The following is a 71,681-nucleotide window of genomic DNA, read 5'->3' on the forward strand; positions in this document are numbered from 1 at the left end:
GCTTCATCTTTGGAACATATCACCAGCAAAGGATGTAGGTATCAAGCTACGCGTTCAACTGAACCCAATAATTTTTTTACAAATTAAATTAGTTTAGATATATTTGTAAAAATTGATAGAAAAAATAATTATGATATCTCAAAAAAGAAATATTCTAAAACTATGACTAGATTCATTTACTTACTATTATATTAATGAATCATTATTATAGTAGCTATTTTAAATATATTTGTAACACTAATTTGATAAGTCTGAATTCAATTTTTGACTAATAAAAACCGACAATTAAATGATAATTATTATACGTTATTATCATTTGTTAACGTATTGTTCTTATGGATTAAGAACGTTGCTTGTTGAAAGAAACGTTCAGTGGCTTTGAAATTTGAATTCACCATTTGAAAGAACACTATTTTTGAAACTTACTTTTATAACAGAAACCTTTATGGTTTACTTTTATAACAGAGGCCTTTATGGCTTACTTTTGTAACAGAAAAGCCTTTATGGCTTATTTTTGGTTGTTAACGTATTCTTCAATCAGATTGTGAAGTTTTTTGGACTATATATACTTTGTTGGTTTTCATCTTTAGATATTAGTGAAAAAACAAAGTTAAAACTTTTCTTCCCTTTTCTTTTGTGCTGGGTTTTCGTCTTAATCTTCGTTGTTTATGCTCCTAGTTAAACTAGAAGAGTTTGTTGAATCCTCGGGGATACGTCTAATTTTATTCATCATGGTATGGGCGAAATATCCTTAAGAACAGTGTCTTTGACACGCCTCAAGCTAAACCTTTTAGTCTTCATAATCATCCAATTTTTTTCCAACAAAAACTACTAAAATTTAATAAATATTATGTTTTCAACTCATAATCTTAAAGGCGCAATAGGTTCAGTCGCAAAACTGCAAAGATTGGACATACCAAGTTAAAATTTTGGATATGACTCTCTATGTTGCATCATTCTATTGAATGGTGAATGCATGTTAATTCCGATGAGTCTGACTAACTAATCAGATGGGTACAAAGAATAATTTCCCAAATAATCACTATAATAAACTATGATCAAACTTTATTTAATTGATGAGTTGACCAGGTAAAATGATCTCTATAGTGCAAATTAGGTTTACAATTATTAAGATTAGTTGTCACTATATTTCGGTTTATAAAGTAAGATGCAAGGCAAAGCTCAATGTACGGATTGAAGTCTGCAAAGAGCCAAACCTCGTATAATAACAATAATTTTTTTTTCTTCGCGTTAATGGATATTCTCATCATCAAATTAAATCATTTGACTTTCGCTAATTTTAAAAAAGAAAATATCTTATGAAGAGCGATGGTTTCTCGTACAATTATTATTTTTTTCGATTCTCGTACAATAACTGTGATGTAGAATTTTAAGACATTACTTTTAAGACATTTTCTATAGTTTATTCCATGTGCATGCATGTCCGAGACATGCCTAGTTTTGTTTCAAGCGTTTCATTCCCCTTTATTGGCACACTAGTTCTTTTCGTTTTACTAATTCTTAATATAAATATATGTTAATAGTATAGATATTTTAAATGTCTAATGCATAATTAATTAGTAGAGTCATTTTATATAACGGTAGCATCTGGCCAGTTTGCTAGACTATTTCGTCGAGTACCTACTATCATGTGCACCATATTCTTCAGGTATGCTTTATTTACTTTATATATCAACTATGCTTCAATCTTAAGTTGAGCTCGGTTTTATTAAAGGCGGGCGCACATTATAGGTAGAGAGGTCACCGGCACCCGCGAATTTCGGCAAAAGCTCCATGTATACTTGCAAATGTCTTCAAGAAATAGTCAGATATTAACGTAGGCCCCGTACCAATTTTTATAAGCAATGATAAATTTATATTGAATGTCATGGTGTCCGGCGATCGCCGAATCCTGAGTCCGCCTCTGAATTTTATGATCATAGTTTAGCTATTTTAGAGGTGTCAACTTACCCCAGCTTGTTCTTAGAGGTAGTAACACTTATTTATAGTTAAAACTCTTGCTTTTCCATTATGCAAATTATATACTTTACTCATCGACCTTGTACTCAAATCTCTCTTACACATCTGTTAAATACGGAAATAATATTACACACCAAAACTTTTAAAAGTGTGTCAATTACACACCGCTTCAGTGTTTGACCAGATATATTTAAATATTGCTGTTACACACGCCAATCAACATCTGACACGTGTCATAAATCAGAAAAAAAAGAAGAAAAACTTGGGGGGGGGGGGAGGCCTCTGCCCCCCACCCCACCCACCCCCTCTCCTCATCTTTCCAAAGAAAAAATACAGAAAAGAAAACCCCTCCTCATCTTCCCAACCCCATCATCTTCTCCACCACCACCATACTACCATCAACCCTTCCACCACAAGCACCTTCTTCCCTAACTGTAGATTCAACTCTTTGACAATTTTTAAAAAGTTTTAACAACATTCATCACAAATCCTTATACAAATTTCAAATTCAAGCTCAAACCGAAAGCTTTAAACTTGTTAATGGTGTTTTTTATATTTTATCAAAATTAATCACCAAATTTTCAGCATATTTTTAGTAAATTTTTACTCAACAATAATCACGAATTCAAACTAATTTTCTAGGTCATGGAACACCAAAATCAACAAGACCCGATTAAATTTTTAAGCTTTTTCGAAAGGTCAATAATGGTGATTTTTACTACTTCTTAGTCATGGGGGTTGGAAAGGCGAAATATGAGGGAGTAGACAAAACTAGGATGCGGTTGGGGAAGAAGACGAAATGGGAGGGGGAGGGGGGAAAGAAACGCTGGGGTTTGGGATTGGGAAAGAAGACATGGGTTATATTTTTTTTCTTTAATTTAAAAAGGAAATAGTTAAAAAAAAAGGGGAAAATAAAAAAAAAATCTCAGATGAATTTTTTAGTTTTCAGGTGCCTCTTTTATGTGTAATACGCGCGTGTGACACATGACAAAAGAGGTGTATAATTGACACAGTTTTAAAAGTTTTGGTGTGTAATACTATTCCTGTGTTTAACAAGTGTGTAAGAGGGATTTGTACTGGTCGATGGGTAAAGTATGTATTTTGCTTTTCTATGGCATGACTAAAAGTTTCGTTTCTTCTGATGGAGCACTTTGGTATCATTTAGTATGATGAAAGAAATATTCTACTAAAAATTTGTACGATGGACGAAATGAGCTTTTATGGGGCACTTAGGTTGTGACAATTTTGGATTAGTCTGATTCAATTTTGTTAACATAAATGATCTTAGGTTTTAGGGGCAATAGATCGCATTACTAAAAACATTTCACCGACTCAGATTATCGAGGGAGGGAAGTCCGTTGGTAAGTTACCTTGGTAAAACGTACTTAAATATTACTAAAAAAAAATGAGCTATACATAAAAACTAAAGAAAATAATTTAATTTTTTTAAAAAGTGTTATTGATTCCTACTTAATTAACTCGGCAAAGAATGAATGCCATATCTTTGATTAATTAACGTGCAGGCTTCTAGCCAAATAGAAATATCACAAAAGTACTTCACAATGATTTTCAAAATTCTAAAGAAATATACTACCTTCTGACATTAACAAAATGAAATATCATTTATATTCTTCTTAATATTTACAAATGGTACAAGTTCATAATTTTCTTTCCAAATTACATTGCATGTTTAGGGTTCCTAGCATATGCTATGTGAGCCATGTCTGGCCAAAGCAGTTGATGCATGGAAAGCGGTGGATGGTGTAATATTACCAATTCTTGGTTTTGCTTTCTTCCCAACTTCGATAAGTAATAGACGCAATTGTTACCTTGTCTCAAAGTATGAATTAGACAAATTTGAAGTTCAGACATGAGGCGCCTATATTCTTCTATCACATAATGATCAAGGTGACTTTTGACATCATTTCTCACACTTAGCAACATGTGATCAAGGTGACTTTTGATATCATTTCTCACACTTAGCAACATTAGGGCATCATATGAGTCAGTTTCAATTATAACCTTCTTTAAGTTGTAATTTTTAGCTAGGGTTAGACCACCATGTATAGCCCATAATTCCAGAGTAAGGCTAGATGTTGCTTTCTTACTAAGTCTGTCGTAGAATCCGCCTATCCACCTTCCTTTGTCGTCTCGTGCAACACCTCCAAATCCCGCTAATCCCGAATTGGGTATAAAACTGTCATCCGTATTAATCTTGATAAATCCCGAAGGAGGGAAAGACCAATTGATATAGACGGGTGCATTGCTCTGTTTGATTGTTGACTGAGAATGGCAACCCCGAGCTGTGTGTTCAATAACAGGTAAATGAATAGTTTGCCTATTAGTACCAGGCACATACAGTGCCATGCTTTACGCACTGGATTCTGGTTACTAAAAGTGTGATGTACAAACAAAGGGAATGAAGAGTATAAATAATAGTAATAAGGATCTCCGAAATCCTAAATGGTTTGGGATTAACCATTTAGGAAAAGCTAAAAATCCAAATTGTTTAGGATTAGGATCCTAATGTTTGTTAAATAGAAAATAGAAGGGAAATAGGAAAAAACTTATATTACTTCAACAAGTTTTTGAACCGCGCGCAAATATGAAGATCTCAGTTATTGATCGGGACTCATGAACCGCGCGCTACTTTTAATTTACAAATACATATGGACTCTACACGAATTCAAATACTTTTACCTTTTTGGACATTGGTATTGAAAAAATAACTTAAAATTATAAGAGTATAAAAGTCAGTTAATTATAACACTACAAGAAAATCACGTATTACATAGGAATTTTGTTGGGCATTATATAAGAAAATCCGCAGAAAATTTATAATTAATCCGCAGGAAACTATTAATGGGGGATTATAATATAATCTCTTTTGAAACGTACTATTAGCCAGTTTCATCTCTTTTGATTGAAATTAAGTAGTCATACAAACAGAGGTATTGTCAAAGGCTCATAGCTAATTAATCTGTTACTAGTAGTACTATAAGAAACATTCTTGGACCAACACTAGTGCAATTCTTCTATTATTTACTTCTTGATTTAAATATTAGTTATGATCATCATCTGCAATGGCATTAGACAAACAGCTGAAGGGATTTTGCTGTATATATGTCGCTTTGATGTTCGAGTCCATTAGCAAATGGTCACTCAACTATTCGAAATTACCTATTAAAGTCATGTTCTTTTCGTTTATAACACAAAAGTCACTTAACTATACATATAGCACTCAAAAGGTCATACAAGAAAATTTTATCTGTAAGTTCTGAATCATCAAATTGAAAAACTGAGATCAATAAATCTGGTTAAATTTTTTATAAAGCTCTATCCATCTGTAATACACTTCATTAAATGCCTAAATCACAAGGTAATGTAATAGGGCCTCCACTTGGCAGCCCAAGCTCTTCTTCGGACATGTTTAAAAGTTGCAAAATGACCTCATTTTCCAGGTAAGGCAATGGAATCACAAAGCGTCTTTGATCAGTTGTATAAACTACAAACTGGCCTTTTCCGGCTGTAAAGAATGAAGATGTACTACTACTGTCTGTATCATTCCTAGTCCTGTCACGACCCCAACCCCGGTCATGATGGCGCCCAACACACTGCTAGGCAAGCCCGACCATTCAACAACATTATCCCAAATTCTTATTCAGATTATAGATAAATATCACAGAGAATTTACTAAGTCATCACTCTCAAGTGTATAATTAATAATAAAATCTGCGGAAATTCAACTAAAATACCACACCATAGCCCAATAGAATTCGGTGTCACGAATATGAGCCTCTAATACAGAATATCCACCTATTACAAGTCTGTCTAGGAAAAATGCGGAATAAAAGATAGAGATAGAGGGGAGAGATCAAGGCTGCGAACACCATGCAACTACCACAATACTCCCGGATACTGCTGCTCAGCTAAACAAATCCTCACTCAGCCTGTGGTGTACCTGGATCTGCACGCAAGGTGCAGGGAGTAATGTGAGTACTCCGACCCAGTGAGTAATAAACATAAATAAAGGCTGAGAATAAAAAATCGTAGAAAATACAAAGTAAACTATAACTGGCAGTTTAGAACAACAATAGTAAAGCAACAAGTCAATTAAATCAGAGTACCAAATACTGAGACAGGTATAACAGATAAAAACAAATGCATGAGTGCAATGCAATGCATATGATGGTACTCTCTAGTACCCACTGCGGCGTGCAGCCCAAGCCATCCATTTTATTTATCGTCGACGGCGCTCACTGGGGGTGTGTACAGACTCCGGAGGGGCTCCTACAGCCCAAGCGCAATATCAAGTCATCTCGTGGCATCAAATCTAGGCCATCGGCCTCATATCAATATCAGTATAATCAACCAGGCTCTCGGCCTCAATATCAATATAACACTGCTGCGGCGCGCAGCCCGATCCATGCTCAGTCCAGAAATCATCATAAGCCCCTTGGGCATTTGTAAAACAGTAGTTCTCAGCCCGAAATATCATTTAAGTTTTCAAATCTTAGAAAGATGGCTGAGTTTGCAAAACAATATTTAAAACCTTGGATTGAGATCAAATGATATGCATGTATGCGAAAACAGTGATGTCAATCCCTGAAGGATTTAAATAATTGGCAAGAAGCCCAAATGTAACAATTAAATCCAAGTAAGGATGATTCTCAATTTAGTTCAAGTAGAAAATACGGTAAAAACATCTCTCGGGACGGACCAAGTTGCAATCCCCAACGGTGCTCTACCCACGCCCGTTATCCGGCGTGTAAGTCACCTCAATATAGTGTTACGATGTGAAATTCCGGGGTTTCAAACCCTCAGGACATCATTTACATCAATTACTCACCTCAAACTGGCCAAAACTCTAACTCGCTATGCCCTTGCCTCTCAAATTGGCCTCCACGCGCGTCAAATCTATCCAAAATTAGAATGAATAGGTCACAATATGCTAAGGGAACATAGCCCAAGCGAAAACATTCGAAAAATATCAAAAATCTCGAAATTAGCAAAACCCGAGCCCCGGGCCCACATCTCGGAATCGGGTAAAATTTACATTTTTAGAATCCTCATACCCTCACGAGTCTAACCATACCAAAATTATCCAATTCCGATACCATTTGGTCCTTCAAATCATCATTTTACATTTTTGAAAGGTTCCATAATTTTCTTCCCAAATTCCATCTCAAATCACGAATTAAATGATGAATTCAGTGATAGATTCATGTACTCTAACTAAATCTGAGTTAGAATCACTTACCCCGACCAATTTCTTGAAAAACTTTCGAAAAATCGCCAAAATCCAAGCTCTCTAGGTCAAAATATCAAATAAAAACCAAAACCTCATATTTACAGGGTACCCCTCGGATTCCGACACCGCTGACTGCACAAAAATGACCGCGGTCCGCGCAAAACCAGCGGGGTTCGCGCAAAAATGTTGTTGTTGTTGTAGTGGCAGATTATGTTTTACTGATGAAAAGGCAAAACCATGTGTTGCTGCCTGCTTGGTCATGTAGATAGGAAACCTTATCATAAGTTTTTAGCCAAGGCAAGTTGTGCTAATAAAAACCACCATACTGAAGTTATAGAGGGTAAAGAAGCATTAATTTGTTTTATTCTGCTTTTCTTTTGCCAACATCTCTTGGGACTTACTCATTCCAGTGTCAGTCAGCTGTTGGATAACTGAATGATAATTCAGAATTAACTGTTTGATTTTCACGATCAATATAAGTTTTCATCAACAGTAATGAGATGAAACTTATCCATATGACTGTAAAAACGGCTTAATGCAGCTTTTAACGTAACCTTCTATTTAACTAGTCATATAATCACCTTATTCATTTAATTGTGAAGTCCAAAATCTGGATATGCTAAGTGCACAACTTGTATGAATCAGTAACGAAGCGAGGAATTCCGCCAAGGGTGTTCAAACTTGAAAGAAGTGAAAAAAGTTCCCGATAAAGGGTGTTCAATATATGTTATATACCTCTAAAGCCTAATATTTTACCTATATACACAATGTAATTATCGACGAAGGGTAGTCAATTGACCACCCTTGATAGGCTGTAGCTTCGCCCCTGTATGAATGACCTATTACTTGAAGTTAGAATCCAAGTGGCGATGAGGGAAGTATGCTACAGAGTGAACCATTGAGATTTGTTATTACAATTCCAAATGAGTACATTCTGTTGGGAATAAACCCCTTACCAAAATAATATTTACGGTAATAAAGCGGAATAATAATGTAGCACCGAGATACGGTAATTAACAAGAATAAAAGAGTAACAATGACACCAAGATTTTTACGTGGAAAACCCTTCTGAATAAGGGAAAAAAAACCACGACCCCGAGAGGAGCAACTGATATCACTATAGTAAGGAATTTTACACTTTGTAGGTCGGAGGTAAATACTCCAAAGACCACTACAACACTCAAAAGAAATAACCCTCTTTTGATATTCCCACCTCACTACAATATCGCTCACTCTCTATTTTCCTCACAGACTATTTTCTTATACCTTGTCTGTGAAACCTCACTCTTTCTTTCTCTCTTTGTTGGTGTGAAGAAATGAGAGTTGAAGCTCTCCTTTTATAGCCAAAGCTTCACCCTCTAAAGCCTACAATATTTGACAATTTACACACATTTTTCACAATTCAACAAAGTTGGCTACCAAACCAAAGAAATTCAACAAGGTTGGCTACCAACCAAACCAAGTCAACAAGGTTGGCTACCAAACCAAAGAAAACTCTTATTAGGCACATGCCTAATACTTCTTCAATGAGATGGACATCATCAATCTCCCCCTCCAGTCTCATTCATCCAGAGGAGGTAGCACTGTCTTCTAGTTTGAGTGCATGCCGACAAGTTCTTTGCATAGCTCGAACTTGTTCCTTGGTACCACCTTGGTCAGCATATCTGCGGGATTCTCATTTGTAGAAATCTTCAAGACTTTTAGAGATTCATCATCTACCATTTCTCGAATCCAATGATATCTCACATCAATGTGTTTGGTCCTTGCATGGTACATAGAGTTCTTGCTAAGGTCTATTGCACTTTGACTGTCACAATAGACGACATACTCCTTCTGATGCAATCCAAGCTCTTGAAGGAATCGCTTGAGCCATATCATCTCCTTGCCAGTTTCTGTAGCAGCAATGTACTCTGCTTCAGTTGTTGAAAGTGCAACGCACTTTTGCAACTTAGACTGCCATGATATAGCTCCCCCTGAAAATGTAAACAAATATCCAGTACTGGATTTTCTGTTGTCAATGTCACCTGCCATATCAGCATCTGTATAGCCCTTCAAGATTGGATCAGATCCTCCAAAGCACAAACAATCTCCCGTGGTACCTCTCAGGTACCTGAGTATCCACTTGACTGCTTCCCAATGTTCCTTTCCAGGATTTTCAAGAAACCTGCTGACAACACCAACTGCGTGAGCAATATCAGGTCTAGTACATACCATTGCATACATCAAGCTTCCGACTGCTGAAGAATAAGGAACTTTAGCCATGTTCCCTTTCTCTTCCACTGTTGTAGGACACATCTTTTTACTCAACTTTAGATGACCAGCAAGAGGTGTGCTGACTGGCTTAGCATTCTTCATGTTGAAGCGTTCTAGTACACGTTCAATGTACTTCTCCTGAGATAGCCACAACTTTCTACTTGTTCTCTCTCGAACTATCTTCATCCCTAGAATTTGTTGTGCTGGGCCCAAGTCCTTCATATCAAATGACTTGGACAGATCTCCTTTCAACTTTGCTATCAACCCCTTGTCTTTTCCTACAATTAACATGTCATCCACATACAACAACAATATAATAAAGTTATTCTCAGAAAATCTTTTGAAGTATACACATGGATCAGAATAGGTCTTTAGGTATGTTTGACTTTTCATGAATGAATCAAACTTCATGTACCACTGCCTTGGTGCCTGCTTCAATCCATAAAGACTCTTATTCAATTTGCACACCATGTGTTTCTTTCCAGCTACTTCAAATCCTTCTGGTTGCTCCATATAAATCTCCTCTTCCAAATCTCCATGAAGAAATGCAGTTTTCACATCCAACTGCTCCACTTCAAGATCTAGGCTAGCTGCTAAGCTCAAAATTGTTCGAATAGAAGTCATTTTAACAACGGGGGAGAAAATTTCGTCAAAATCAATACCTTTCTTCTGTTCGAAGCCTTTAACCACCAATCGAGCTTTGTATCTGACCAGCTTGCCATCTCCATCTTTCTTGAGTTTAAAGACCCATTTGCATTTGAGTGGTCTTTTACCCTTTGGAAGTTCAACCAGCTTGTATGTGCCATTTTTCTGGAGAGATTCCATCTCTTCTTGCATAGCTTTCATCCACTGGTTCTTTTCTGGATGGGACAACACCTCCTTAAGACTTTCTGGCTCCCCCTCATCACTGATGAGGACATACTCTGTGGAAGGGTACCTGCGTGACTCTACCCTTGGCCTCTCTGATCTCCTCAGAGGTTGAGGTTGTCCTTCTCCCTGAGTGGGGTGCTCCACTTCCTCGACACCTTCATCAAGTTGCTCCCCCTGCTCAATAACCTCACCAGGTTGCTCCCCCTGCTCGGCAACCTCGTCGGTCGTACTTTCTGCACTTGTGGGATTGTTAGAAGTAGAAGGAATAGTAACAAAGTTAGGAATTATACCATTCTTCGCCTTTTCTGACATATCAGCAGCAGTTCTAACTTCACTTTCTCGGAAGACTACATCTCTACTTCTGATGACCTTCTTCTTTACAGGATCCCACAGTCTGTACCCGAACTCTTCATCTCCATATCCGATAAATATGCAGGGAATAGATTTATCATCCAGCTTTGTTCTCTGCTCTTTTGGTACATGTGCAAAAGCTCTGCAACCGAACACCTTCAGATGCGAGTAGGACACCTCCTTGTTGGTCCAGACTCTCTCTGGGATTTCAAACGCCAACGGAACTGATGGACTCCTATTGATCAGGTAACAGGCTGTCTGAACTGCTTCACCCCAGAATGACTTAGGCAGTTTAGCCATTCTGAGCATGCTTCTCACCTTCTCCACAATGGTGCGGTTCATCCTCTCGGCTACGCCATTGTGCTGTGGGGTTCCAGGAACTGTCTTTTCATGTCTGATCCCATGACTTGAACAATACTCTTCAAATTCCCTTGAAGTGTACTCACCTCCATTGTCACTTCGGAGACGCTTTAGCTTTCGACCCGTCTCCCTTTCTACTAGAGCATGAAACTTCTGGAAAACTTGAAACACCTGATCTTTGGTTTTCAAAATATAAACCCATAATTTTCGTGAAGCATCATCAATAAAAGTAACAAAATATTTGTTACCGCCCATTGATTCAATTTCCATTGGGCCGCAAACATCAGAATATACTAAATCAAGTATATTCAATTTTCTTTCAGACGATGTCTGAAATGAGACTCTATGCTGCTTACCAAATAAACAGTAGTCACAAGGTTTTACCGTTGTACCTTTGGCATAAGAAATGAGTGATTTATTGGCAAGAATATGCAATCCCTTCTCGCTCATATGACCCATTCTTTTGTGCCACAAATCTACAGAAATCTCATCTTGTGCCGCGTTCAATTGACCTTGGCATATTTCTGCATTTGTCCTGTACAACGTGCCACGAGCAACTCCCTTTGCAATCACCAATGATCCCTTAGTGAGTCTCCACTTTTGATTTGCAAAATAGCTCTCGTATCCATCTCGGTCTAAAGCAATTCCCGAGATCAAGTTCATCCGCAAATCAGGTACATGCCGCACATCCTTTAGAACCAATGTGCATCCGACATTTGTCTTGATACAAATGTCACCAATCCCCGCAATCTTTGAGTAACTTGTGTTACCCATTTTCACTGTGCCGAAATCACCTGCTACATATCTGCAAAAAAGATCTCTTACCGGTGTGGCATGGTGAGATGCCGCTGTGTCAACCACCCATTCCGACTCTGGACCTGACAGGTGCATGCATTCCTCTTCCTCATTTATAAAGAGGACAACATTATCATTATTTTGCACCATGGCGGCTGTGTTGTCGTCATTCTTCTGGCCACTGGTTTCACCTTTGCCCTTCCTTGGATTTGGGCAATCTCTTTTGAAGTGACCTGGTTGATTACAGTTGTAGCAATTTCTGACTCTTGATTTGGATCGGTTCTTTGACTTCCCACGAGCTCCGGATCTACCATAGTTGTTCGAACTCCTTTGATAACTCCTGCCTCTACCTTCTGTGATGAGAGCCTGTCCTTGATTTTCAGGCTTCTTTCTCATCTTCTCATTGAGTAGAAGAGCCGATGTGACATCTTTCAACTCAATAGTAGTCTTACCGTGCAGGATGGTTGTTGCCAAATTATCGTACGAAGATGGCAACGAGTTCAATAGCAAGATGGCTTTATCTTCTTCCTCGATTTTCACTCCGAGGTTGGCAAGCTGTGTGATTAGTCCGTTAAACACATTTAAATGTGACAAAAAATTCGTACCTTCACTCATGTGTAGGGCGTATAACTGCTTCTTCAGGTACAATTTATTTGTCAGCGTTTTGGACATGTATAGGCTTTCCAACCTTGTCCAAATTCCACGTGCAGTGTCTTCATCAATGATGTTATTTACCACATCATCTGATAAGTGCAACCTGATTGCACTAGCAGCTCTTTCATCCAAGTCAGCCCAATCCTCAGCTTTCATGGTATCAGGCTTTTTGGAATCAACATCTAGAACCTTGTGTAATCCTTGTTGGATGAGCAGATCTCTCATCCTTCTTTGCCATGTTGAGAAACCGTTATCTCCATTGAATTTTGCTACCTCGTACTTTACTCCGGACATTTTTATTTTTCACCAAGTATAGTACTACCGACAGTGAATAGTATTTCAGTGAACGAGCAGAACCTGTGCTCTGATACCAGTTGTTGGGAATAAACCCCTTACCAAAATAATATTCACGGTAATAAAGCGGAATAATAATGTAGCACCGAGATACGGTAATTAACAAGAATAAAAGAGTAACAATGACACCAAGATTTTTACGTGGAAAACCCTTCTGAATAAGGGAAAAAAAACCACGACCCCGAGAGGAGCAACTGATATCACTATAGTAAGGAATTTTACACTTTGTAGGTCGGAGGTAAATACTCCAAAGACCACTACAACACTCAAAAGAAATAACCCTCTTTTGATATTCTCACCTCACTACAATATCGCTCACTCTCTATTTTCCTCACAGACTATTTTCTTATACCTTGTCTGTGAAACCTCACTCTTTCTTTCTCTCTTTGTTGGTGTGAAGAAATGAGAGTTGAAGCTCTCCTTTTATAGCCAAAGCTTCACCCTCTAAAGCCTACAATATTTGACAATTTACACACATTTTTCACAATTCAACAAAGTTGGCTACCAAACCAAAGAAATTCAACAAGGTTGGCTACCAACCAAACCAAGTCAACAAGGTTGGCTACCAAACCAAAGAAAACTCTTATTAGGCACATGCCTAATACTTCTTCAATGAGATGGACATCATTACATTCTTGTTATCTGCTGCTTTTTTTTCATTCTAGATTGATTAAGTATGAGGTTTAATGCCATGGAAGGGGTACACTTTTATGAATTCACTCCATTTGAACTCGTTAAAGTTAGTTTTCGTGTCATTAAGACTTGCCTGGGCTTAATTCATTTATCTGTAAGTTTTAATCGAAAAAGTTGACTACTCGGATAGTGACAGCCCAAGATGAGATTAATCTAGAAGTTTTCAATCATCAAACTAAAAAACCGAGATCTATAAATCTGGTTAAATTTCAGACAAAGTTCTATTCCATCTGTAATACACAGTTTCAATTGCCTACTTTTCACCTGCTATATACAATCTATTTTGAGCTATCATTCACTAAAATAATGATCATGACTTAATAAACAAGAAGCTGCTGGTTTCCCCATTCTTGGTGCAAAGAAGAAGTTGAACAACAACATGAAGTAACTGAGAGGAGCAATGCTTTGTGAAGATCCACAGCAGCTGTACCTTTCTTGATTACTGAAATAATGTAGTCCATGAAAGCTGAATCACATGGTAATGTAATAGGACCACCACTTGGCAGCCCAAACTCTTCTTCGGACAAGTTTAAAAGTTCCAAAATAATCTCATTTTCCAGAAAATCCAAGGGAATTACAAAGCGTCTTTGATCAGTTGTATCAACTACAAACTGGCCTTTACCGGCTGTAAAAGATGAAGATGTACTACAACTATCTGAAGCACTGCCATTTCTTGGAAGTGAAATTCTCTTCCTCTGCATGGCCGCAAACCTCTTCCATCTCCTGGCCATTTTGATGAGCTTCTTAGTACTAAGCATTGTTCTTTTCTTTGAAGATTGGAAACAAGTAAAGTAGATATTTAGAGACTTTTGATAGCTGAATTGATAATGCTTGTTCTTGATGATGAAATGGCTCGTGGAAGTGGTGTTATTTATACAAGAGGTTGGAGCTGAAGTGTTTGCCACTAACCACCCAAGGCAAAGCCATGTGCTGATGCCTGTTGGCTAGGTTGATATGGGGCCTTAAATTTGTGAATGAAGCTAGTTTAAATGTATGGAAGATGATAAGTTTCTTCCTTTCTTCAGTTTACTCAACAACAGAATGGAAGTGTTAGGTATGTTATCAACTCATATCTAGGATTCTCATAAGTGCCAATAGTTTGAGATCTTTAAATGAATAAATGAATTTTCAGTGATAGATTTATGTTTTGCTGGTGAAAGGCAAAACCATGTTTTGCTAACTGCTTTGTCATGTAGGTAGGGAACCTTTAAATAGTGACAATGGCTATTTGATTTTACATAATGACTTTGAATTGTAGCTAAAATTAACATCTCTATCAGGTAGGCAAGGCAAAATCATGTGCTGCTATTTAATATGGAACCTTAGGATTAGTGGACATGGCTAGTTGTCCATTTTAAGCAAAGAGGTTGATATATTTCTTCCATTTTCTAGAGCCAAGTTAAAGTAGTAAATTTACAACCTTATTTCTATGCAGCTGAACCCACTTGGTTTCTGCTAGGTGGTTTCTCTAAACAATGAGTCCAGATATTATGGCCAACTGCAATTGCACATGCAATGTCTTGATATATTTTTTATCATGTCACCAGCATAGGCTTTGGTTCAATAGGCTGAGGAGAGCCCGCAGGATTAATCGATATTCTTAACAACAAAGAAGCCACTAACTAGACTTAGGAACATCTGTACCTGAAAGATAATGCATTACAATCTTCACCACTATATATTTGAATATGAATGACCTGTTACTAGAAACTAAAATGCAAGTGGTGATGAGGTAAGTATGATGTACGAGCAAAGTGAACTATTGAGATTTCTTATTGCATTTCAGTTAGTTGTGTAAACAATGGCTTCATTATTGATCTAAATCGATTAAGTATGAGATTTAACTGCAGTGGAAGTGAAACGTTTCTACTATTTCACTTCATTTGAACCCTTTCAAGTTAGTTTTCATGTCATCAAGCGATTGCATGGACATGAATCTTATGTCTGTAAGTTTTGATCAATAAAGTTGACTATTCGGATAAGAAATAAGTGTTTCCTGTAAATAGTGCCACACCAAGATGAGAATCTAAAAGTTCTCAATCACCAACTGAAAATTGAATGAGAGGTATAAATCTGGTCAAAATTCAGATAAAGTTATATTCCATCTGTAATACACAATTTCACGTGCCTACTTTTCACATGCTATACAATCTGTTTGGAGCTATTATTTACTAAAGATAATGATCATGACTAATAAACAAGGAGCTGCTGCTTTCCCCATTGTTGGTGCGAAGAAGAAATTGAACAACAACATGAAGTAACTGAGAGGAGCAATGCTTTGTGAAGATCTCCAGCAGCTGCACCTTTCTTGATTAGTGAAATGATGTAGTCCATGAATGCTGAATCACATGGTAATGTAATAGGGCCTCCACTTGGCAGTCCAAACTCTTCTTCAGACATGTTTAAAAGTTGCAAAATGACCTCATTTTCCAGATAAGCCAATGGAATCACAAAGCGGCGTTGATCAGTTGTATAAACTACAAACTGGCCTTTACCTGCTGTAAAAGATGAAGATGTACTACAACCGTCTACATCATTTTCATTTCTTGGAAGTGAAATCCTCTTCTTCTGCATGGATGCAAACTTCTGCCATTTCCTAGCCATCTTGATGAGTTTCTTAGCACTGAGCATTGTTCTCTCCAAAAGATTGGAAACAAGAAAGTAAAGTAGGTATTTAGAGACCCTTTGATAACTGAATAGATAATGGTTGTGGTTGATGATGAAAATGCTCATGGAATGGGGTTTATTTATACAACAGGATGGAGACAGAATTTGAGTTGGAGCTGAAGTTTTTGCCACTAACCACCAAGGCAAACCCATGTGCTGATGCCTGTTGGCCATGTCGATATGGGGCCTTAAATTTGTGGATGAAGCTAGTTTGAAATGTTCGAAAGATGATAAAGTTTCTTCCTTTCTTTGCTTCGGCTGATAACAACAGAATAGACATGTTAGTTATGATATCAACTCATATGTAGGACTTTTGAACAGTGGCAGTAGTTATGACTTTTCAGTGGTAGATTCTGTTTTGCTGGTGAAAGAAAACCATGTGCTGGCAATGGTGAGACTCTCATGTATAATTAACAAATGTTTTCTGTCTACCAAAGGGAATACAAGAAAAAACCTATGATCATCTACACTCAAAGAGCCCATATCAACATTATCAACAGGCATTACCACATTGCTTTGTCTGGTGATTAGCTGCAAAATCTTCAGCTGCAACTCAAAGCCTATCTCCAGCCTCTTTTAAATTTAAACCTATTTATGAGCCTTTACATCATCCAAGACAAGCATTGTCAGTTTCCTTCAAAGTTGTCAATTATCTAATTTTTACTGTCAAACAATGATCAGTGCTAAGAGACTCATCAAGATGGCCAAGAAATGGCAGAAGTTTGCAGCAATGCAGAGGAAGAGAATTACTTTTTCAAGATCCAATGAACATGATGCTGATAGTTGTAGCACGCCATCTGTTGTAGTTGACAAAGGGCATTTTGTGGTTTATACGGCTGATCAAAAGCGCTTTGTGGTTCCTTTGGCTTATCTTCAAAATCAGGTAATCATACAACTACTGAACATGTCTGAAGATGAGTTTGGACTCCCAACTGATGGCCCTATTACATTACCATGTGATGCCGCTTTCATGAACTACATCATAACACTCATCAGAAAAGGAGTAGCTGTAGATCTTCTGAATGCTTTGCTTGTATCGGTTGCTTCCAGTCGATGCTCATCAGCTACGTGCCTACGGGAACAAAGAAACACACAATTGCTAGTTTATTGACCTGACCATCATAAGTTTTGTTACAGATTCATGATATTCAACAAGTGTACAGCATATTCATGATCATTTATCTTTAGTAAATGATAGACCAAAACAGATGAAAAGTAGGCAAATGAAAGAGTGTAAATGCAGTAGAGTTTTATCTGAATTTAACCAGATTTAGATTTATATCCAATTTGGTGATTGAGGACTTTTAGATTCTCATCTTGATCTGGCACTATTTACAGAAATACACTTATTGTTTTATCTGAATAGTCAACTTTGTCGGTCAAGACTTTCAGATATACGAGTAATGTCCACACAAGTCTTGCTGATATGAAAATTAACTCAAAAGAGCAAATGAAGTGAAATAATAGAAGTGTTCCCCTTTAACTGCAGCAAAATCTCATACTTGATAACACTAGATTGAAAAGGAAGCTGCAGATTGCAGCAATCATTTGGAATGTTATGAAAAAGCTCAACGGTTAACTGGTCATACCTCATACTTATCCCAGCTCCATTTGGATTTTAGTTTCTATCAACAAGTCATTCATATCCAAATGTATAATGATGAAAATCCTTAGGCATTAATTAGACATACACACTGAAACAAAATATTGAAACAAGTTTCCTTCCCACTATTTTTGTGGTTCTTAGATTGTTGTTATTATCTTTCCGGCCTTTGTTGTTGATATTTCTTGTCTCTGGTGTTGCTTTTCATCTTCTTGAGCCGAGGGTCTATCCAAAACAACACCTCTAACTCTAAGGGTAGGGGTAAGGCCTGCGTACACACTACCCTCCCAGACCCCACTTGTGGGACTCCACTGGGTTTGTTATTGTGGTATTTGTTGTTCTAATGTATTATATACATTGATCGACTTAGGAACTTTGTATAATGAGGCAGTTCAATCTACAACCACATAGGGCAGGTGATGAGAGCTGTAAGTAATTCTAGTTTCTGCAGCCAATAATTAATTATACAAAGGATGCAGATAGCCATGATTCTATAGGATTATTTTCTCTGTCTATTAGAGTGAAAAGAAAGAAAAGTTTTGAAAAATTGGATGTGTACATATAAAAAATAATGTCATAAGACATCCTGATATTTACTGGTGAAAGATTAGGAAAGCTTTTGGTAAGCCCAACTACAACAACAATACCACATGTTGCACACATGGAAATGCCTTCATACTGAATGACAAGCATTTGGTAATGTTGTTTATCAGGCCAAATTATTTCAAAACAGAAAGCCCTACACCTTTTATCATAACCTTGGGTATTAGCTCTCCTAACTTGACCAAAAGAATTGAATTTTGACCAAAAAATGTCTTCTTTCTACCAAAGAGAAGACAGGGAGAAACACATCATTTATGATTCAAACTAGCTTTATCCACAATCTAAATGACCCCATATCAAACATTACCAACAGGCATCACCACATGGCTTTGACTTTGGTGAATAGTTCCAAAAGCTTCAACTGCAACTCAAAGCCTATCTAAGGTTGGCATTGGTGAATCCACATGATCATGTCACCAGCAGATTTGAAAAGTTGGCATTGGTTTAATAGGCTGAGAAGAGCTCGGAGGATTAATTGATATTCTTAACAACAAAGAAGCCACTAACTAGATTCAGAAACATTTGTGCCTGAAAGATAATGTACATCTTCACCACAATATATTTGAATATGAATGACCAATTAGTAGAAACTAAAATGCAAGTGGTGATGAGTTAAGTATGATGTACGAGCAAAGTGAACTATTGAGCTTTCATATCGCATTCCAGTTGATTGTGCAAACAATGGCTTCATTATTAATCTAAATCGATCAAATATGAGATTTAATTGCAGTAGAAGCGGAACACTTTTATGATTTTACTTCATTTGAACTCTTTAGAAAAAAGTTTCATGCCATTAAGACTTGCATGGCCATGATCCATATATCTTTATGTTTTGATCACAAAGTTGACTACTTGGATTAAAAAATAAGTGTTTCCTGTAAATAGCACCAGCCAAAGATGATAATCTAGAAGTTCTCACTCACAAAATTGAGATTAAAAGCTATAAATGTGGCTAAATTTCAGATAAAGTTCTATTTCATATGTAATATACACTTTCAATTGCCTTCTTTTCACCTGCTATACAATCTATTTTGAGCTATCAATTACTAAAGATTGTGATCATGAATCAATAAACAAGAAGCTGCTGGTTTCCCCATTCTTGGTGCAAAGAAGAAGTTGAACAACAACACGAAGTAACTGAGAGGAGCAATGCTTTCTGAAGATCTCCCGCAGCTGCACCTTTCTTGATTAGTGAAACAATGTAATCCATGAATGCTGAATCACATGGTAATGTAATAGGGCCACCACTTGGCAGCCCAAACTCTGCTTCGGACATGTTTAGAAGTTGCAAAATGACCTCATTTTCCAGGTAAGCCAATGGAATGACAAAGCGCCTTTGATCAGTTGTATAAACTACAAATTGGCCTTTTCCGGCTATAGAAGATGAAGATGTACTACAACTGCCTGCATCATCGCCATTTCTTGGAAGTGAAATCCTCTTCCTCTGCGTGGCTGCAAACTTCTGCCATTTCCTGGCCATCTTGATGAGTTTCTTAGCACTTAACATTGTTCTTTTCTCTGGAAGACTGAGAACAAGAAAGTTAAAAAGAAATATAGAGAGCTTTGATAGCTGAGTAGATAAAGCTTGTGGTTGATGATGAAAAGGCTCATGGAAAGATGATTATTTATACAGGAGGCTGGAGACAGAATTTGATTTGGAGTTAAAGTTTTTGACACTAACTACCAAAGGCAAAGCCATGTGCTGATGCCCGTTGGCCAAGTTGATATGGGGCCTTCAATATGTGGATGAAGTTTGTTTGAATTTATCGAAGATGATCAGTTTCTTCCCCTCTTCACATTGGTCGACAACAGAATGTGCAAGTCCTAGTTACTTGAGATATCCACTCATATGTAGGAGTTAGGACTTTTCACAACTGCCATTTGCCAATAGTCAACTCTAAAACAGAACTTTGGTAGTTTTTGAATTTGTCAAGTCAAATTATCAGTCTGCAACCAGCATTCAAGGCTCATGAAAACTTTCCTGGTGGTACTACTGTGTTTCTGAATATTGCAATCCAGAACAAGATAAGTCAATAGTCAAATTATAATATCGCAAGTTCAAGTTGCCTGGTGGTTTCTTTTAACATATTTGCTGACTGCTTTGTCATGTAGATAGGTAACCTTTAAATTGTGACCATCGCTATTTGAGGGAACATAATGACTTTGAATTGTAGCTAAAGTTGACATCTCTGTTAGGTAAGCAAGGCAAAATCATGTGCTGGTGTTTAATATGGGACCTTAGGATTAGTGGACATGGCTAGTTGTCTATTTTAAGCAAAGAGGTTGATATATTTCTTTCATTTTCTAACTGCAATTGCACATGCAATGTCTTGATATATTTTTTAGCATGTCACCTGCATAATTTGAAAAGCTGGATTTGGTTTAATAGTCCGAGGAGAAATGCTTAACAATAAAGAAACTATATATTTGAATATGAATGATCTATTACTAGAAACTAAAATGCAAGTGGTGATGAGGTAAGTATGATTTACGAGAAAGGTGATCTATTGAGCTTTCACATTGCATTTCAATTAGTTGGGTAAACAATGGCTTTATTATCGATCAAGTATGAGATTGAATTGCAGTGGAAGCAGAACACTTTTATGATTTTACTTCCTTTGAACTCTTTCGGATTAAGTTTCATGTCATTAAGACTTGCTTAGGCATGATTCATATATCTGTAAGTTTTGATCACAACGTTGACTACTTGGATTAAAAAATACAGTGTTTCCTGTAAATAGTGCCAGCTCAAGATGAGAACCTAGAAGTCCTCATTCACAAAATTGAGATTGAAAACGATAAATGTGGCCAAATTTCAGATAAAGCTCTATTCCATCAGTAATACACACTTTCAACTGCCTACTTTTTCACCTGCTATACAATCTATTTTGAGCTATCATTTACTAAAGATAATGATCGTGATTAATAAACAAGGAGCTGCTGCTTTCCCCATTCTTGATGCAAAGAAGTTGAACAGCAACATGAATTAATTGAGAGGATCAATGTTTTACGAAGATCTCCAGCAGTTGCACCTTTCTTGATTAGTGAAATGATGTAGTCCATGAATGCTGAATCACATGGTAATGTAATAGGGTCTCCACTTGGCAGCCCGAACTCTTCTTCAGACATGTTTAAAAGTTGCAAAATGATCTCATTTTCCAGATAAGCCAATGGAATCACAAAGCGCTTTTGATCAGCTGTGTACACTACAAACTGGCCTTTACCGGTTGGAAAAGATGAAGATGTACTACAACTATCTGCAGCATTGCCATTTCTTGGAAGTGAAATCTTCTTCCTCTGCATGGCTGCAAACTTCTGCCATTTCCTAGCCATTTTGATAAGTTTCTTAGCGCTAAGCATTGTTCTTTTTTTCTCCAAGATTGGAAACAAGAAAGTATAGTAGAAATTTAGAGACCTTTGATACCTGAATAGATAATGGTTATGGTTGATGAAAATGCTCATGGAATGGGGATTATTTATACAAGAGGATGGAGACAAAATTTGAGTTGGAGTTGAAGTTGTCACGACTCATTTTCTGAACAAGACGGGACCGGCACTTGATCACTAAACATGATCGGGCGAATCATCTCTGCTTATCAAATCTATTATAACTCCAAATTTTATATGCAACAAGGCAATACTCTAACCAAATACTTTTGATTAATTTAAATATTTAAATAAATCAACTCCAAAACTTTATTCGTAGTACTACTGAATTACTGGTAAGTTATTATAAAAAACATCTGAATCTTAACCCAAAACTATGTCTATGAAGCCTCTACTGATAAACTGACACACTGCTCAGGACATGAGATTTTCTGGTCAGTTCTCTAAGTAAACAAAGAAATAGCTAAATAAAAATGACTCTAAGGAATATTCCACGAACAAAAGCGGAGCTCACCAATAGCACTGGAAGGGAAGGAAGTCCTAACTCGTAGCCTGCTCGCCTACAAATCCGGTTCCTACATTGTACCGCAGACCAACGTAGATTCCCAAAAGAGAACGTCAGTACCATCCATTGTACTCATTGAGTCTCAACAACAGGGGGCGAAACTTTACTAACATATACATTACGAGCAAAGGTTCTAAATGCATGTAAAACATAAAGCTTATAAGAATAATTCTAAAATAATTGCATACTAGCAATTTATGAATATTCTAAGAGAAATTCTTTTCTTTTTCAAAAAAATACTTCTCTTTATACTTTGGGAGTTCCAACTATTCTGACCTATTTCTGTCTTAGTCACCGTGTGATTGGCACAGGTTCGATCCCAACCTGATCGAATAGGTCCAATCCACTAGGTGTCACTCTCTTCATGCTTCTCAGCGCTCATATATCATACCTTAGCCTAGCTAAGTGAATTCTCAGCAACGAGACCCTCAGCTCGTGTGCTCCCTACTTTGGCACAAGTAGTTTCAGAAAGTCAACGCCTTGGTCAGGACTCTCGGCCTGGACGATGACCCCTTCTCAGAATAAATGATACTCTCAAAAATCTTTTCTTTCTAAAACTTCTTCTTGTGACTTTTCAAGTCTAAATCTTTCAAACATACTTATTCTTGAATTCTTAAATGCAAGGTATGGCAAAAGAATGAAATAAACATTCAAAATTATTTCTAAATATTCTTGGTTTTTCATGAATTTTCAACATGAAAATGGCATATAAAAATAACACAAAAATATGAAAATTTATGCACATATATCAAAATAAATCATCTAACTTTAACTAAAATAGTTCTAAGCTAATAGAAACTCACTCACTTCAATTAAGTACATATTCACTCTTTTAGCCAATTCATCAAACATCTTGTATGCATACTTTTGCGAGTTAAACCACTTTGGTAAAGGGTTATATCAATTCACCTCAAAACTTCTCGAGCTAATACGCAAGTCCCAGTCCAATTGACAGCAGTCAAACAATTGATTCTACAATAACCAGTGCATTTTAATCAATTTTAATATTTCACACCTAAACATGAAATTTATTGTTGATATGGAGAATGAAGAGAATTAACTATTCAACTTTTACCTATTACTACTGTAGGGTAATTGAGAATAGGAAATTTTATATACCTGAGTAAAAAAAGTGAGTTATGAAGAACCCTAAAATTTTCGTTGCCCCGCGTGAATAGTTGTTGTCTCTATTTCTCGAGCAAACAGAATGTTAATTCCATTTGCTTCTGGTAAGGTATTCATGCCTCAGTGAGGCTATTATGTTTGATCCAACAGCCCTTTATGGGCTTACTTGGCATGTGCTCCCCCTTTTTTTTTTCTTTTTTTAATGACTTGAGTAGCATTTAATTATACATACTTTTAGTAATTACTAACATTAAAATTATTAATATTCCTCTAATTATATATCCAATTATTTAAGTATGTATATTTTTCTAATTGTATATCCAATTATATATATATATATATTTTACTATAGGCAAGATAAAAATAATAAAAATAGTAATAATTTAGTTCTATAGTTAGCGTGTCTCGAAACTTTTATAATTTGAGGAGTGTTACAATCTTCCCTCCTTAAAAACATTCGTCCTCGAATATTGCTAGGGCCTTTTTCTTAAGCTAAAAATCATTCCTTAGGTCCTTGAACCTCTTAAATTTTTTTAGCACTACTGACTCTTCCAACGGACTCAAAAGTTTAGCTAACTCCCTAAATTTTCAAAAATTTCGGTAGATTTTTCCTTGTAAATTGGACTATCCAAAAAAATATCTCTGTCACAAATACCACAACCACATCAACAACAACCGGATATACCATAACAGGTCATTCATAGGCACCATAAGCAGCTCATAAATTAATTACTCACACTCCGGCAAGGAGGTACCACAATAACTAATTACAAGAATCTAAAGCACAACAACTCTAGCACAAGTAAATCACTTTAATGAATTAAATATACTACGGCATAAACTAAATTACTACAACAACTAAGTATAATCTAGGAAGGACAGAAACACTTGCTAACTTGTATTTAATAAATAAATATAAATGTCAAACCAAACTTAGGTTCACATACATTTTTCCTCAAATAAATATGGATATTTCTTTCTCATATCTTCCTCGACCTCCCACGTAGCCTCTTTTGAATCATGATTACTCCACAAAACTTTTACCGATGCTAAATCTTTTGTTCTCAACTTTCTTACTTGCCTATCGGGAATTTCTATAGGTACCTCTTCATAAGTCAAGCCTTCTTTAATTTCTATGGTATCGGCAGGTATTATATGTGACTCATCATGAATGTACTTTCTAAGCATAGATACATGAAAGACAGGATGAACAGAGGACAACTCAACAGGTAGCGCTAGTTTATAAGCCATGTTTCCTTTCTTTTCTAGAATTTCATAAGGTCCGATAAATCTAGGGCTAAGTTTTCATTTCTTACCAAACCTCATAACTCCTTTCATTGGTGAAACTTTCAAAAACGCCTTATCATCAACCATGAACTCTAACTCATGATGCCTCTTGTTAGAATAAGACTTTTGACGACTCTGAGCCACTTTAAGTCTTTCTTTAATTAGTTGAACTTTCTCCAAGGCCTCACAAACAAACTCTGGACCAATCAATGGCAGCTCTGCTGGTTCAAACCAATCCACTGGAGACCTACATCTCCGCCCATACAACGCTTCATATGGAGCCATACCAATACTGGTCTGATAGATGTTATTGTAAGCAAATTCTATAAGTTGCAAGTGATCATCCCAATTACCTCCAAAATCTATAACACACGCACGCAACATATCTTCGAGAGTCTGAATGGTTATTTCTACATGACCATTGGTTTGTGGATGGAAAGCGATGCTCAAATTGACCTTGGTACCTAATCTTTTCTGAAATGCTTGCCAAAAATGCACTGTGAATTGAGGGCCTCTGTCAGATATGATTGAAATTGGAGTACCATGCAATCGGACTATTTCTTTGATGTACAATTGCGCATACTGCTCTGCGGAATCTGTCGTCTTTACTGGTAGAAAATACACGCATTTTGTCAATCGGTCTAAAATAACCCAAATTGAATCATGCTTACGGTATGTGCGGGGTAGATCTACTAAGAAATCCATATTAATCATCTCTCATTTCCACTGTGGTATTTCTATATCTTGAGCTAGGCCACCAGGCCTCTGATGCTCGGCTTTGACTTGCTGGCAATTCAAACATTTAGCCACATGTTCTGCTACTTGCTTCTTCATGCCTTTCCACTGATACAATACTTTCAAGTCCAGATACATTTTGGTAGCACTTGGGTAGACAGAGTACCTCGAACTGTGAGCTTCTTCCATTATGGCTTTCCTAAGCCCATCTATATCAGCCATACATAACCGATCATTCAACTTCAAAACTCTGTCACTTCCTAGAGTGAAAGTAGTGATTTCTTTGTTTCTAACTCCTTCTTTTAACTTCACTAAGTACGGATCTTCGTCTTGCTTAGCCTTAACATGCACAACTATAGAGGATTCCGCTAAGGCATAAGCATCTATACCTCCTTCTTCGGTCTAATTCCGTCATTTGCCAGTTTTTGAATTTCTTGACCCAAAGTTCGCTTTTGCACTGCAAGATGGGCCAAGACACCCATTGACTTCCTACTAATTGCATCGGCTACCACATTAGCTTTGCCGGGGTGATAAAGGATATTGATGTCATAATCTTTCAATAGCTCGAGCCACCTTCTCTGTCTCGAATTTAATTTTTTTTTCTTGAAAATGTAATGGAGGCTTTTGTGGTCTGTAAACATTTCAGAATGCTTGCCATAAAGGTAGTGTCGCCCTATCTTTAATGCAAACACCAGTATTGCAAGCTCTATGCCGTGTGTGGGGTAGTTATTTTCATGATTCTTTAACTGTCTGGAAGCATAAGCAATAACTTTTTATTTTTGTATAAGAACACAACCGAGACCAACTCTGGAGGCATCACAATATACTGTGAACCCACCCGAACCTGTCGGCAAGGTTAATACATGTGTAGTGGTCAACCTCTTCTTTAACTCTTGAAAACTCTGCTCACAAGCGTCTGACCACTGGAACTTAACTGCTTTCTGGGTCAACTTAGTTAATGGAGCTGCAAGTGAAGAAAACCCCTCTACAAACCTTCTATAGTAGCCAGCTAACTCCAAGAAACTCCTGATTTCAATTGGCGTTGTCGGCCTAGGCCAGTTCTTGACTACTTCTGTCTTCTGAGGGTCTACTTTTATTCCTTCACTAGATACCATGTGGCCTAAGAATGCCACTGATTGCAACCAGAACTCACATTTTCAAAACTTGGCATAAAGCTCATTCTCCTTCAAGGTCTGCAAGGCTATTCTGAGGTGTTTGGCATGCTCATCCTTTCTCTTAGAGTATACCAAAATATCGTCTATAAACACGATGATAAAGGTATCAAGGAATGGCTTGAAAACTCGGTTCATGAGGTCCATGAATGCAGCTGGAGCATTTGTCAACCCGGAGGACATCACTAGAAATTCATAGTGCTCGTAGCAAGTTTAAAAGGCTGTTAGATATATCTTCTTCCCTTATTCTCAACTGATGGTACCCCGACCTCAAGTCTATTTTCGAAAAGTACTTCACACCCTGAAGTTGATCAAATAAATCATCAATTTTTGGCAGTGGGTACTTGTTCTTAATGGTAACTTTATTCAACTGCCGATAGTCGACGCACATTCTAAGAAACCCATCTTTCTTCTTGACAAACAGGACCGAGATACCCCACGGTGAAACACTCGGCCTGATGAAGCCCTTGTGAAGGAGGTATTTCAAGTGTTCTCTCAACTCATTAAGTTCTGCTGGAGTCATCCTATAAGGAGGTATAGATATGGGTTGAATGTCTGGCATGAGATCAATGCCAAAGTCTATGTTTCTTTCAGGAGGAAGTCTGGGAAGGTCATCTGGAAAAACTTCTAGAAATTCTCTAACAACTAGCACAGACTGAAGAGTTGGTGGTTCTGATTCTGGATTAATGATGTGAGCCAAATAGGTGAGACACCCCTTACCGATCATTCGTTGTGCCTTAAGGTAAGAAATAAACTTACCTACAAGCGATGCTAAACTACCCTTCCACTCTAAGACTTCTTCATTTGGAAATTGGAACCTGACTATGTTGGCATGACAATCTAACATGGCATAGCAGGAAGATAACCAATCCATACTCATGATCACATCGAAATCCACCATTTCTAACTCTATGAGATCGGCTTTGGTATTGCAACCTTGGACTGAAACTATACAACCTCTATAGACTCTTGTGACTTTCACTAACTCGCCAACTGGAATAGATACTAGGAATGGCTCACTAAGTTGTTCAGATTCTAGTCTGAGGTTAATTGCAAAGTATGGAGTCACATATGAAAACGTTGAACCTGGATCCATTATGACATAAGCATTATGTGAGCAGACTAAAGTATACCTGTAATAACTTTTACAGATGCATCCGCACTCTGACGGTCAAGTGTAGCAAATAAATGGGGTTGCCCCCTCCCTGAGTAACTCGATCTGCACCTCTGCCTACCCCATGCCCGGTCTGATTATGAGAACCACGAGCCTGAGGTGGTGCAACTGCAGTAGCTGAGGAACTAGAAGGACGAGTTGATCTACCACTGAAATTACGTCGCAACTTTGGGCAGTTGGCCTTTATATGACCAATGTCTCCATAATGATAGAAACCATGAAACCCGAGCTTACACTGACCTGAATGTTCCTGCTTATATGTTCCACAAAGACCTTGTTGGTATGAATGTTGCTCAGCATGACTCTGGCTATGTGAGGATGATGTCCTAAAACTCTGATTATGGTGAGACTGGTTTCCATAACTCTGAGTACGTCTGAAGGAAAACCCACCACTTGTCTAATGACTGGACTGAGCTGGTGCTAATGAATCCTTATTAGAGGAATCCCTTCTACCTCCGCTGGATGTACCATTAAACCTGCCCGTTGTCTGGGCTTTCTTGTTATGCTCTTTTTCTTCTCTTCTTTATTGTCTGTCTTTTTCTAAGTCTTGGCGAATCCCATGACAAAGGAGAAATCTGTCATTCCTACCGTTGCAGATGATGTCGTATCCTTAATGTGGTAAGCCAAACCGCCAACAAACCTGCGAATCTTTGCTTTTTCTGTCTTAACCATGCGAGGAGCATGCTTATCTAACCTTATGAATTCTATGTAGTACTCTTGAACACTTTTGTTCCCTTGCTTGAGTTGTTCGAACTCTGTAGCCTTAGCTCTCTATCCTCTTCTGGGATAAAGTTAGCCATAAAGGCCTCTTCAAATTCTTCCCAAGTAGGCGGACCATCATCTTCATCTCTTTCCTTTTCCCACATCTCAAACCAAGTGCCAGCCACATCTCTAAGCTGGTAAGCAGCAAGCTCCATAGCTTTATCATCCAATGCCTTCATTGCTCGGAGGGCTTTCTTGACACCCTCCATCCACAACATTGGATCTTCATCAACTATGAACCATGGAACACTGGAGGACTCAACTTCAAACATTTATTCACTCTTGAGGACTCAGAATTGTTATGTCTATTTGATTGAGGTGGAAACTCATCTCTTCTCTCGTTCTGGTTGGCCATGAAGGCTTTAAACATCTCCATAGCATTGTTGATTGCATTAAACATCTGACCCACCTTTGGAGATATAGTTGTCTGAGCCGGAGCTGCTGTTAGGGCAGTACTGGATCCTGAGGTACTGGATCATCATGCTCCACCCCTTCTTCTTGTTCAACCCGGGGTACTTGGACCCCCTTTGTGGATTTACTCCTCCTTTTCTGGGTCGAAGCCTTCTTAGTTCTGCCTTGAGCCACAATATTAGCAATAGTTTCATGAGCAGCATCCTGAGTGTCGGTGTCAGAGTTGCGAGTACGAGCCATTTCTGTGAGTTTTGGAGAAACGAATAAATTAGATAATTTCTTAGAGGTAGACTCTACTGCACGATCTAAAGTATGAAAAAAAAAGAGACTCTTCCTAAATGCTTGTAGCCTCCTGTTTATAAGTATGGTGCGCTCCATACCCATAAACAAGACTCTACGAACATGGCTTCAGAGACCCCTAGGACTCCATAAACCTGAGGCTCTGATACCAAGTTTGTCATGACCCATTTTCTGAACAAGCCGAGACCGGCACTTGATCACTAAATATGACCGAGCGAACCATCTCTGCTTATCAAATCTATTATAACTCCAAACTTTATATGCAACAAGGCAATACTCTAACCAAATACTATTGATTAATTTAAATATTTAAATAAATCAATTCCAAAACTTTATTCGTAGTACTACTGAATTACTGCTAAGTTATTATATAAAAAAACATCTGAATCTTAACCCAACAACTATGTCTATGAAGCCCCTACTAATAAACTGACGCACTGCTCAGGACATGAGAGTTTCTGGTCAGTTCTCTAAGTAAACAAAGAAATAGCTAAATAAAAATGACTCTAAGGTATACTCCACGAACAAAAGTGGAGCTCACCAATAGAACTGGAAGGGAAGGAAGTCCTAACTCGTAGCCTGCTCGCCTGCAAATCTGGTTCCTACATTGTACCGCAGACCAACGTAGTGCTACATCTCGCATTTTCGTATGTTAAAATTTTGTTTTTAGTTAATCGACGTAGACTCGGGGATGAGATTATCTTGAGGTTAATATATTTACGTTATTTATAACAAGCGATAAATAAGTGTCAGGAAGAATAAAAGGTACACGAATTAAAGAAAACGAGTTTCGTGGAAAGTGGATAATTTGGAATAAAATACGGGTCGAGCGAGAATACCCGATAATTATGAACTAGTAACATGCAAGGTACCATATGACCATGGTAGTATGATATATAAAGTACATATGAAGTATTTAAAAATAGAATTTTATGTAAAATTGTGATAATTTTAAATTATGCGGATAATTGATTAATTACCGGGTAACAGGGTATTATCCAGTTAACTAATAAGTGGATAAAGATTAATAATCTTCACCCCTACTCCCCACGTGGCAGTGTGCCACCACTCAAGCATATGACTCATAGTCATATATGCTTGTAACGCGTAAAGTCATTTAGTGATTCATAAAGATAAGTCATTTTTAAAGGAAAGACTTGAAGTATTGGATTCATTTTGGACAAATGAATAGGAAGTCACTTGGTTTGACTCTTGGTTAGGTTTCAAAGACCTTTTGCCTTTAAGAAAAACGTGAAAGGACAGAATCCAAATTCCTTCCGAGACATGTGAGGCTTGCTCAGTTGGTAAAAGCACCACCACATACGATCGTTAGGTCCTGGATTCGAGTCACCATGGAGGGAAAGTGTGGAAACACTATAGATCCTCCTAACTTGGGAGGGAAAAAAAATTCCTTCCAAAATTTCCAAAAAAACCAACAAAACGTGAAAGGCAGAATCATTTCCTTCAACAATTCAAAAATTTCGATTAAAATTTCAGAAGAAGCCACCAAATTTTGTTTCAAAATTTTAAGAGATTCAAGCAAAATTTCATCCATATTTTGCGGAAGCAGATTCGTTCAAACAATTCAAGAAACAGGTATGTTAAGGTCATCCCTTCTTTCTTTTAGCATGGTCCAAATTATATTGAAGAAACGAGCAAATACACAATTTTCATAAATCACTCTATTCATAGAATTATTAGGGGTGTCTATATTCTTGATTCCCCATGAAAAATGTTATTATTTCCTGTTCATGGGTCTCAGAATAATACGCAGTTGAAACAGGCTATCCGAAAGGAATATTAAGATTATTACGTATTTTTCATGTATTTCACCCATTTATACATGTGCATTGACCCATGACCAAATGGCGTTATATATGCGTATATATGTATATTATATTTATATGGGATACGGGAAAAAGGTTACAGCGTTATATACGCACCACCACTTGATCAACTGGTATATGATGATGATGTTGCCCACTGTGGCTGAAATATGATTCAAATGGCGTTATATACGCGTATATATGTATGTATATGTATATGGGATATGAGAAGAGGTTATGGCATTATATACGCACCACCACCTGATCAGCTGGTATATGTTGATGATGTTGCCCACAGTGGCCGAGACGATATGATGGGATGCCCTCAGTGGCTTGATGATATTATGTACACCCATACCTATGCATGGCACGATATTTATACGTATGTGCATGATATTATAAACATTTCAGAATTTACAGAGTTATTTAGATTTAAAAGTATTTTTGTATTCCATGTTTTATCTATGTCTTTTACGTACTTATTTTTAGTACATTTTTTGTACTGACACCCTATTTCACGATGCCTGTGTTTCATGCCCGCAGGTGCAGGTAGGCAAGCTGACGATCCCCTTCTTAGGATCCCTAATCAGCGAGAGTTGGCGTGCTCCACTTGATTCAGAGCTGCTTTTGATTTTGGTACGATACGTTGTGTATATATATATATATATATATATATATATATATATATATATATATATATATATATATATATATATATATGTATGTATGTATGTATGTATGTATGTATGTATGTATGTATGTATGTGGCTCAGTCCCGTCTTTGTACAGTTATGTTTCTATTAGAGGTACATTATGTGTAGTTGGATAGTATGTGGCCTTGTCGGCTTCCAGTTTTGAGATGTATAGTTGTCTATAGTAGCCTTGTCGGCTCGTCCTATGTATTTTGTATGTATGCCCTTTTTGGGCAGATTTCCTCCATGTACATCTCGTAACTCAGCAGATGTTATATTGGTTCATATCCTAGACGTATGCTTAAGGGTGTTTGACAGGTAGGACTCAGGCACCCATCGCGGCCCATTAGTTTGGGTCGTGACACGTAGGTTCCCAAAAGAGAACGTCAGTACCATCCAATGTACTCAGTGAGTCTTAACAACTGGAGGCAAAACTTTACTAACATATACATTATGAGCAAAGGTTCTAAATGCATGTAAAACATAAAGCTTATAAGAATAATTCTAAAATAATTGCATACTGGCAGTTTATGAATATTCTAAAAGAAATTCTTTTCTTTTTCAAAAAAATACTTCTCTTTATACTTTAGGAGTTCCAACTATTTTGACCTATTTCTGTCTTAGTCACCGTGTGATCAGCACGGGTTCGATCCCAACCTGATCGAATAGGCCCAATCCACGAGGTGCAACTCGCTTCATAGTTCTCAGCGCTCATATATCATACCTTAGCCTAGCTAAGTGAATTATCAGCAACGAGACCCTTGGCTCGTGCGCTCCCTACTTTAGCACAAGTAGTTTCAGGAAGTCAACGCCTTGGTCAGGACCCTCCGCCTGGACGATGACCGTTTCTTAGAATAAAGGATACTCCCAAAAATCTTTTCTTTCTAAAACTTCTTCTTGTGACTTTTCAAGTCTAAATCTTTCAAACATACTTATTCTAGAATTCTTAAATGTAAGGTATGGCATAAGAATGAAATAAACATTTAAAATTATTTCTAAATATTCTTACTTTTTTATGAATTTTCAACATAAGAATGGCATATAAGAATAACATAAAAATCCGAAAATTTATGCACATATATCAAAGTAAATCATCTAACTTTAACTAAAATAATTCTAAGCTAATAGGAACTCACTCACTTCAATTAAGTAAATATTCACTCTTTTAGCCAATTCATCAAACACCTTGTATGCATACTTTTGTGAGTTAAACCACTTTGGTAAAGGGTTATATCAACTCACCTCAAAACTTCTCGAGCCAATATGCAGGCCCCAGTCTAATTGATGTCACACCCCTTTTTTAACTAAACATCACTAAACCCTCTTTAAATAATAAAAAGGATTTGTAAAGCTCAAAAGGGTTTTTAATTAAAAAGTGACAAAATTGTGTTTAAAAGGAAATAACTCAGAGTCGCCACCTGGCTTTGGTTTTGGTGTGCCAGGTCACCGTTTTTTTTTTAAATAATTTTCCTTTTAAAACATTTCAGACTCTAAAACCAAGTCTGCACCAGATATTTGGGTAAGGGGGTTCATTTGACTCGGGGAGAAGGTATTAGGCACCCAACTCCCGTAAAGGTCACGGTTGCGTATTCGATCTAGTTGGCTTTTAAGATATTCGAATTGAGGTGATAACACACAAAAAGCAAATAAACAATCAAAAGAGGCTCGAGATTGTCCCCACCTAAATGAAAGAAAATTAAAAGAAGAAAAATTAAAGTTCTAAATTATCCTACGTTATCTCTTCTACGATGTTCGCCACAGTCTCCAATTACATTCACTTCGGGGCATACCCCTGAAATAAAATATATACAAATCCCTCGGGGCATTCCCCGGATAAATTTAACTAAGGGGCGATCTCTCACCTCAAAAGAAGCTAAAATACGAACGTCCTATAGGTTTCCCTACCCAAGTGTGGTACGGCCTAAACATACTACTAGCGGTCCAATCAATGAGGAGAGCAATAGAATATTTCAAGTCCATTATCAAATATATAGACGACATGTCCAAATTCGCTTTCAATCCAAATCCATGCCCAGATATTTGTTTTTGTCTACCACCCACTCCAATTAATAAGTTGGTTTAACTCTAGATTCAGCAAAATGTTAATCATAAAGTCTCAAGCATCTATTTTCTAAGGAGTAATTATAAAAGGCAGTTAAAAAAAACTAATTCCTTCATTTAGGTTACTTCAATTTTGCACCTCAAATTGCAGAATTGTCTCAGAGTAATTCAGGATCGAAGCTACGGTTTGCAAGTTGTGTTCTTCGAAGCTAATTTTCTGGTAACAATGGCGATTGAAGATGATCAAGTGAATGGTTCTATTGTTCCTACTCGTACTGCCACAGCTACGACTTCAGAAAATGGCAATTTTGTGACCAGCTCCTCATTTCCTGCCGTCGATCACAATCATCCTCTGTACCTACAGCCCACTGACACACCAGGTAGTTCTCTGATCTCTCTTCGGCTTACTGGATCTGATAACTACGCCTTGTGGAGTCGCGCAATAAGAATTGGCTTGTTAGGTAAAAGCAAGTTAGGATTTGTTGATGGTAGGTTTCCTAAGTCTAGGTTTGAACCTGAACTTCATGATCTATGGGAGAAAGTGAATGCTATTGTTTTGTCATGGATAATGAATGTTGTGAGGCCGGGTTTGTTGAGTAGTGTCTTATATGCATCTAGTGCTCATAAAGTTTGGGAAGATTTAAAGGAGAGATTTGATAAAGTTAATGGCTCCAGAATTCTGTACCTACACAGAGAAGTTCACACCTTAACTCAGGGAGTTATGACTGTGACTGATTACTTTTCAAAACTAAGAGAACTTTGGGATGAATTTGATGCTCTTATGTCATGTCCTGGATGTGCTTGTCCTGAGTCAAAGATGTATGCTCAACATTTTGAGTATCAAAGACTACTTCAGCTCCTTACTGGACTAAATGAGTCCTACTCTCAGTCAAGGAGCCAGATTATGATGATGTCTCATCTACCTAGTATAAACAGAGCATACTCTATGTTGGTCGATCAGGAAAGTCAGAGAAATCTTGTTAATATGCCACAAGTAGCTCAAGTTTCTAAGGCCTTGGAGAATTTAGCTATGTACAGTAACAAAGGCACAAATAATACTGGAAGCTACAAACAAAAGAGGGATCAAGTTCAATGTGAATATTGCCATTAAAAGGGGCATAGCAAGGAAAACTGTTATAAGTTGATTGGATACCCTCCTGACTTCAAGTCCAAGAAGAAAGGTGCCAATAGTGGGCAGTATGCAAATCAGATGTATAGTACAGAGGTAAACTATGCAGACAGATGTAGTATGGGAAATAGTGTAGCTTCTAATGTGGTTCAACAAGGCAGAGTTGGAAATCAGTCTAATGCAGGTGTTTTACAACCACAACCAGCAAATCAGTCTGCATTCTTTCAGCAAATGCCACTCTCTACTCCTGTTTTTACTCCTGAACAGTATCAACAAATAGTTCACTTGTTATCCAAAGGAAGCACAGAAGGATCAGAATCATCAAGCAAGTCAACTGTTGCAGGTATTCTAAACAAAGTGAATGCATTTATGTCTCACTGTGTTAATGACAAGTGGATTGTTGACACTGGGCATCAAACCATATGACTTCCAGCCTTGAAATACTACATGACTATAAAGCACTCCCAAACACAGAAGAAAACAAAGTACAATTACCTACTGGTAGTGTGGCATCAGTATCACACACAGGAAATGCTTCGCTATTGAGCAATCATGAAATCTCTAATATCTTGTATATCCCTGATTTTAAGTTCAACCTACTTTCAGTTTCAAAGCTTACTAAGGAACTAAAATGTATGGTTGGCTTCTTCCCTAATTTCTGTATCTTTCAGGACCTCTTCAGTGGTCAGGTGAAGGGAATTGATAGAGAAGAACCTAGTTTATACATACTGCGTGGGAGTACCTCTATAACAAACTCATCTCAGTCAACAAATAAATGTGCCAACACAACAAATGAAGTTCCTGCTTCTTCAGCAAGTGATGCATATATATCTCCACCTGTTTCCAGTACTTCCTCTAGAACACATGTATCTAGTACTTGCAGTTTATGGCATAAGAGATAGATGTAATAAAGAAGATAGAAGCATTGAATGAGCTGACAACAGGAGTTCTTAGTCAACCCTGTACTGTATGTCCTTGTTGCTAAACAAACTAAGATGCCCTTCCAGCTAAGTAATACTACTTCTAAGTTTGTTTTTGAGCTAGTTCACTGTGATATTTGGGGACCATATAGAGTACCTACGCATGATGGTAAAAGGTACTTTGTCACCATAGTTGATGATTCCAGCAGGTTTACTTGGATATTTCTTTTGAATTGCAAATCAGAAGCAATTGTAGTTCTAAGAGACTTTCTTACTCAAGCAAGTAATGTGTTAACAGATAATGGAAGTGAATTCTTTAGTACTGCATTCAAGCATTTGTTGTCTGATCTTGGTATTGTACATCAGAGTACTTGTGTCTACACACCCCAACAGAATGGGGTAGTAGAAAGAAAACATAGAACCATTTTGGACATGGCTAGATCTCTCAGATTTCAAGTAGTTGTGCCTCTAAGATTCTGAGGAGAATGTGTTGCTACAGCAGTGTATCTGCTAAATAGGTTACCTTCTAAGGTAATTGGGTACAAATATCCTTTTGAAAAGTTGTATCTGCATCCACCCTCTTTGTCTCATCTCAAAGTATTTGGTTATCTGTGTTATTCTACATCCCCTAAAGTCCTAGATAAGTTTTCACCTAAAGCAGTACCAGTTGTGCTCTTAGGCTACTCTTCTACTCAGAAGGGTTATATACTGTATGATCTACATGCCAAGCACTTTGTGGTTAATAGAAATGTGGTGTTTTATGAGTCTATCTTTCCCTTCAAGCATGCTAGGGATTCAGGAACTATGGTATTCCCTGTTCTGGATCTATTATCTCCAGGGTTGAATGCTTCTTCCCCTATTTCTTCTTCAATACCTACAGTAGAAAGGTCAACTGAGCCTGCTGCAGATCAAGTGCCATCTGACTTCTCTGCAGAAGTTCCCTCTTCTTCTCTAGATAGAATTGCTCCTGAACCTATTCCTTCTACTATGCCAAGTCTTCAAGACAATGGTTGTGCTGAATCATCTGCTGGTCAATCTGACCTTGCTGAGAATCTTGAAGGATGCAGGAGATCTTCTAGACCAAGCAAACCACCTGTGTGGTTGCAGGACTATGTCACTCTCTCCAAAGGCTCAAAATGCACTTATCCTATTTCCTCCTATGTTGATTATTCACATATCTCTCCAACCTTTCGATAGGCCCTCACATCCTACTCAACTATTATAGAACCTACCACTTTTAGAGAGGCTGCTACTGATCCTAGGTGGGTGAAAGCTATGCAGTTGGAGATTGTTGCATTAGAGGACAATAAAACTTGGAGTGTTGTGGACCTTCCACCAGGAAAGACACCCATTGGTTGTAGGTGGGTGTATAAAGTCAAGTACAAAGCATCTGGGGAGGTAGAAAGATTCAAAGCCAGGCTGGTTGCTAAGGGATACAATCAAAAGGAAGGTTTAGATTATGGTGAAACCTTCTCTCCTGTAGCTAGACCTGTCAAATTGACGAATCGGCCCACATAACCAATTAAAATTGACCCGTTAACCGGCCTATGACCCATGAAACCCTAACCGGACCAACGCATTAATTTAATGGGCCTGGGCCGGGCTATAATATTTTGACCCACTGAACCGGACCGGGCCGGAACCGGTAGCTGACCCACAGGTCAACCGGCCCGGACCAGCTCACATATATACTCAGACAAGTGGTAAAAAATTGATTAAAAAAATGAATCTAAACATTGAAGAAAGAATATAGTACCAAACACTATGAGGTCTCTTGTCGAAATAGTTGAATTCCATATGGTTTAGACTATTAATTATAGAAATAATCAAATTACATATGTTTCTCAAGTCTTCATATTAACAAAGTATGATTTTCTTTCATTTTATTCTAACGGGTTTCAAGGACATGTAGTAATTTCAAGTTCGTATATATATGTATAAAGTTTGAAATTTTTATTGTTTATTAGTTTTTAACTTTTTTTAGTTAAATTGGATTCGGCCCATAAGGGCTCGAGTTAAGGGATTATGGGTTACGGGTCCGGGTCGGGTCAACATATTTTGATTAATGAGTCAAATCCGGACCGGTCCCTATTAGAAAGTGAACCGGACCGGCCTGGTTGAGGACCCATGGGCCAAGAGTCAACGGGTTCGGGTCTGGGTCGGGTCGGCCCATTTAACAGGTCTACCTGTAGCTAAGATAGTTACTGTCAGATCCATAGTTGCCTTAGCTGCATCTCAACTTGATTTTTCAGACGAATGTTCATAATGCCTTTCTTAATGGTGATCTTGTTGAGGAGGTTTTTATGCATATACCTGAGGGGTTTGCTAGACAGGGGGAGAATCACAAGAGGGTCTGCAAACTTCATAAGTCCCTCTATGGACTTAAACAGGCTCCAAGACAATGGAATATGAAATTGACAGAAGCCCTAGTTTGTATGGAGTTTTAGCAGAGTCATTATGACTATTCCTTGTTCACAAAGAAGGCTGGGAGAGACATAGTGGTCATACTGGTATATGTAGATGATCTTTTGATCACTGAGAACAATCAACAATTGTTGTGTGAAACCAGATCAGATCTCAAGAAAAAGTTCAAGATGAAGGATCTAGGAGAGCTAAAATTCTTCCTAGGTATTGAGTTTGCGAGGTCTAAACAAGGAATTCTCATGTGTCAAACAAAATATGCACTAGAGTTAATTTCTGAGTCAGGACTAAGTGGTGCAAAGCCAGCTGGAACACCATTAGAGCTGAACCAGAAGTTGACAACCACTGAATTTGATAAGTGCTTCAATACCAATAGTACTTACTCAGATGAAGCTCTCAAGAACCCTGGTGCCTATCAAAGACTGGTAGGGAGGTTGTTGTATCTCACTATGACCAGGCCAGATATTGCATTTGTGGTGCAAGTGCTCAGTCAGTTCATGCATTGCCCTAAAGTCTCTCATATGGAAGCAGCACTGAGGGTAGTAAGGTATATAAAGGAGGCACCAGGTCTGGGACTGCTTATGCCATCAGAATCTTCAAGTAAACTGACTGCTTATTGTGACTCAGATTGAGGGCATGCATACAGACAAGGAGGTCAGTTACAGGGTATTTAGCCAAGTTTGGGAATGCACTAATATCCTGGAAGTCTAAGAAGCAAAGTATTGTCTCCAGAAGTTTGGCAGAAGCAGAGTTTAGAAGTATGACATCATGTGCAGCAGAAGTTACTTGGTTAACAGGTTTATTCAGTGAGCTAGGTGTCAAGATTGAACTGCCAATAACACTGATATGTGATAGCAAAGCAGCAATCCAAATAGCTGCGAATCCAATATTTCATGAAAGAACAAAGCACATTGACATAGATTGCCACTTTGTAAGAGAAAGAATTAGTCCGGGACTGCTAAGAACTGAACATGTAAATACAGAAGATCAACTAGCTGATTTGCTCACAAAGGGATTGGGGAAAGCTCAACATGAGTACCTGCTGAACAAAATTGGACTGAAGAACTTGTTTGAATCATCAGCTTGAGGGGGAGTGTTGACTAGCAGTTGTGTAACAAGCTGATAGTTAACGGTAGTTAAGTTTAATTATAACGTTAACTAGAGTTAGTTAGTTAATGAGTTTGTTAGAGGCGGTTAGTTGTTAAATACTGTAGCTACCTGTACAGAATTGATTCATTCAGAAATGAAGAAACTTAGCTCTTTTCTTCTCTTATTTTCTCTCTGAATCTCTCTCTCTCCGTTCTAGCTTCAATTGATCTTCCATGGCTTCTATCAATATCCTCGGTAAGCTGACATGTCCTGCCTAATTATCTCTCCCCAATACTTCTTAGGCCTAACCTTCCCTTCCTCAAACCGCCATGGACAACCTCTCACACCTTCTGACCGGAGCTTCTATGTCTCTCCTCTTCACGTGCCCGAACAATATATATCTACAGTAAATAAGTCGTTCGTTACATATAAATAGTTTAAATTGCACCCTTTTACTGAGAATATGGTTCACTGATTGTTGTATCATATATTGTTGTGATTCTTATTTTAGTTGTTAATCCTATCAGTTATTTGCTCTTTGACATATTCCAAAGGGTGTGGTAGGATGGCAGAGATCCTCTTTCCTTGACCAGAAATCTCTAATTTTAAGTCTAGAATATGAAAAAAATTTGGGGTGGACCCCATCCTTCTTAATGGACTTTTCTCCCGCTTCCTTGGCTAGAAGTCTTGGGTTTTAAGTGTAGGATATGGAAAACCTTTAGGGAGCGAGTAATTTGCTCCCCCCTTCTTAGTGGGCTTTTCCCTATGAATCTGGATTAGTTAGACCAGTAGTTTCGGATACTTAGAGCAACAAAAAAAAAGTTTGACATGCTGTGAATCTAGCTCTTCAGGTCTTATCATGCACTTTTTATGCGTTATTGATTGGTTAATTTACTATTGCTTTTCATAAATCATTTTGGTGCCCCCTTTTTTTTTTTTCTATTTTTTCTGAAGAAGTCCGCAGTCTAGATCTAGGGTGTTTTTGGCATGGCTCGGAGATATTTCCCTTGATGAGATAAATTCCATGTGTTTGGTTACCTTAAGTTATGGATAACATTTTTCACGAAAAAGGGAGGAAATTGACTTCCATCACTTATGGACGAATTCATCTTTCTATACAAATATGAGATAGATATTCTTCAATCCCGAGCTAGTTGGGATCGGTTGTATGAATCTTTATTATCATAAATGCTATGCTTGGGTCCGTAGTATTTCAATATTCCGTACTTAAGGATTATCTAACACTAGGGGTTCTCAAATATACTCTAGTGATTACAGTTTTCCCCATAGCAAATGCACCCTATAGTTGAAGCAAGTATAGTTGCCTGGCTAAATGCCATAGTACCTGGATGTGCTTTGACAGTGCGAAATTCAAAACAATCTCATGGATCTCAGTGCAGCTGTGTTGTTCATAAGAGATGCCATGAATTAATTGCCAGTTGGAAAGTGATCCGCAAATAATCTTTAAGATACTACAGAAAAGAATATCTGTAAGATATACTAACTTAAATCTTGGAACATTGTCAAGAGAGACTTTACATGCCTATGGTCCACTGTACTACTCCGTTTTTTGGTTACAGATTTTACTTTGACAGTTATAAATACGAATCTGGCAGTTGTAATGGCACCAAGGTGGAAAGGAAAGGGTGCTGCAGCCAAAGCTCTTGCGGATCCCATTTCAGAGATAGTTTCCCAGCTTCAATCTTCACTGATCCAATCAAATTCTCGAGGGATGCTCTCCGGTATGAGTGTACTTCTTAAAGCTGATACTGTACAAACCGACCTCCTCAATCGTGCATGTTTTGGTAGGCCAAGGATTACAGCAGAAAATAATGAACAATGGTTTCAACTCTGTATGGAGGAAGCTTTTTATCTATACCATTCTCTAAACTGCATCAAGATTGTAAACCACAATGACTGTGAACAGAACATTGATGAGTTATGGAAGTATATGACATCCAAGAGGGAAAATTTTCCTGTTTCATATAAAGCCTATTCTCACCTAAGAAGTAAAAATTGGGTGGTCAGATTGGGGTCTCAGTATGGAGTGGACTTTGTTGCCTATCGTCATCATCCAGCTTTGGTTCATTCTGAATATGCTGTGCTTGTTTTATCAGCACAAAATGGTAATGCCAATGGTCGTTTGAGGATTTGGTCTGACTTCCAGTGCACTCTTCGACTATGTGGAAGTGTAGCGAAAACGTTGCTTGTTCTTAATATTGTCGAACAGAAAAAGCATGCAGCTTCTCCATCTTGCTTGAATAGTTATGGTGTTGAGGAGAGAACAATCACAAGATGGAGTCCAGAGCAATGTCGTGAAGGTAACTCCACAGTAGATTGTCTGACACATTATAGAAATATAGATTGAGTAGTAGAACGACATGGACTATGAGGATTCATATGGCTGAATACAACCTGCTTGGAATTGAGCGCAGTTGTTGTTTGTGGTTGATAAGTAATTGATAAGAATTCTGTTATATAGTTCTAAGTTAGCAACATGTTTTATATTTATATTCCTTATATAGGATTACAGTCCACTTACATACTCGGTTATATTTAACGTTCCAAAAAAGTAAAGATTTTATAAGTGTTCAGGACGTTGTTTTGCATTTGAAATTGGACATCTCTTTAGAAATCCTGATGACAGTGGCTTGTATCAGAGGTTCTTTGATATTTTATTGAAATGCCTTACTTATCTGAAATTGCTCTAAGTTGTACCTATTACCTCGTCAAGAACGTTGTAGGAATTGAAAATGTGGGGTTATTTTAATCTGAATTTAAGAGGTAAGAAAGGAAGGAAGAATATTTGCATATAGATTCTTTTGTTTGGCCTCCTCTGCACACGTGTTTAGTACTCCTACTCTCAATTATCCAAGTTGACTTTGATGGTCTTTGAACCAGTATATAGCTTGATATTTGACTTAAATATTTTTTAAGTTTAGTAATACAGGTTTGAGAAAGTAGGCTGAAAATACTAACAAGAATTTTAATTTTTACTTCCTTAAAACTGAAGTCGAAAAGATTATTTCGACGGTCAATATAATTTTGACTCTCAAAATTTGGCGCGGAAATGCTAATCTTTTTTGCCCTTCTTTTGTCCTTTCTCTTTTACTTGCCATTATCACAAAGTTTATACTACTATTATAGACGACGACGACAACAACAACAACAACAACAATAATCCATTAAATTCTCATAAGTGGAGTCTGAGGAAGGTCGTGTGCACGCAGACCTTACCCCTACCCGAAAGGGTAAAGAGGCTGTTTCTGAAAGACTTTCGGCTCAAGACGACGAAAAGAAACACTATATCAGTACCTGTAGATAATAAATTGCGTCGAGAAAATAAAATCAAGACCGAAAAATATTGTAATAATTGTAGTATTTTATTTCGAATATTTGAGTGTTACAATCTCTATGAATCCTCTGATTTTTCTTTCTAATAATAAATAAATTCAAGGGCCCTTGAGTTTGATCTTGCATCTATATTTGTTGCCACAGACGGTGATCTTGGATTCAACTAGCACGAACTTTGATTGAACTCGTACTCCTTCAACCTTGATTTGTTCTTCGTTCTTGAGCTTGAACTTGATTTGTTCTTCGTTCTTGAGCTTGAACTTGATTTCTCGAACTTGGACTTGATTTCTTGAAGCTTGAAATTTGCAGAGAAATTTACGGCGTTTGATCCACGAGCTCTCTCTTTTTTTTTATTACAACTTCTGGTCCCCTTTTTGAGTTATGAAGACTCATATTTATAGTTGTGGGAGGGAAGAGTTATGATACGAATAAACCCTTTCCGGCCAATTAAATTGAAGTGTGACAAAGCCGCATTTGATTGGCCAGAACATGTCACTTGCACATGTGGCGCGATTTCATTGGTCTTTTAATTTGTCTTGGTATGCCTTGTCATTTTGACATGTGGCATGACCCTATTGGCTCATCCGTTTGACTTGGTGTGCCACGTCATTCGACATGTGGCATTGGGCCTCTAGGAAGATGACATCTTGGGCTTAATGAAGTGGATTCTCACTTTAGCCCAATGGGCTAGCCTAATGGATTAAGACTTATTTATTTAATCAATACATATTGTACTTGAGTATGCCAATTATATTAGACAACTTAAAGGGGCCATTATGTATTTCGTCTTTGAACTAATATATTTAATATATAGACCAAATTAATTTATTGGATTTAAATCCAATAATTTTTTGTATGTCTGTAGTACCATCAGCTGAAAATCAAGAAATACTGACTGTAACGACCCGACCAGTCGTTTTGAGAGTTATAGCCTCGTTTCCCTATTTCCTGCTTCTTTTGCGTTCGTCAGCTGTATTTTGACTTACCGGGTTAGTTGGTTCGGGTTCGAAGTGGCTTTGGAGTAAATTGAGACACACAATCTCTTTTGTGAAGGCTTACATTGGGAAAGTTGACCGGATGTTGACTTATGTGTAAACGACCTCGGATTTGAATTTTAATGATTCTGTGATTTGGAGCGCGTGGTAGAATTAGGCATGAATTGGCGAAAGTTGGAATTTTAGCGATTTTGGCCGGCAGTGAAAATTTTGATATCGGGGTTGGAATGAAATTCCGGAAGTTGGAGTAGGTTTGTGGTGTCATTTGTGACTTATGTGCAAAATTTGGGATCATTCGGACGTGATTTGATAGGTTTCGGTGTCGTTTGTGAAATTTGAAAGTTTAGAAGTTCTTAGGCTTGAATCCGAGGGTAATTTGGTGTTTTGATGTTGTTTTGAGTGATTTGAAGATTCGACTAAGTTTGAATGATGTTATGGGATGTGTTGGTATGTTTGGTTGAGGTCCCGAGGGCTTCAGTTGAGTTTCGGGTGGTTAACAGATCATTTCTTGGCTTTAGAAGTTGGTAGATTTTCTGGTATTTTGTAGCAGAAATTTTCTTCATCGCGTTCGCGAGAAGGCTACCGCATTCGCGAAGGGTTAAGGTGAGCTGATGATGTTTTTCTCTTTGCGTTCGCGAAGAATGGGACGCGTTCGCGAAGGTTCAGAGGTGGAGTGCATTGTGAACACGAGAGGAGTAACACATTCGCGAAGAAGAGAAGAGGCAGTTGGGGACCCCGGGTCCATTGTTCTATGCGTTAATTAGGTTGTGGTCGCGTTCGTGAAGGTTGAGTTGGTAAGGCATCGCGTTCGCGAAGAGTAAAGTGAGGAGGCAGTGGAGTTGTTCTATGCGGACGAGAGAAGGAGGCCGCGTTCGCGAAGAGTAAAATTTGGGCACACAGTGTTATATATTCAAAATTGAGGGTTTGAGCCCATTTTTCATATTTTGAGCTAGAGACCACAGATTTGGGCGATTTTCGAAGGCATTTTCAGGGAGTTGATTAGAGTAAGTGTTCTTCACTTAATTTTGGTTAAATTCCGTGATTGTATCTTGATTTCTATCATCTAAATTGAGAATCGGGATGAAACATTGGGGAAAAAATGGAAGAGTTCTTGAGGAAGAAATTTGGGGATTTGAGGGACCAAATGAGGTCGGATTTTTATGAAATTGGTATGGATAGACTCGTGAGTGAATGAGCTTTCAAGTTTTGTAATTTTTGTCGGATTTTGAGACGTGGGCTTGGGGGAGTCAGGTTTGAGCCGATTTCGGGTTCTTTGTCTAATTTGGTAGTTTTTCTTGTGGAAATTATTTCTTTAACATATATTGATGGTATTGTACTGATTGTGAATAGATTCGGAGCATTTGGAAACCGAGTCGAGGGGCAAGAGCATCGCGGAATAGAGATTTGATCTATTTGAGGTAAGTAACGATTGTAAATCTAGTCCTGAGGGTATGAAACCACGGATTTTGTGTCATGTGACTATTTTGAGGTGGCGCACATGCTAGGTGACAGGCGTGTGGGCGTGCACCGTTGGGGATTGTGACTTGGTCCGTCCCGTATCTACTGTAAAGTTGAATATTTTGTTGAAACTACATGCTTCTCACTTGTTTTAGAAAGAACTTCCGTAAATCAGGCCGGATGCCATGTTTAGGCCTTATGCCAGTGTTGTTTGGACCCTTAGAGGTATTTTCTTGTTATCCTATCATTATTTTCGATCGAAAATCTATACTCAGGCATGTTTATACTTATTTATTTCATAACTCAGTCTTTATTGCTCTACTTTTGATGCATCATATAAATGTTGTTTGGGCTGAAAACTTTGTTATTCTGAGAGCCCGAGAGGCTGAAGAGGTTTATGACTGAGTAAGGCCGAGGTTCCTGATTTGTGAGGATATTTATAGGATCAGGCTGCACGCCGCAACATGTTTTACTAATTCATGACTGAGTGAGGTTGAGGACCTGATTGATTTATGCCATGATTGTCTTGTTATAGCGCTTGGGCTGAAGGAGCCCCTCCGGAGTCTACACACCCTCAGTAGGCGCAGGTACCTACTGAGTGGGAGTGCCGAGTGCTGAGTGACTGGGAGGCATGAGTAATGGTGAGGTTTGACCGAGGGGTTGTATCTGGGTGATGTTTTCCCGAGGGGATATTTGTGATTTCACTATTTTTGCTCACATTTGCATTGAGCCTTTGTTTGAAAACTGTTAAAAGATATTTTGAAACGATTTTACTGGAACTGGATTTAACACAAGCTGATTTAATTCAAACTATGGTTTTAAAAGTATGCCGTACTTTACTGAGTTTCTGCGATATGAACTTTATTTGCATTACTGCCTGTCACTACTTCTCAGCCTTTATTTGCTAGTGTTATTTACTGAGTTGGCGTACTCATGTTACTCCCTGCTCCTTGTGTGCAGATCTAGGTGTATCTCGACACGGTAGCGGTTGTTGACTATTCCAGTTGTAGGTTTTCTCGGAGATAGCAAGGTAGTTGCCTGGCGATCGCAACCCTTCTTTTCTCCCTCTTATCTTCCTTTAGTTGTATTTAGTTATTTTCTAAACTATGTTAGTCTCGTTATTGTCAGAAAAGTTGTAGTAGATGCTCATGACTAGTGATACCCCGATGTGGGACTTTCTTTTCCATACTTTGTTTTGATGTGAACTCCTTATGAAGGTTTTATATTAAATAGCCATGGAATTATCTTGAAAAAGAAAATATCGTTTTGTTTTGGTAGTGTGTCGGCTTGCCTAGCACCACGATAGGCGCCATCACGAAAGGGTTAGTTTTTGGGTCGTGACAAGTTGGTATCACACCCTAAGTTACATAGGTCTCACGAGTCATGAGCAAGTTTAGTAGAGCCTTGCGGATCGATACGGATACGTCTGTACTTATCTTCGAGAGGCTACAGAACCTTTAGGAAAACTTCACATTCTTGAATTCTTGTCGTGCGAATCTGTTGATTCTTGTAACTAAACTTCTATTATTCTATTCTCTTATAGATGGTGAGGACACATGCTACCAGTTAGGACGGACGACCACCAGTACTACCAATTGGGGTTGCGAGAGGCCGAGGTCGCGGTCGAGGCAATGGTAGGGGCAAAGGTGTAACCCGCGCAGCAACTAGGAAAGCACCTACAGATCCACCAGCCACCCCAGTTCATGATCACGTCCCAGTTGTGGATGCACCAAGGGGACCAACTCAGGCACCGGTTGTGCCTATTGTTATCCCAGGTCTTTAGGAGACCTTAGCTCAGATTCAGACCGTGTGCACCTGCCTTGCTCAGGTGGTCTTTGTTACTACTACAACAGCTACTTTCCAGGGCCGGGGAGGCATTCAGACTCCTGCCGCCCGTACACCCGAGCAGGTTGTTCAGGGACTTCAGACATCGATGGTACCACCAACCCAGCCGGTTGCACCTACTCAGGACTATATGGTTCCAGTCATGCCTGATGATGAGCAGCATAGATTGGAGAGGTTTGGTAGACTTCAGCCTCCGACTTTCAATGGTAAAGAGGGCGAGGATGCCAGGGTTTTTTGGATACATGTCAGAGGATTCTCCATGCAACAGGTATTCTGGAGACCAGTGGGGTCTCGTTCACTAAATTTCAGTTCTCTAGAGCTGCCTTCACTTTATGGGAGGCTTATGAGAGGCATAGGCCTGTTGGTGCAATGCCCCTTACCTAGCAGCAGTTCTCCGTTCTCTTCCTGGAGAAACATGTGCCGCAGTCCCGCAGAGAGGAGCTGCACAAGCAGTTCGAGCAGCTGCGTCAGGATGATATGACTATGATGCAGTACGAGATGAGATTTTTTGAGTTGGACCGTCATGTTATTTGGTTGGTTCCCATAGACAGGGAGAGGATCAGGAGGTTCGTTGATGGCCTCACATATCAACTGCGGATTCTTATGACTAGAGAGAGGGTGTCTGGTGCTTCTTTTGAGGAGGTTGTTGATATTGCTCGGGACATAGCATCGATTTGCCGCCAGAAGCGAGTGGAGAGAGAGGCCAAGAGGACTCGGGGATCTGGGAGTTTTGGTGGTGCTCCTCATGGGGGCTAGTTCCGGCACGGTTAGAGGCCGTCCATTCAGACATGCTCAGTCAGCTCGCCCGATTCACCGTGGTGGATCATCTGGCCATGGTCCTCACAGTTCTCATTAGGGACACTCATTACTTAGTGCCCTCCCAGCCCAGAGTTCGTCCCGTGCTCCATCAGTTCAGGGCTCCTCCATGCCAGGTTATTCTACCAGTTATCTCGGTGTTAGGGGTTCCCTTCAGTCCCCGTCACCAGCACTTGGGGGTTGTTTTGAGTATGGGGAGTTTGGGCATATGTGGAGGCAGTGTCCTCATCATCATGGGGGTCCGCCTCAACAGAGGAGTTAGCCTTCGGCTTCAGCACCAGTTACTTCCCCACCCGCCCAGGCAGCTAGGGATGGGGGTCAGTCAGCTAGGGGTCTCCCTAGAGGGGGAGGTCGATCAGGTGGTGGTCAGGCTCATTTCTATGCACTCCCAACCAGACCAGATGCTATTGCTTTAGATGTTGTGATCACAGGTATTGTCTCAGTTTGCCCCAGGGGTGCCTCTGTATTATTTGATCCTGGTTCAACTTTTTCATATGTGTCATCATATTTTGCTCATTATTTGGATACGCCCCGTGAGTCTCTTGTTTCATCTGTTCATGTATATACTCTTGTGGGCGATACTATTATTATGGACCACATATATCAGTCTTGTGTGGTGACTATTGAGGGTTTGGAGACCTGAGTAGATCTTTTGCTGCTTAGTATGGTTGACTTTGATGTGATATAGGGCATGGATTGGTTGTCTCCATGTCATGCTATTCTGGACTGTCACACTAAGACGGTAACGTTGGCTATGTCGGGGGTGCCACATATTGAGTGGCGAGGTTCGTCAGGTTATGTTCCCAATAGAGTGATTTCATTCTTGAAGGCCCAGCGGATGATTGGGAAGGGTTGTCCTTCTTATTTGGCCTTTGTGAGGGATGTCAGTGCAAAGATGTCTATTATTGATTCGATTCTGGTGGTGAGAGATTTTCCAGATGTGTTTCCTGCAGACCTGCCGGGCATGCCGCCAGACAGGTATATTGACTTCGGTATTGATTTGGTGTCGGGCAACTCAGTCCATTTCATTCCATTGTATCGTATGGCACTAGCAGAGTTAAAAGAATTAAAGGAGCAACTTCAGGAACTCCTTGATGAGGGGTTTATTCGGCCTAGTGTGTCACCTTGGGGTGCACCTGTTCTATTTGTGAAGAAGAAAGATGGCATTATAAGAATGTGCATTGATTACAAGCAGTTGAACAAGGTCACAATCAAGAACAACTATCCTTTGCCTCGTATTGATGATTTATTTGACTAGCTTCAGGGGCGAGGGTGTTCTCCAAAATTGATCTCAGGTCAGGGTATCACCAGTTGAAGATTAGGGACTCGGACATTCTTAAGACAGCTTTCAGGACCTGATATGGTCATTATGAGTTCCTTGTGATGTCTTTTGGGCTAACCAATGCCTCATCAACGTTCATGCATTTGATAAACAGTGTATTTCAGCCTTATCTCGACTCGTTTGTTATTGTATTCATTGATGATATTCTGGTGTACTCGCGTGGCTAGGAGGAGCACGCTGAGTATTTGAGATTTGTGTTGCAGCGGTTGAGGGAGGAGAAGCTTTATGTTAAGTTCTCCAAGTGTGAGTTTGGCTCAGTTTAGTGGCGTTCTTGGGGCACATGGTGTCCAATGAGGGTATTCGAATTGATCCGAAGAAGATAAAGGCGGTCCAGAGTTGGCCCAAACTGTCCTCAGCCATAGAGATTCGTAGCTTTCTTGGTTTGGCGGGTTATTACCGTCGGTTCGTTTAGGAATTTTCATCTACTGCATCACCCTTGACCAAATTGATCCAAAAAGGTGCTCCTTTTAGGTGGTCGGATGAGTGTGAGGCGAGCTTTCAGAAGCTCAAGAACGCCTTGACCACAGCTCCAATGTTAGTTCTGCCATCAGCTTCAGGTTCTTATACCATATATTGTGATGCTTTTCGGGTGGGCATTGGGTGTGTTTCGATGCAGGAGGGTAGACTGATTGCTTATGCTTCTCGCCAGTTGAAGCCCTATGAAAAGAACTACCCTGTTCAAAATTTGGAGTTGGCTGCCATTGTTCATGCGTTGAAGATTTGGAGTCACTATCTCTATGGTGTGTCTTGTGAGGTATTTATTGATCATTGTAGCCTCTTGCACTTGTTCAAACAGAAGGATCTCAATTTGAGACAATGGAGATGGTTGGAGCTGCTAAAGGACTATGATATTACTATTTTGTACCATTTGGGAAAGACCAATGTGGTGGTTGATGCCTTGAGTAGGAAGGCAGTGAGTATGAGTAATCATTTTACCTTGAGTAGAATGCCTTGACTATTTTGCATTCCTGCCTGTTGATGTTCAAGCCTTGGCTAATCATTTTGTAAGATTGGATATTTCGGAGCCCATTCGGGTCCTAACTTGTGTGGTTTCTCAGTTTTCCTTATTCGATCACATTGGAGAGCGTCGGTATGATGATCCTTATTTTCTTGTCCTCAAGGATAAGGTTCTGCATGATGATGCTAAAGATATGACTATTGGTGATGATGGGTATTGAGGATGTAAGGCCGAATATGTGTGCCCAATGTAGATGGGCTTCGGGAGTTGATTCTTGAGGAGGCCCATATTCGCGATATTCTATCCATCCGAGTGCTGCGAAGATGTATCAGGATTTGAGACAACATTTTTGGTGGAGGAGAATAAAGAAAGATATAGTTGGGTTTGTAGCTAGGTGTCTCAATTGTCAGCAGGTGAAATATGAGCATCAGAGATCGGGTGACCTGCTTCATCAGATAGAGATTCCAGAGTGGAAGTGGAAGCGAATCACCATGGATTTCGTAGTTAGACTCCCATGGACTTTGAGAAAGTTCGATGCTATTTGGGTGATTGTGGATCGGCTAACCAAGTCCGCGCACTTTATTCCTGTATGTACTACCTATTCTTCGGAGCGGTTGGCTGAGATTTACATCAGAGAGATTGTTCACCTTCATGGAGTGCTAGTTTCCATCATTTCAGATAGAGGCACAGAGTTTACATCACAGTTTTGGAGAACCATGCAGCGAGAGTTGGGCACTCAGGTGGAGTTGAGAATGACATTTCATCCTCAGACAGACGGGCAGTCCGAGCGCACTATTCAGATATTGGAGGACATGTTACGCGCTTGTGTCATTGATTTTGGGGGTTCATGGGACCAATTTCAACCGCTCGCGGAGTTTGCTTACAACCACAGTTATCAATCGAGTATTCAGATGGCTCCGTATGAGGCTTTATATGGGAGACAGTGTAGATCTCCAGTAGGTTGGTTTGAGTCGGGCAAGGTTAGGCTTTTGGGTACAAACTTAGTACATGATGGTTTGGACTAGGTGAAAGTGATTCAGGAGCGTCTTCGTACAGTGCAGTCAAGGCAAAAGAGTTATGCTAACAGAAAGGTTCGTGATGTGTCTTATATGGTTGGGGAGAAGGTTCTACTAAAGGTTTCACCCATGAAGGGTGTTATGAGATTCGGGAAGAAGGGCAAGCTAAGCCCTCGGTTCATTGGGCCTTTTAAGGTGCTTCGGAGAATTAGGGAGGTGGTTTATGAGCTTGCTTTGCCACCTAGCTTGTCGGGTGTGCATCCAGTATTTCATGTTTCTATGCTCCGAAAGTATATCGGCAATCTGTCTCATGTCTTAGATTTCAGCACGGTTCAGTTAGATGGTAATTTAACTTATGATGTGGAGCTAGTGGTTATTTTGGAATGGCAGGTCCGAAAGTTGAGATCAAAGGATATAGCTTCAATAAAAGTGCGGTAGAGAGGTCAACCTATGGAGGAAGCTACTTGGGAGACCAAGCGGGAGATGCGGAGCAGATATCTACACCTATTTGAGACTTCAGGTATGTTTCTAGACCCGTTCGAGGACGAACATTTATTTAAGAGGGGGAGGATATAATGACCCGGTCAATCATTTCGAGAGTTATAGCCCTGTTTTCCTATTTCCTACTTCTTTTGCATTCTTCAATTGTATTTTGACTTACCGGGTTAGTTGGTTTGGGTCCAGAGTGGCTTTGGAGTAAATTGAGACACATAGTCTCTTTTGTGAAGGCTTAAGTTGGGAAAGTTGACTGGATGTTGACTTATGTGTAAACGACCTCGTATTTGAATTTTGATGGTTCTGTTAGCTTTGTTAGGTGATTTTGGACTTAGGAGCACGTCCGAAATGTGATTTGGAGGTCTGTGGTAGAATTAGGCATGAATTGGCAAAAGTTGGAATTTTAACGATTTTTGGCCGGAAGTGGAAATTTTGATATCGGGTCGGAATGGAATTCCTAAAGTTGGAGTAGGTTCATGGTGTCATTTGTGACTTGTGTGCAAAATTTGGGGTCATTCGGACTTGATTTGATAGGTTTCGGCGTCGTTTGTGAAATTTAAAAGTTCAAAAGTTTTTAGGCTTGAATCTGAGGGTAATTTGGTCTTTTAATGTTGTTTTGAGTGATTTGAAGGTTCGATTAAGTTTGAATGATGTTATGGGATGTGTTGGTATGTTTGGTTGAGGTCCCAAGGGCCTCGAGTGAGTTTCGGGTGGTTAACGGATCATTTCTTAGCTTTAGAAATTGGCAGATTTTCTGGTATTTTGTTGTAGAAATTTTCTTCATCGCGTTCACGAAGGCTTAAGGTGAGCTGAGGAAGTTTTGTTGTTCGCATTTACGAAGAAAGGGACGCGTTCGCAAAGGTTCAGGGGTGGAGTGCACCGCGAACGCGACAGGAGTAACGTGTTCGAGAAGAAGAGAAGAGGCAGTTGGGGGACCCCAAGTCCATTGTTTTACGCGTTCGCGAGGTTGTGGTCGCGTTCGCGAAGGTTGAGCTGGTAAGGCATCGCGTTTGCGAGGATCGTGGCGCGTTCTCAAAGAGTAACGTGAGGAGGTAGTGGAGTTGTTCTACGCGAACGCAAGAGGGAAGCCGCGTTCGTGAAGAGTAAAATCTGGGTAGACTTATATTCAAAATCGAGAGTTTGAGCCCATTTTTCATATTTTGAGCTAGAGACCACAGATTTGGGCGATTTTCGAAGACATTTTCAGGGAGTTGATTGGGGCAAGTGTTCTTCACTTGATTTTGGTTAAATTCCATAATTGCATCTTGATTTCTATCATCTAAATTGAGAATTGGGGATAAAACATTGGGGATAATGGAAGAATTCTTGAGAAAGTAATTTGGGGATTTGAGGGACCAAATAAGGTCGGATTTTAATGAAATTGGTATGGGTAGACTCGTCAGTGAATGGGCTTTCAAGTTTTATAATTTTTGTCGGATTTCGAGATATGGGTCTGGGGAGCCGGGTTTGAGCCGATTTCAGGTTCTTGGTCTAATTTGGTAGTTTTTCTTGTGGAAGTCATTCCTTTAGCATATATTGATGGTATTGTACTGATTGTTGACAGATTCCAAGCATTTGGAGACTGAGTCAAGGGGCAAGAGTATCGCGGAGTAGAGATTTGATCGGTTTGAGGTAAGTAACGATTATAAATCTAGTCCTGAGGGTATGAATCCCCGGATTTTGTGTCATGTGACTATTTTGAGGTGGCTCACATGCTAGGTGATGGGCGTGTGGGCATGCATCGTTGGGGATTGTGACTTGGTCCGTCTCGTATCTACCGTAAAGTTGAATATTTTGTTGAAACTACATGCTTCTCACTTGTTTTAGAAAGAACTTCCGTAAATCAGGTTGGATGCTATGTTTAAGCCTTATGCTAGTATTGTTTGGACCCTTAGAGGTCTTTTCTTGTTATCCTCTCATTGTTTTCGATTGGAAATCTATACTCAGGCATGTTTATACTTATTTATTTCATAACTCAGTCTCTATTGATCTACTTTTGATGCATCATATAAATGTTGTTTGGGCTGAAAACTTTGTTATTTTAAGAGCCAGAGAGTCTGAAGAGGTTTATGACTGAGTGAGGCCGAGGGCCTGATTTGTGATGATATTTATGGGATCGGGCTGCACGACGCAGCATGTTTTATTGATTCATGACTGAGTGAGGCCGAGGCTTGATTGATTTATTCCATGATTTGCTTGTTATAGCGCTTTGGTTGAAGGAGCCCCTCCGGAGTCTGCACACCCCCAGTGAGCGCAGGTACCTACTGAGTGCCGAGTGCTGAGTGACTGGGAGGCATGAGTGATGGTGAGAGGTTTGCCCGAGGGACTGTATATGAGCGATGGTGAGGTTTGCCTGAGGGGTCATTTATGATTTCACCATTTTTGCTCACCTTTGCATTGAGCCTTTGTTTGAAAATTGTTGAAAGATATATTAAAACGATTTTACTAGAACTGGATTTAAACAAGCTGATTTGATTCAAACTATGGTTTTAAAAGTGAGTCGTACTTTACTGAGTTTCTTTGATATGAACTTATTTGCATTACTTCTCGTCACTACTTCTCAACCTTTATTTAGTGTTGTTACTTACTGAGTTGACGTACTCACGTTACTCCCTGCACTTTGTGTGCAGATCTAGGCGTATCTGGACACGGTAGCGACTGTTGACTATTCCAGTTACAGGTTTTCTCGGAGATAGCAAGGTAGCTGCCTGGCGATCGCAGCCCTGCTCTTATCCCTCTTATCTTCCTTTAGTTATATTTAGTTATTTTCCATATTATGTTAGTCTCGATATTGTGAGACAAATTGTAGTAGATGTTCATGAATAGTTTCTTTTCCGCACTTTATTTTGATTTGAACTCCTTACGAAGGTTGTATATTAAATAGCCATGGAATTATCTTGAAAAAGAAAATATCGTTTTGTTTTGTTAATGTGTCAGCTTGCCTAGTACCACAATAGGCATCATCACGACAAGGTTAGTTTTTGGGTCGTGACAATGAAAGCATCATAAAAACCAGAAAATAGAAGAAAAGCAATAACAATAACTAGTAAATAAGGCCCGACATAATAAAAATGGATAATAGTGTGAACACAGCATTAACCACTAGCAGTCGGAGATAAAACCCTATCAGACTAGCCTCACACTGGTACGAAGTAGAAATTAAAAAAATACCCACCTAACCTACAATCCTAATATGTGACCTCCACATCTTCCTATCAAGGGTCATGTCCTCGAAAATCTGAAGTCACGCTAGACCTGCCTGATCATCTTTCCCCAATACTTTTTAGACCATCCTTTACCTCTTCTCGTACCCACCAAAATCAACCGCTCACATCTCTCTACCAGGCATCCCAACTTCTCCTCCGTACGTACCAGAACCATTTGATCCTCGCTTTCCACATCTTGGGATCCATAGGAACCACGCCCACCTTCTCTTGAGTATCTTCTTTCTAAATCTTATCCATCCTAGTGTGTATGTACATCTACCTCAACATCCTCATTTCTTCTACTTTCATCTTCTGAATATATGAGTCATTAACTGGCCAATATTCAGCCCCATACAACATGGCCTATCTAACCACCGCTCTATAAAACTTCCCTTTAAGTATCAGTGGCACTTTCCTGTCACACAGGACTCCGGATGCTATCTCTATTTCATCCACCCACCTCTATATGATATGTGACATCCTCGTCGATCTCCTCATTTCCATGGATAACCGACCTAATGTACTTGAAACTATTTCTCTTGGGGATGATCTGTGATTCAAGTCTCACTTTCATGCCTGCTTTCTTCGGCTCCGCGTTGAACTTGCACTCCAGGTATTCCATCTTAATCTTGCTCAACTTAAAACCCTTAGACTCAAGGGCCTACTTCCAAACCTCTAGTCTCTCGTTAACACCGTCTCGTGCCTCATCTATCAGCACTATGTCACCAGCGAATAACATACACCAAGGTACCTCCCCTTGAATCTGACATGTAAACCAGCTAGTGCTCTTCTTAACTATTTCATTGAATACATGTTACTTCCTACTGGTAGATGTATCAGGGTAACTCTATCATTCAACACTTAGACAAATGGAAAAAAACTACTCCTAACGTGAATTTTGGTCTCCCATAATTTTCACTCATTTAATTGACCTGCGGACCAAACGACACCCTTGGGTGCAAGACGTTAGTTTTAGCTTAATTAACTTGATATTTTCCATTATTTATTTAGGTATCAATTATCTATGGACTAAATGACCCATTTTACAAACTCTAAGGACCGATAATTTCCAAGATTATTTATTAGAGAAATTTTCATAAAGCACTACCTTTTAGTAGTAATTAGCCATCTATAGATACCATTTGCTATATTACGGATTATAGATACCTTTTATGTGGTTATAAGATGTATTTGATGTATTTAAGCTATTGTATTCTTGAATACAGTAGCAAAAATAGGTGTGAATCGGGGAAGTCCAGCTAATCAGTTGTTGTATTCGAGTGTATTCAACTGTATTCATGGAGTGAAACATGGGATTATAGCTAGACAAATTATTGTATTTGACTGTATTCACGGCGTGAAATAGGGGATTACACTATTTTTAAAATGGAAAGTGAATCATTTAACATAATAGACTCCTAATATAACTCAACAAACTCAATTATAACACACAAAATTTGTATTTTCAGTTATAAAAAAGATTCTCAACTGAAAAATACCCCAAAAATATAGCAATCTTCAGAGAAATTAAATAATACATCTGAATACATAAATTATATTAATTAAAAAAAAACTTATGAATACATTCATGGCATATAGCGAGACAGTGAATACAATAAAATACATAGAATACATCGGGATATATTGAAATACAATGAGAAAAAAAGATAGTGAATACAATGAAATACATGGAATACAATGAGACACATTGAATTATAATGTAAAAGAAACAGGAAAGATGGGCAGTAAGGGTGGAGAGGGACGCGGTGGTGGTACGACGGTCAAGAATGATTTTAACATTCCGGAAGATGAAGTATCAAGGGAAAATTTTGTTGCCCATTTCATTCCAAGGTTATATGAAGACGATCCGGAATTCAACCCTGAAATTCTAAAAATGGCGTGTAAGAAGATCAGACAATGGTTCTGTCCAACCCAAGCAAAGAAACCACGCACGCGATTTACCCGTCCTTGACACTGAGATGTTTGACCTGTGTCAGCTGCTTCGAGATTAGTTTATAAAAAATCTTGATGTTTGACCTGTGTCAGCAGCTTTGGGGCTAATGTCACACCTCCTTTTTCACCCGCGCCCCCGCAAAGGGGCGCAGAGGGGAGTTTTTCCAATTAAGGGACAATCGAAATGGATTTATTTATTTATTTCAGAGTCGCCACTTGGGAGATTTATGGTGTCCTAAGTCACCGGTTGAATCCTGAATCGAGGAAAGGAATGACTCTGTTTAACAGTCTGCGCACCAGAAATTCGGATAAGGAATTCTGTTAACCCGGGAGAAGGTGTTAGGCATTCCCGAGTTCCGTGGTTCTAGCACGGTCGCTCAACCGTCATATTCGGATTGATTATCTGATTTTATACAATTATGAACCTACGTGCAAATTTTAACTGTTTACAGCTTTGTTATTATTTATTCAAAGAATTGCAACGTCGTGAGAATGCATCTCAAATTGCGCCACATAAATGTACCCGCAATTTTTGATACGCTCCAACTTCGTTGAGATTTGAATTTGGGTCACATAAATGTGCACGCGAGTTTAGGAAAATAACATTATTAAATACGCACCTAAAGACTAACGCGTTGTTATTTTGAGAAAAGTCGTAAAGTTCGCTATGCGGCCTGTCTCGAAATCTAAGCATTCGAAATAACTATCCGTTGAGGGCCCCGCAATTTGTGTATTCTTGTTTGTCGAGGCTCGCCTCATTCATTATTTTTTAAAGGAATTTGCAACGCCATGGACATGCATCTCGAACTACGTCACAATCAATGCACCCGTGATTAGCGACACATTTCTACTCCGTTGAGATTTGGATTTAGGTCACATAAATGCACACCCGAGTTTAGGAAGGTAAGATTAATTAAGGCGCGTCCTAAAGAGACTATCGTATCGTTATTTTGGGAAGGGGCCGTGAAAATTCACTAGACGGCCAACTCCAAAGTCTATCCGGTTATTGATTCCTTTTATTGAGGGCCCCGCAATTTGTGATTTACTGTGGCGAGGCACGTCTCCTTTATTTTAAGGATATCCTAAAGTGAATACATTTCTATTTAAATTAGTCTCTAAAATAAAGAAAAAAAATCCTAATTAATTACGAGCTTAAGAAAAATAAGAAAACGTAACATACTAATTGCTAGATTAAGACAAATATTAATGGAAAGGAATTTTACTAAAAAAAAGAAAAAATTCGAAATTGTAAATAAACTACGAAATTCGACAACTAATATTCAAAAGAAATCAATTATAGCTTGATTAAAGCTCGCATTGTTATATAAAAAAAACTATTGGGATTAATTATTCACAACCATTTAAAATTAGATTTAACCATAATTACTAAAGCTTATTAGAAAGTTTATTAAACTTAAACGTTGACTCATCTTGCTCAAACTCGCACCTAATGGATTAATGTTCTTAGCCTTACTACGTTGAATCACACATTAAAAGCATCAAGCCTGCTGATTCTATGACATTATTGGCCTATTATATTTGCCTAATATTTGCGGATCTTCGTTATTAACAAGATTCAAAGATTAAAAAAAAACTCAAATTGCTTATATTGCAATATTTGCAAATTCAAATCTAGATTTTACTAACCTTCCCCCCAAATTAAATCGATTTCCCATATTGACTATTTACCAATTTGATTTGAATGCGATTCCAAACTAAAAAATTAACAAAGCCGAAACTAATACTTATGGTGTTCATACCGACACTCATCCAATAGTTCCGCAATTTAACGCTTCACATTATACATACTTCTACCATTCATATAACATGAAACACATAATGAGTATCTAACTAAAAATGCGAATATTCTATAATTAGAAGCATAAATCTTCTGGCCATTTCATTTCAGCTTCAATACATATGTCAAAATGATTCAGAGTAGTGTACCTGGTATTTGAATACAAGGAAAGGAAGAATATGATCAGCAGCAGTAGAAACAACGCAGCAACAAAAACAAACAGTAGCAGTAATGCAATAGCCCAGAAACAGAGTTTGAAAACCGGTGGAGCAGTAACCCAAAAACCAACCAGACTTAGGAAAAACCAAGCGAAGACCCAGAAATCCCAATAACTCTCACAGACAGGACAGAATGAACCCAAAAAAACAGAAGAGGCAATGGGATAATTCTGATTTTCTGTTCTTTAAGACTCGAAGTAGAACACTTTCAAACTATTGACTTTCTATGATTTCTGAAAATCAGTTCTTTTCTCTCAATCCTCAACTCTCAAGATTAAAAGTCTGTTTTTATCTCCTCTTTAGTTCTGAAATTTCTATCTCCAAATTCTGTCCCCCCTTTTAAGTGTCAAATGAGTCCTCTTTTATATCCAAAGCAAGACTCCTCCTTTTTTTTTACCTATTTCCTTTTTACTTTTTTAAACTATTATTACTACCCCTTTTTACCTCTTTTTACTTTTCAGCCCAATATTCTTCTACTATGTGTACCTTTTAACTTTTATTATTACCTATGCTATTTCTGATTTTTAATTAAGTAAAAGCAGTCAACACGGACCCCACGGTTCCCCCTCTTTTCAGTGGTCAAAGAAGACCTCATTATTAATCCTCCTCCTTTTTACTTTACATCATTATGTCTTGTTCCCCACTACCACTTAAATAAATATATTAGATTCTCACTACCATATATCTTGTTCCCCACTATAATATTTTACTATTATTAGAGCTTAGTGGACAGAGCACTTAAATTAAATAAATCTGCAATTGGTTAATTCCCGTATTACCCCTAAAACTACTGTTACTGCCCTGATTCAAAAACATTTGTTCAAACTTCAAAAATTATCTAAGAACTAAAATCAAATTACCAGCTATAACCAATTCACCTAATCAATTAACCAAAATATAGCAGCTATAACCAACTCTTAATCAAATTCAATCAACAAATTCAAACTAAATGATGAACAACAAAGAAACAACTGGAATTATTTTGATTGGACGATGTTTTTAAAACAACAAACCTACCTTCAGATTCATCAACAACAAACAAGTATATTCAAATCAGTGAGCTCAAAAATTCAAATTAAACTTAAACAGAACAAATAAACAGATTCAAATCACTAAACTCAATAATCAATTGAACCTCAAACTTAACAATATTACAACCAAGATGAAGGATTCAAGTTATTAAGCTAACACACTTCTATATCAAAACTAAATTCTTTAAAATGAATAAAAACAAACGGAAGAAATAATCAAGCAATGATAAACCACGAACAAGAAAGAAACAAACATATACTGATTTCAGATCCGAGAATATCAAGCAATATACGGACAGAAATGAAACTTAAACCAACTAACCGGATCGGAACAACGACGAACTCAAATGGAAACCAATCTGCCCGGAAACTTTAAAACTAAAATAACTCAAATTTGCCCGAAAATTTTTTGTATGTTTTCCGGTTGATTTCAAGCGATGAAGCTGGACGACGAAGACGACCACGAACACCACTAAAAACGACCGAACGGTCAGTGGTTTCCGGCGTGGCTGGGCAACGAGGCAGCGTGAGGCTGTTGTGCATCATGAGATGAAGCAGCAACACGGTCGAAGAAGCTGCAACAGCAGCTGTTCGTCTGGTGGGGGTCGTTGGCAGTGTGGTCGACGAGGCAGTTGGGAGGTGAAGCAGAAGAAGCAGCAACGCAGCAGCCATGCTGCTCGTTAATGGCAGACGGAGTGGTTGTTTGGATGCAGACGAAGGAGGCAGCCATGAATGTTGGTCATTCATGGTGGAGCTGGTTTTGGTGGTCAGCTGGACGTGAGGTGAGGTTGTGGTCGTCATGGGCTGGATGTGAGGTGAGGCTGGACGTGAGGTGAGGCAGCAGCAGAAGGGCAGCCATGGGAGGTTGAAGAAGAAGAAGAAGAAGAGGGGGGGCGGGTGGTTTTTTTTTTTGGCAATCCACTAGGCAAGCGCCTAGGGCTAATTTTTATATATAAATCAAATTGAAAAAAATTACAACTATTACAACAATTCCGGTGGTCTTAAATGACGAAAGAAGTAAGAGATGAGACGCACATAAATCCTATTACCAATGCTAAGTAAAATACTCATTATTGATAATACAATTTGTCTACTAAAAATGCGCCTAAAGTGATGATGTATAATCTTGTGAATTATACGTTGTAGTCTCCTTCCAGAATTTTGAATACATCGCAATATCTTGCCATGTATTAATTCTGTGCATTGCAACATACATGTGTGTAGCATTGCTAACAGATTGGTTGTACTCCAGTTGTGATGTCTCGTTCCTTGTGAATTAAACAATTCATCTTTGCAGCAGTACATCCAAACGTTTGTGGGTGGTCTCCAATGCTTTGTCAAAGCGCTCAAATGTATACAGCACTGCTTGAAGAAAATGTCGTCGACAAATGCGTTCGCGTACAGATTAAATCTGTAACAGGTGCTAAGCGATGCGATCACAAGATCGTGCAAAATTCTGTTGCATATTTCCAGTTGAAACCTGCAATGTCGTTCTTCACTGCCTTCAGTTGTGGAGAAATTATGTTTGCCCATAGCTAAAAAGTTTTCTGGAAGAGAACTTTCCATAACTATTGGAAATTGCATCATTGAAAATTCCACAAATGTACCAACTGACCTCGGGAGTTGCCAATTCTATTTTGAATCTATTCTTTTATTTATCTTTAACTTCCTCCCTTTGTACTGAGTGCAATGCACTAATACCACCAAAATGGAATCCGTTAAAAAAATAGAGTCTAGAAATAGAATCTGCACCATTTTGCATCTTTGAATAAACCATATAAAATTGTGTCGATAATTGTCGACCATGTCTGCCTCTAACAAAACATGTACATTCAGTGATTGAATGTCTATTTGTTGTACCAATAGATTGAGAAAAGAGATGTAACTTGGTTCTTTGCAAAAAGCCAAATTAAAAGGAATTCTCAAGTAACTGTGTATATCTAGTGTGCTTCCATATTGAGAACATTGACCTTCATGCTTGTAATCTATCCAGCTTATGGAAAATTCTCCAAGGAGATGAACAGAATATGGCAATATCACCCTTTGAGGTCTAATCAACAAGAGAGGTATGTCAAACGAACCTGTTCCTGCAAAAAAAAGAAAACTGAGTTATTTAAAAAATGCATCCTTTCAGTTGTAATCATCTCCGTTTTCATGTGCATCCTTAAAATCTTGCAACTTTCACTCTTAGGTATGGACATTGTAATTTGTCATTGTTGACAATTTTCCTGCCTTTTATATCCAGTTCTTGAAAGCAGTGTGCTTGGATGTTGCCTATGTCGATCGCATGATTCCCTAAATGGTCAGCCAGGCAATTCCCCTCTCTCATAATATGTGACAGATTCACATGCATTCTAGTCATTACATGTACGATATCTTTTACATATTCTGCAATTACCCAAGGTACAACCCAAATTCCGTCTATGGCATTCTTCAAGAGGAGCGAGTCAGTTTGCAAAATAACTTGCGTGAATCCTCTCTTCACAATATTTTAGTGCTTCAACAATTGCCAAAGCCTCTGCCACATTGTTTGTAGTGTCATGTATCAACTTTCCACAAGCATACTTTATGTTACCTTCATCATCTCGAAGTGCATATCCAATTGAGCTCCTGCCCGGATTTCCTCTCGATGCCCCATCACAATTGACTTTGATCCATCCTTGTGGTGGCATTTCTCATAGAACTTTAGTAACCTTCAATGGTGGTGTGTAGTGTTCCATCATGTGCAGCAGATTTGGCCAAATTTGAGGAACGTTAACCAAGCCAGGTTTCCTTAATCTGACAAGCGATTGAATAGTTGTGGATACCTGATATATCACCCTTCTGATCGTTACAGCTTCGCCATGTTTGTAGTTGTTTCTTCTCTTCCACAGCTCCCACAAAATGATCGAAGGAAGTGCTTGAAAAATCGGCTTCAATCTTGGTACAACTCTGATTGTCCAGCACTTCACGATTGCCTGGTGCATTGACATACCGTCCAGATTTATTCCAGCATTCCTTAGAAAATAGGACCAAACTTTGTTCGCTGCGAAAGAGGAAAAAAACAGATGTCCTAAGGTTTCTTCCTCTGGTTGCACACAGCACCAGCAGCGTGAAGGCATGGAGTATCCCACTCTCTTCAAAAAGTCGTCTAGAGGTAATTTTGCCCTCCACACTTTCCACATAAAGAACGATATCTTGAATGGTAAACCCTGTACCCACATGTTTTTGTATGTTGTCCCTGTATCATTTCTCAGTCTCAAATATTCCCACGCCGATTTAACTGAAAAATTACCAGCTGTCTCGAGGCACTAGTATGGTTTGTCAAGTAATTGCTGCTCGCTTGGTGGTTTGATATTGTCTATAATGTGTACAGCATATTCCACAGGCACAATGTTGGCTAACTTGTCTGCATCCCAAACTCCTCCAGTCACAACATCAGCAACATTATTAACTGATTCATCAATGTAGAAGTCATCATGTGTATTGAAGTATAATGCTCCCAATCCAGTCCAGTTGTCAAACCAAAAAAGTGAAGATCCCATTTTTGGACGCCACCCAATTTGATGTTCTATAATATCCCGACATTCCAGCATTCGTCTCCAAACATGAGAACCATCTCTCCAAGGTACTACAATAGGATTTAATTTTTTGCAGTATTTTTGGGACATGAAAGAGCTCCATAAAGTTGGTTTTGTCCTGAAGTTCCACCAGAGCTTACAAAAAAGAGCTTTTGCAACATCGTGTAGAGATCGAAAACCTGCTCCTCCTTCTTCATAAGGTCGACATAGAGTAATCCATGATGCCCAGTGCCTACTTTTGCCACCAATAGAGCTACTCCAGAAGAATTGTGCGAATATCTTGTGTAGCTTATTAATGACAAATGGAGGTGGGTTCATTGCCGATAAGAGATGGATAGGCATGCTTTGTAGGACATGTTTGATTAAAATCGCCCTACCACCAATTGACAACAATTTTCCTTTCCATGCTTGCAATTTGTCCATGACTTTATTGATCAAACCTTTATAGAATTCCATTTTCCTTCGAGTGTAGAAAATTGGGCATCCAAGGTAGATGAAAGGGAATTCCTGCTTGCAAATACCCGTGATTCTTTGAACCTTATTTACAACATCTTCAGGTGTAGAATCATGCATGCAGATAGCTGATTTGGACTTATTAATGAGTTGTCCAGAAGCTCTTTCATATGCTGCCAAAATCCCAACTAGCAGCTGCAACGACTTAGCATATGAAGAAGAAAAAATTATGGTGTCGTCGGCGTAAGCTAGATGATTTATTTTTGGACTCCACTTTGGCATTCCGAAACCACAGAAGTATAAATTAAGGTGCAAATCATTTAAAGCCCGTGAAAACGCCTCAACTGCAAGTATGAAGAGGGTTGGTGATAGAGGGTCTCCTTGCTTGACGTCCCTAGTAGACTTGAAGAATCCATGTGGCTGACCGTTGATGAGAACGGTGGCTAAACCTTAAAAGTTAGGGTTTTTTTTTTCAAAAATGAAAAATGGAAGAAGGGGGTGTTTGTTTGGGGTTATGGGGCGGACCGGGTCGGGTTGACCCGATGGGATTTTTGGGTTGGATAAGGGGTTATTTGGTTTTGGGCTTGTGGTTTAGAATTGAAGAAAATGCCCAATCTGATTTCCTTCTTCTTTTATTGCTTCTTTTTTCTTCTACTTTCTAATTAATAAAACTAAAATTATAAATTAAGTTATAAACTAAATTAACTTATCAAAAATACTAATTAATTCCTAGCAACAATTATCATACATAATTAATCATCAGTTAAAACAAAATTGCACAATTTGACATTGAATGCTAGAAATGCAAACGATGCATATTTTTGTAATTTTCATCCTTGTAAAACAAACTTAATTACTTCTAATTGTAGAATTAAATCCTAAATGCAAATGCGACATATTTTTGTATTTTTTATTAATTTAACAAATAAACATGCATGGACAAAAATACAAATAATTATCCAAAATGCCACGAAAATTCTCAAAATTGCACACAAAGAAAAATTGATTTATTTTGAATTTTTGGGAGTACTTCTCATATAGGGCAAAAATCATGTGCTTACAGCTAATACAGATTTTTAAAGAATTTTTTGAAAGAAGACATGGTTGTCACCGCCGGCGTAGCAGAGAAATTTTAATGGGAGGGGGAAGAGAATGGGATGTATCAAAGTAGAGAGAGAAAGAAAATAGTGTAACTGATTAGCGTATTTATAGACCGTTTGACCAAGCTGCAAAAATCAGTTTATTTTGAGAAGTGCTTTTTTTCAAAAGTACTTTTGGTGAGAAGTAGTTTTTGTTTGGCTAATTAGTTTGAAAAGCACTTCTGAGCAGCAATTAGTATTTGGTCAAGCTTTAAAAAACTGCTTCTAAGTGTATTTTTCTCAAAAGTGCTTCTCAAAAAAGTGCTTTTGGAGAAAAGCTACATTTTTCTGCTTCTCCAAAACTGTTTCTGCTTCTCCTCAAAAGCACTTTTTTTCCTTCCAAAAGTTTGGCCAAACACCTCAATTTTTAGTCAAAAGTGCTTTTGGCCAAAAAAGTACTTTTGGCCAAAAAGAAGCTTGACCAAACAGGCTATTAGTGGTTTAAGGCTAGGAGGTAACCAAAATTAAATATTTTGCTATAAACCTTAAAAGTTATCTATAAAATATAATTTTTTTAAATGGTATTTATTTAAAATAAATAAGGTGTTAATCTTTGCTATAGGAGATAAAAATTCCTATTTATTATGGATCAAAATGGATGTACATTAGGAGTGGCAAATGAGCGGGTCGGGTCGGGTCGGATATGGTTCGGGTCAAAACGGGTAATGAAAAAACGGATAAATTATCCGACCCGATCCTTATTTAATACGGATGAAAAATAGATTAACCCATATTATCCATGACTTCTTGAATATGATCATTTTTGGAAGAATTCCTAGAGGAACCCTCAGTTTGATACTTTACAAATATAAAAGTCAAACCCATTGATTATCCATTTTCTAAATGGATAATATGGTTCTTACCCATATTTGATCTGTTTTTAAAAAATACATTATCCAATTCATTTTTAGTGGATAATATGAGTGGTCAACTATTTTCTATTAACTATTTTGCCATCACTAATGTACACCTATACTTCAGGGACTACTGTAGTGGTTTTCTCCTGTACTGATAAAACTCCTAACCCTTTCTTTAGCCAAGATTCCTCTGTAAAAGACTTGTTGAGAAGTGCTAGAAGTATTTTGCGTTAGGCTAGAGATGCTAGAATCTTGATTCTTGAGTGTAATGACCAAAACGGCTATATTTTTCCAGAGCTTTTTGTTAATGGTAATTTAATTTTTTTTTTTCATGAATACTCTATTTCGGATGGTGAAGATTAGGTTGATAACTTGGTTCATAATTTGGTTACTATTATTTTAATTTGTTCTATCAGTAACATTCTCAAAGCAACTATTATAATCAGTAACTAAGATTCACAAACAACTGTAATAACTAATGATGGCAAATCGAAATCAACGAAAGCTATTTGAATCAATTCCTCTTCCAATGTGAACGATCACGTCTGAACACCTTAAAGCAATTTCTATCCAATTTTCTAGATTTGACCTCTCTTTAGATTCTGAAATCATCACGTGCACTTGAGCATGCCAACTAGTATATAACATGCTTACTATAATTACTTGCTAAATTAAGTACGATTACCGAAAAGGAATTCTGTTTATGTCGGCCTGATGCATGTCTGCTGGCCCAGAGGCATCACTCCGCATATCTTGCCATTTCTTTTCACATATTAGATCAAAGATCATATGTTGAATATAACTTTTGCTCATGAACACTTAACAAATTACTATTTGTTGTTTCTTTGTTCATTAAAAGTTAACCGATTACTATTTGTTGTTTCTGCTTCTTTTCATCTTTTTTTGAGCCAATGGTCTAATGGAAATAGTCTCTATACATTCGCAAAGGTAGGGGTAAGGTCTATGTACACACTACCTATCTCAGACCCCGCATTGTGAGATTACACTAAGTTTGTTATTGTGTTGTATTAACACTTAACGAATATAAAGAAATCTCAGAATTTGAACCCTGGTCTCTCGTAATTTTTTCCTACTTCATTGACCGAGACCACATTTTAAGTTTCTATCTTAAGCGTGAATATTCTGTATTAAACATTTGAGAGGAAAAGCTGGTTTCCTTGTAATCTCAGTCTTGGTGCTCTCTCTGAATAAATTAAAGTCAATAGTTTACTTAATCTCATAGCAAGTTACAAGCTTGCTGCACTAGGAAGGGACGAAACAGCCTCAGAAATACTAAGATAGTTTTGGAATTTAATTAAAGGAAAAGATACCACACTTAATACAAGATTTACAGTCAAGTTTTCTTGGGAAGAAAATTGAATGTAGAAGTATAAACAAAGCATTTTGTTCTAACAAGACTACTAGACTTACCACAACATAAAATTACACTTCAAGCTTTACTCTGCTGTTGTGTAGAAACTGATCTTAGAAGTGTATCCTGCTAGGTTGAGACTTCTCCATCCTAGTTTCTCCGTAAGGCTCATCATTATCGATCCGTTTGTTGTGCCTAAACGCAGCGATAGCGACCATATACATAATCACGAGAATGATCAATATTACAATATTGATCACAGACACCTTTCTCCAACTCTTTCTAATGCTAGCCAGTACGCCGGCTTTGCAAGAGTTACAATTGTAGCAGAGCTGCCCTTGATCATTGTTCCAATTAACACAATCTGGATCAGTTCCGACTAGCCCTCCTCCTGGAATCCAAACTGTCTCATTCTGATAAACATAGCCACACTCTGTAGGAGGCTTGCAGCAACCAGACTGCATACAAAGTTTGAGATTTGTTAGAGCTATTATCTTTCTGCTCTATCAGTAAAGCTAGTTAGAGGCAGATCTAGGAGGGGATCACTGAACCGGTTGCTTTCAGCTCGATTATGCATTAAAATATATTTAAAAAAAGTATTCAATATAGTATAGTAAGATCATACTCCTTCTAAACCCACGGACTCTGGTTTCTCGATTGGCCCCTATGCGCATGAATCATTTAACCTATGTAGTAATTCAATACATGATGTGAACTCAGAGACTCATCAACTCTATTGCTAAAGAATGTGCTTCAATTCAGTATCTTGGATAAGTTTTGCTAGTAGAATAAATATATCGCCATATCAGTACGTGCATATGCGTGTTATACCACATGCATGATTGTTTATACTTTCCGGCGACCAGATATAAATTGCCCTAGCATTACCATGCCTTCGGTAATTTACCAGGGACAAGCTCCACCAGAAGAGGTTCTATACTTTTGGTATACTTCTCGTATATGGGCATTTTTTGCCCAAACATCAACAAAATTTATTGTAAAAAAGAGCTCTAATTCAAGAAATAAAGGAAAGGAAAGAGATATGTCAGGGTAGGTTAGGTTGCCTATAGCAGATCCTTAGTGGAGTTGAAAAATATCTAGAAATATCAAAGACACCACATGGCCACACTTGCCCATCAAGATGTAAATAATTTGGGCCCTATAATTGGAGCTTTTTGGGCATGTTAGGTTCCCATCTTTTCCAATCAACAGTCATTCAATCATCATCTAAATAGTGAACACTTTTCTTGATTCACAATAGCAGTGAAGGATTCCTTTTGAACCATAAAATACTAGGAATTGATTGAAGAATTAATCAAAAGCAAGGCAGGCTGGTGTAAAGGCGTCTCGCATTCACGCAGGGTCCGCGGAAAAGTCGCACCCTAAGGTATGTGATGTAGACAGCCTAACCTAATGCAAGTATTAGTAGCTGCTTCTACGGCTCGAACCCGTGACCTATTGGTCACACAGGAACAACTTTATCGTTGCTCGAAGAATTAATCTGCTGAAAAGAATATCCCTTTATGACAACTGTATGACTTGCAACAAACATGCACTACAAATACATTTGTTGACATGTCGATCCTTGTTACATCAGGAAGATATTTTGTTTGTACAATTCTAAGTTGCATACAAGATACAGTAAAGTTCAATTGGGTAGGACCACTTAAAATATATGACCCATTATACAAACCATTACTCTTTCTGAATAACCAAATTAGTATAATTTAAAGTGACCAGCCTACCAAGTTTTTTGTCCTGAATTAACAACTTATGCAACAATTAAAAAATGGAGTAATTAATTTCTTTGAATGGTCCATATGTGAAAGAAGGACCCATCTGCCTGTTTCATATGCATATTTAAATTTAGTAATTAATTTAGTTATGGGATAATATGGACCCATGCATAAACATGGAATGTGATTGTTGACCATCACGCTAACATGCCTACATGCTATGACCCCAACATGCACCCAAAAGTCATTTTAGTAGGAAAAGAAAAGGAAAGCAAAGGGATGTGGCCTAAAAATTGATGAAGCGGATGAAAATCATAGAAGACTAAGGTTCAGAGAGAAAAATATTTGGTGATTTTCTTCATTCTGTCTAAATCTTGGTGTGCAGAGTTATCAGATACATGTACCGATAGAAGATAACATGTATCTGATGTATAATAAGTAAGGTGTACAATTTTGGTGTGCTGAGTTATTCAGTATACATATTGGTAGAATGTAAGATTGTACCCGGTGGTTACTTGAGGTATGCAACCTAGGCCGTTATTAAAAGAAAAAGAAAAGGAAAAGGAAGAAAAAGAAGAAATCTAAGTGGAACCAGAAGAAACTAGAAAGGAACAGCAAAAGCTAGTCAAACCAAAAGGCAAAAGGGGCAAAAAGGTTTTTCTTTTCTTGAATTGCTGCTAATGGAAAACCCAGAAAATAACTAAGAATATTCAAATAAAAAGCATTAAAGCAAAAATGATAATCTGAAACAGTCCAAAAGAAGCCAACCTCCAAAGGTTCAACCTCACGTAAAACATGCATATTTATTAGCAAAATTATTGTTTGATTTGTCACCATTCTTCTATTCATTACAGGCCAAAAATATCACTTTATAGCAGCTATGATACGACCTTTTAAAAGTGTGGATGAGGTACCATTTCATTAAACGACAATTAATAAGTTGGTAAATTGTCTTTATCACTATATAAAGGGGTATTTCCACCCAACATAAATATTAAAGGAGGAAAAGAAAAAACTCCATTTTGCCATAATGCACAAAAAGAATAATTATTCACACTGTCACAATTGATACGGAGGAGGAGAACCTTGACATAACTGGTAAAGTTGTTGTCATGTGACCAGGAGGTTACGGGTTCGAGTCGTGAAAATAGCCTTTTATGCAAGATAAGGTTGCGTACAATAGACCTTTGTGGTTCGACACTTACCCGGACCCCGCACATAACAAAAGCTTAGTGTACTGGGACTGCGTTTTTTTCACAACTGATCAGTAGAAACTCACAGTGAATCTATCAGTAGAAGTTGATTATTGTCCTTTTTTATGTTTCTTTTTCTCTCTCTCATTGTCCTCCTCTCTTATATCAGTGGTGTCCGGATTAATTTGTTCGACTATTTCACCTTATTCACTACCCTCTACCAGCATAGATATTCGATGACTCTAGCTCTCAGGCTTACGTAGATGAGTACAAAATCACTTAATAATTTTTATCTCTACTAGAATTTGAATTTTAATTTTCCGTGATTTTCACCTACACCGTAAGAGTACAACTTTGGACCACTTGGTGGCAACTCGCATATCACTAAAGTAAAATATTATTTGTATAAACATAGAAAACTGAAACATTTCCTGTGCTACTCCGTATTATTGTGGCACCAACGTTTATTTCCGTAAATAACAGATCTAGTACTGGCTTCTAATTACCGTTCCTAATCTTGTTTCAAAATCAAAAGTCAGGTGAAAGAAAATGCTTTACAGCTGCCTTATAATTTCAAATGAAAAAATGATTACTTTCACAAAATAAGTTCCTCTTTTAATCTCTAATAAAAAAAAGGCAATCTAGTGCACTAAACTCCCGCTGTAAGCGGAATTCGGGAAAGGATCGAGCCACAAGGATGTATTGTACACAGTTTTACCTTGCATTTCGGCAAGGGACTGTTATCGCAGCTCAAACCGATGACCTCTTGGTCACACGACAATAATTTTACTAGTTACAGTTACGCTAATGGTCCCCTTCTTTTTTTAATCTCTAATAACACATTAAATTTCATTTCCCACTAAAAATTGTTCATATTAACTATTTTTATTGCTTTAGGTATCAATATCATAAATTTAGTGGTTCAACTAATTCAGATTTAAACTGAATAAATTATCTACCAAAAAGTTTTTAATTTCAGAACTCGAACCCGACCACGAATAAACCATAACATAAACATTTTCTTTTCAAAAAAATTTGTTAAACAGATTTTGACAGAACTTACCTCAACAGGACTAAGTTTTCTGAGGTAAAACATCTCAGCACTCTCAGGAATACTATTGTAAGTCCTTCTTGTTTTAGCACAAACATGTGAATCTCTAATACAAGAACTAATCTTCATCCAATAACTCTGACTTGTAACCCTTTCCTCAAGCCAACCCGAATAATCCTGTAAGTGATACTCCAAGTAAACCCGGTTCAATACGGGTCGACCCGACCCTTTATCAGTGACAGCATAAGCAAATATGACAAATCCAATCAAAGCAGCTATGATAAAGAACATAGCCCATAGATAAAGATACATAAGGAAAGTGTTTCTATAACAAGCACCAGCAAA

General features: G+C 38.3%; 8 protein-coding genes and 1 long non-coding RNA gene across 10 annotated transcripts in view; 3 read left to right on the forward strand and 6 right to left on the reverse strand.

Annotated features, from left to right (window-relative positions):
- Positions 1-3,657: 3,657 nt before the first annotated feature.
- Positions 3,658-4,347, reverse strand: LOC142172713 (uncharacterized). The gene has a single exon (XM_075236387.1). It carries the CDS (start codon positions 4,345-4,347, stop codon positions 3,658-3,660), a length of 690 nt encoding a protein of 229 aa, XP_075092488.1.
- A 9,531-nt stretch (positions 4,348-13,878) lies between these two features.
- LOC107781355 (auxin-responsive protein SAUR68-like) lies at positions 13,879-14,292 on the reverse strand. Its single transcript, XM_016602050.1, has one exon. It carries the CDS (start codon positions 14,290-14,292, stop codon positions 13,879-13,881), a length of 414 nt encoding a protein of 137 aa, XP_016457536.1.
- Positions 14,293-15,751: 1,459 nt separating this feature from the next.
- Positions 15,752-16,165, reverse strand: LOC107781392 (auxin-responsive protein SAUR68-like). Its single transcript, XM_016602087.2, has one exon. It carries the CDS (start codon positions 16,163-16,165, stop codon positions 15,752-15,754), a length of 414 nt encoding a protein of 137 aa, XP_016457573.2.
- A 99-nt stretch (positions 16,166-16,264) lies between these two features.
- On the forward strand, positions 16,265-17,339 carry LOC107781401 (auxin-responsive protein SAUR64-like). Its single transcript, XM_016602099.2, has 4 exons — positions 16,265-16,302; positions 16,550-16,619; positions 16,666-16,751; positions 16,910-17,339. The coding sequence occupies exons 1-4, from the start codon at positions 16,265-16,267 to the stop codon at positions 17,337-17,339; spliced, it is 624 nt and encodes a 207-aa protein (XP_016457585.2).
- A 1,903-nt stretch (positions 17,340-19,242) lies between these two features.
- LOC107781374 (auxin-responsive protein SAUR68-like) lies at positions 19,243-20,411 on the reverse strand. Its single transcript, XM_016602068.2, has one exon. It carries the CDS (start codon positions 19,939-19,941, stop codon positions 19,501-19,503), a length of 441 nt encoding a protein of 146 aa, XP_016457554.1. The 5' UTR covers positions 19,942-20,411; the 3' UTR covers positions 19,243-19,500.
- Positions 20,412-21,157: 746 nt separating this feature from the next.
- Positions 21,158-23,627, reverse strand: LOC107781365 (uncharacterized). The gene is made up of 3 exons (XR_012701804.1): positions 23,506-23,627; positions 23,296-23,358; positions 21,158-22,396 (listed from the first exon to the last, which is right to left on the reverse strand). It is a non-coding gene; the product is annotated as an uncharacterized LOC107781365 (long non-coding RNA).
- Positions 23,628-34,157: 10,530 nt separating this feature from the next.
- On the forward strand, positions 34,158-36,073 carry LOC107781381 (uncharacterized). Of its 2 annotated transcripts, none has more exons than XM_016602075.2 (2): positions 34,158-35,631; positions 35,732-36,073. In XM_016602075.2, exon 1 carries the CDS (start codon positions 34,158-34,160, stop codon positions 35,040-35,042), a length of 885 nt encoding a protein of 294 aa, XP_016457561.2. In that variant the 3' UTR covers positions 35,043-35,631; positions 35,732-36,073. The 2 variants fall into 2 exon arrangements, with proteins under 2 accessions (XP_016457561.2, XP_016457566.2); XM_016602080.2 differs by having other exon boundaries at positions 34,158-35,403.
- A 1,857-nt stretch (positions 36,074-37,930) lies between these two features.
- Positions 37,931-42,144, forward strand: LOC107777711 (tRNA-splicing endonuclease subunit Sen2-1-like). Its single transcript, XM_016597836.2, has one exon. The coding sequence runs from the start codon at positions 41,112-41,114 to the stop codon at positions 41,856-41,858; it is 747 nt and encodes a 248-aa protein (XP_016453322.1). The 5' UTR covers positions 37,931-41,111; the 3' UTR covers positions 41,859-42,144.
- A 25,131-nt stretch (positions 42,145-67,275) lies between these two features.
- Positions 67,276-71,681, reverse strand: part of LOC107777710 (tetraspanin-3-like) — a 4,737-nt gene continuing 331 nt past the window's right edge. Inside the window, exons 1-2 of the mRNA XM_016597821.2 lie at positions 71,349-71,681; positions 67,276-67,814 (exon numbers count right to left, since the gene is read on the reverse strand). The exon at positions 71,349-71,681 is cut by the window's right edge and continues 331 nt beyond it. Of these exons, the coding sequence (XP_016453307.1) occupies positions 67,470-67,814; positions 71,349-71,681 (678 nt within the window). The 3' untranslated portion in view covers positions 67,276-67,469. The remainder of the gene's footprint in view (positions 67,815-71,348) is intronic.

The sequence above is a fragment of the Nicotiana tabacum genome, chromosome 18 (assembly GCF_000715075.1).
Source record: "Nicotiana tabacum cultivar K326 chromosome 18, ASM71507v2, whole genome shotgun sequence".
NCBI lineage: Eukaryota > Viridiplantae > Streptophyta > Magnoliopsida > Solanales > Solanaceae > Nicotiana > Nicotiana tabacum.

Coding starts and splice junctions, on each gene's coding strand:
- LOC107777711 (XM_016597836.2), top strand. CDS start 41,112: ATGGCACCAAGGTGGAAAGGAAAGGGTGCTGCAGCCAAAGCTCTTGCG.
- LOC107781401 (XM_016602099.2), top strand. CDS start 16,265: ATGGTTGTGGTTGATGATGAAAATGCTCATGGAATGGG. Junction 16,303..16,549: donor GAAAATGCTCATGGAATGGG/GTTTATTTATAC, acceptor ACTTTTGAACAG/TGGCAGTAGTTATGACTTTT. Junction 16,752..16,909: donor TTACCACATTGCTTTGTCTG/GTGATTAGCTGC, acceptor AACAATGATCAG/TGCTAAGAGACTCATCAAGA.
- LOC107781374 (XM_016602068.2), bottom strand. CDS start 19,941: ATGTTAAGTGCTAAGAAACTCATCAAGATGGCCAGGAAATGGCAGAAG.
- LOC107781392 (XM_016602087.2), bottom strand. CDS start 16,165: ATGGCTAGGAAATGGCAGAAGTTTGCATCCATGCAGAAGAAGAGGATT.
- LOC107781381 (XM_016602075.2), top strand. CDS start 34,158: ATGGCGATTGAAGATGATCAAGTGAATGGTTCTATTGTTCCTACTCGT.
- LOC107781355 (XM_016602050.1), bottom strand. CDS start 14,292: ATGGCCAGGAGATGGAAGAGGTTTGCGGCCATGCAGAGGAAGAGAATT.
- LOC142172713 (XM_075236387.1), bottom strand. CDS start 4,347: ATGGCACTGTATGTGCCTGGTACTAATAGGCAAACTATTCATTTACCT.